Source organism: Coptis chinensis, chromosome 8 (genome assembly GCF_015680905.1).
Source record: "Coptis chinensis isolate HL-2020 chromosome 8, ASM1568090v1, whole genome shotgun sequence".
Taxonomy (NCBI): Eukaryota; Viridiplantae; Streptophyta; class Magnoliopsida; order Ranunculales; family Ranunculaceae; genus Coptis; species Coptis chinensis.
The window spans coordinates 82,952,343-83,024,431 of record NC_141463.1 but is presented as its reverse complement, the minus strand read 5'-3'; the positions used below and the strand labels follow the sequence as shown (position 1 = coordinate 83,024,431).

The 72,089-nt window shown below is 36.7% G+C and overlaps 5 protein-coding genes, 2 long non-coding RNA genes and 1 pseudogene across 20 annotated transcripts; 5 read left to right on the top strand and 3 right to left on the bottom strand.

Annotated features, from left to right (window-relative positions):
* Window positions 1-11,607: 11,607 nt before the first annotated feature.
* Window positions 11,608-13,933, top strand: LOC147483548 (uncharacterized). The gene is made up of 2 exons (XM_086576757.1): window positions 11,608-12,519; window positions 13,440-13,933. Exons 1-2 carry the CDS (start codon window positions 12,246-12,248, stop codon window positions 13,751-13,753), a joined length of 588 nt encoding a protein of 195 aa, XP_086432883.1. The 5' UTR covers window positions 11,608-12,245; the 3' UTR covers window positions 13,754-13,933.
* Window positions 13,934-14,445: 512 nt separating this feature from the next.
* LOC147483547 (uncharacterized) lies at window positions 14,446-22,380 on the top strand. Of its 12 annotated transcripts, none has more exons than XR_015204198.1 (11): window positions 14,446-15,159; window positions 15,237-15,555; window positions 16,673-16,756; window positions 16,942-17,041; window positions 17,130-17,217; window positions 18,530-18,688; window positions 19,237-19,491; window positions 20,310-20,454; window positions 21,334-21,407; window positions 21,732-21,828; window positions 22,019-22,380. It is a non-coding gene; the product is annotated as an uncharacterized LOC147483547 (long non-coding RNA). The 12 variants fall into 12 exon arrangements; XR_015204196.1 differs by having other exon boundaries at window positions 21,732-21,858; XR_015204188.1 differs by lacking the exon at window positions 21,732-21,828.
* A 3,242-nt stretch (window positions 22,381-25,622) lies between these two features.
* LOC147483546 (uncharacterized) lies at window positions 25,623-25,916 on the top strand. Its single transcript, XR_015206525.1, has 2 exons — window positions 25,623-25,672; window positions 25,785-25,916. It is a non-coding gene; the product is annotated as an uncharacterized LOC147483546 (long non-coding RNA).
* A 4,056-nt stretch (window positions 25,917-29,972) lies between these two features.
* On the bottom strand, window positions 29,973-32,477 carry LOC147483545 (uncharacterized; annotated as a pseudogene). Its single transcript, XR_015204186.1, has 5 exons — window positions 31,777-32,477; window positions 31,587-31,691; window positions 31,464-31,513; window positions 31,193-31,374; window positions 29,973-30,992 (listed from the first exon to the last, which is right to left on the bottom strand). The product of XR_015204186.1 is annotated as an uncharacterized LOC147483545 (transcript).
* Window positions 32,478-37,625: 5,148 nt separating this feature from the next.
* Window positions 37,626-38,420, bottom strand: LOC147483544 (uncharacterized). The gene has a single exon (XM_086579589.1). The coding sequence runs from the start codon at window positions 38,418-38,420 to the stop codon at window positions 37,626-37,628; it is 795 nt and encodes a 264-aa protein (XP_086435715.1).
* A 1,657-nt stretch (window positions 38,421-40,077) lies between these two features.
* LOC147483543 (uncharacterized) lies at window positions 40,078-45,125 on the top strand. Of its 2 annotated transcripts, none has more exons than XM_086577384.1 (4): window positions 40,078-40,613; window positions 40,701-40,770; window positions 40,856-40,935; window positions 44,829-45,125. In XM_086577384.1, the coding sequence occupies exons 1-3, from the start codon at window positions 40,269-40,271 to the stop codon at window positions 40,903-40,905; spliced, it is 465 nt and encodes a 154-aa protein (XP_086433510.1). In that variant the 5' UTR covers window positions 40,078-40,268; the 3' UTR covers window positions 40,906-40,935; window positions 44,829-45,125. The 2 variants fall into 2 exon arrangements, with proteins under 2 accessions (XP_086433510.1, XP_086433509.1); XM_086577383.1 differs by lacking the exon at window positions 44,829-45,125 and adding an exon at window positions 41,194-41,529 and having other exon boundaries at window positions 40,178-40,613.
* A 670-nt stretch (window positions 45,126-45,795) lies between these two features.
* On the top strand, window positions 45,796-50,196 carry LOC147483542 (cation/H(+) antiporter 15-like). Its single transcript, XM_086577382.1, has 3 exons — window positions 45,796-46,822; window positions 47,291-48,487; window positions 48,978-50,196. The coding sequence occupies exons 1-3, from the start codon at window positions 46,475-46,477 to the stop codon at window positions 50,094-50,096; spliced, it is 2,664 nt and encodes an 887-aa protein (XP_086433508.1). The 5' UTR covers window positions 45,796-46,474; the 3' UTR covers window positions 50,097-50,196.
* Window positions 50,197-51,528: 1,332 nt separating this feature from the next.
* Window positions 51,529-52,454, bottom strand: LOC147483541 (uncharacterized). Its single transcript, XM_086578200.1, has one exon. It carries the CDS (start codon window positions 52,412-52,414, stop codon window positions 51,941-51,943), a length of 474 nt encoding a protein of 157 aa, XP_086434326.1. The 5' UTR covers window positions 52,415-52,454; the 3' UTR covers window positions 51,529-51,940.
* Between the last annotated feature and the right edge of the window lie 19,635 nt (window positions 52,455-72,089).

Sequence of the window (72,089 nt, the reverse complement as noted above, 5' to 3'; positions counted from 1 at the left end):
CGCCATCGACATTTTACTAAGTGGGTCGGCTAGCGGTTCCATTGGCACACGCCAAAGAGTCGCGGTCGGGAATTTCATTTGGACTCATATCATCACCGATTTGGCTTACCACAATAATAATGGTGATGACAATGGTTCAAAGCGGCAAAGCAATGAGAGTTCCTAGCTAAATGGAAGATCATTCATGCATTCTCCACCCCCATGCGCTCAAAGCAATGGCGGGCGGAGGCCGACAATAAAGCAATTTTAGAGAATTTGAAAAAAAATATTGAAAAGAACAAGACCCAATGGCCAAACCATTTCGAGAACATTTATGGGCTCACCGCGACTACTTCGCTCCAAAGACAGCGAATCACCATTCTCCTTATGTTATGGTACAGAAGCTGTTATCCTCACCGAGCTGACAATCACGACAACTCATTCTGAACTTGTCGAGTCAGGACATAATGACTCAGTACTAGCTCGAGAAGTCGATCTGCTGGAAGAACGACGCGACCTAGCAGCTATCAGAGTAGCATCTTACCAACAAATTCTAAAGCGGTCCTACAACAAACGAGTACATCCTCGATCTTTTCAACCTGGGGATCTAGTCTTGAAAAAGACCCAAGATGACTTTAAACTAGCACTAACGTGGGAAGGCCCCTACATAGTGGACCGCGTCGTTGGCAATGGAGCATACTGGATCAGAACCCAAGAGGGGAAATTATTACCACGACCTTGGAACACGTACTTGTTAAAAAAGTTCTATCAGTAGTATCAGCATGTTGTGTAATTATGTTCCCATTTGCTGTAAATTCAAGTGTAGGTAAATTAAGATTGTTATTATAAATCTACGGCATTTACTCACATCTCCAAGCCAAGCCACTCACACCGCAAGCACCATCAGTACATATGCAATGCAAACATCTCTAATAGCCTCTCCGAGTCTCGCATGTTGAGGACCTATACTCCTAGGATCAACTCCGCGAGATCGCTTCAGAGAGAAAGGCATGCCCTCAGGGGCTACATACGCCTCGGCCGAAAGCGTAACGCTCTCGGGAGCTTATGTGCTCATAGCCTCTCCAAGTCTCGCAAGTTGAGGACCTATACTCCTAGGATCAACTCGGGCGAGAACGCTTTCAGAGCAAAGACGCGGGGGCTCCATACGCTCTTCCAGCGTAACGCCTCGGGAGCTTACAGCTCAGAGCTTCTCCGAAGTCTCGCAAGTTGAGGACCTATACTCCTAGGATCAACTCGCGAGAACGCCTTCGGGCAAAGATGCCCTCGGGGCTACATACGCTCTCGGTGCGTAACGCCTCGAGGAGCTTACGACTCTTAGCCTCTCCAAGCCTCGCAAGTGAGGACCTATACTCCTAGGATCAACTCCGCGAGAACGCCGGGGAGCAACGCCCTCGGGGTATACATACGCCTACCGAAGCAAACGCCCTCGGGCTATACACGATCTCTGCGAACAGAACGCCCTAAGGGACTTACAGGGTCATGAGCCCCCTAAGTCTAAACTAATCGGGCACTTACATCTCCTAGATCGCTTTCCCGAGCAATACGACATTAAACATAACGCTTCACGAGAATACATCTCGAAGCAAGCCCCATAAACAGAGTAATAGCTACAAGCGGATCAAGCAAAAGATAATATTAAGCATGCATTTACCAAGAGCTCCACGATCAGCTCCACATAACCAGTTCTAGCCCACCGATCTGCTGGGTTTACCCAGAAAATCCAGATCGGGTAGGGGAACAAAAGGAAACAATTAACGAACTGCCACTTTCGTGGACACCAGTTCTCAACATCAACAAAGGCGAACTGCTCAGGCAAGCCTGACAACACATCTCTAATGTTTAACCCTCATAAGGGAGAAGGACAGACACAACTAACTATCAAATAAACCTAGTTGTTATCAAGACAAAGAAGAGACATCACCATCAAGGAGCCGCAACCACGTGTTTATCCCGGGGGCAAAGATCGGTCGAAGAACGCGTGCCCACGGCCCGTAGAACAACGCCGCGATACAGATCCCTCGAGCCCGATCGCCTTCTTTAGCTGACAATATTTCTCATCCAGCTTGGCATACTCATTACAGGCCGTGGTATACGCACTTTGAGCTTTACGGGCAACCCCCTGACATCGCTTGGCGTACTCAATGACTTCTACTACCTCCATTTGCAGCTCAGCCATTGCCACAACCAATTTCGCGTTCTCATCAGCAGCAGCACGGTACTTCTTCGTCATCGCATCCAACTTCTTCTTGTCAGCCCCCCATACAGCTCGCAGACATCCCAGCTCGACTCGGGAGTTGGCGTCAGTATCGACATGTTGAACAGCGTTCTTCAGCTTGTCATACCCAGCCAAAAGCTAGAAGTATAAGATAAGAATAAGAATCACTTAAGAAGCACAGTGGCAAAGCTGATGGATAAGCACTCACCAAACAACTAGCCATGTCCATGGTCCCCAGCAGCGTCTCCATATCTTCATCCTCGACCTCAGCTTTGTCCCCGTCTAACACGATCCCCTTCAGAAGACTAGTCGCTATGGGTGCCGAGTGGAAGCTGCAATCAGAACGCTTTATAGCACGCTTCTCCCCCGTTTTCCCCAACGTAGTGGTGAATTCGCTTCCCCACGCCCCCGACAATGCGGGGTTTAACTCTCACCAACGATGTCACGACCTTGCCCCAGGTCGTCGCTTTCATCAACAGCCCGACGGGTGCCTTCTGCTCCCTGAGGCGACCTGAACACAACGCCGCCAGTCGAGCGACCTGATCTCCTAAATCGCTTGCTTTTCTTGGCCCCCGACGCCACAGCTTTTCTTTTGCCACGATCCCCATGCACATGAGGACGGAACTCCATCTCCTCCATTAACAGAGGGGAACTCTTTCTTAAACTCCCTTCTCCCCTAACGTACGGGAAGCACCTGGCCATAAGAGAAGCTAAACACAGAAAGCAAAAAGAAGATGGTTAGAGAGATCAGTGACCGTCTTCATAATTCAAAAGAAGAAAGGAGAAACATACCTGAGTGAACGAGAAAGAAAAGTGAAGCAAACACAAGAGGGAAGAGAAGCAACGACAGCGGGAAGAACAAACAGAGCAAATGTCGTTGCTCTCCCAGGACCATGCATATTTATGCCCACGAAACGTCTCTTTCCAAGGCAAACCATTATGGCATCGAGACGCCAAACGCCAGCCCACCTGGCAGCCATCATTTCATATCTCACAACCGCTCATATCCGCACAAGTGCCAAGCACGCACTATAGCTGAGGCGACCATAGCTTACGCGTAACGTTAGTCCGTCCGTAACCATCTCAATCGAGAACATTTAAATCAACTAACATGCAAGGCGGATCAACAAAGGCACAGTCGCACAACCTATGTCACTCTTAACAACCACCAACGAGCAAACACAAATTCATACAATGCAAGGAGGCATACATTACGCAAGGATAATAAATCAAAGTTAGCAACATGCTCTTCACACAAGAAAACTAGCGAACTAACGACCATAGTTCAACCTTAGTTCGCCGACTAACTAAGCTGCTGAGAGTACTCAGGAAATCCAACATAGCTAGCCGCTAGTTATCATATAAAAACAAAAAAAAACGAGCTGTCCAGGTCAACCCAGGAAACCAGCTCTATTGTTTACGGCCAGAGGCCAATTACAACCGCAAACACCAACACACTTTCACACAACATCATCAAGATTTTCTACAAGAGCGACATTCCACTCTGGGGCAGAGCTCGGATCACCAGTAGAAGCCACAACTGCCTCGACAGCGACTACATTTAGCTCGCCCGGACCCACGGCCGATCACTCACCACACCGGTAGTGGGGAAGACACGATGGATGAGACTAGCATCATCGGGTAGTCGCGCCGGCGTTCTCCCGGTTCCGCGATTCCCGGCCTCCCTCGCAGTCGCCCAATTTCCTTTCCAGGTTCCTCCACCTCAAAGACGGATGGCAAGATAGGCCTCTTTCGCCTGCAGTGTGGAAGTCTTGCATCGTTCAGCATAGGTGTTCGCTGCGACTAGCTGGCCCCTCAACGCCTCCACCTCATGCTTCAGTCCGAGCGACTCGTTCACTGCAGAGGTCTTCCAGAGTCAAGGCAGCTGGGGGCTTGGTAAGATCCAGCTCTTTCTTTCTCGACCGCTGTTGCCACGGCTCGCGAAAATCTAATGCTCGTCCTTCAGAGACTCGACCTCCGTCTTCTCCAGTTCAACGATCTAGGCAGCCGTCTTCAATTTCGGTACCCCAAAGAATCACGGCGAGCCACGTAATATTATAACGGTGTTAAACAACAACCTACAAGATACCAAACAAAGACAGATCGTAGCATAAGCGTTATTTACCGCATATATCGCCTTTATCCATCCCTACCGGGTTATTTTCGAAGCTCCTTCGAATCTAGGTCTTTCCTATCGCCGTCCAACGTCATCCCTTCAAGCAAGCAAAAGCGTTTATCGGGCGGACTTGTAGCTCTGATCCGACCTCCTCACAGGCGTTTTTACCATCACTTCATCCACACAGGGTTGCTCCGGTTCACCGTTCCTACAAACTGGATTGACCTTTGCCAAAGACCTTTCACCACGCCCTTCCCTTCATCTTGTTTGAGCCTCTTCAATGACCTCGAGGAGGAACAACCTCCGTGTTTCTCCTCCCCGTAACGCGCTAAAGTCAGGCATTGGCCTCGCCCTCGAGCTGCAAGCCGCTCTCCCCCCAGTACGTCCCTCACCACCAGCTCCAGAACCACCCCCAAGAATGGTCACCCCGACCCGAGCGACCTTAGCAGCATCGCCAAAGATCGCCGCCTCTCTTTGGCGACTCCTCGCGGGGATCTCAAAGATGCTATCATCCAGGTCGTAGGGAGCGTCCTCCTCACCTCTCCCCAACCCAACTCCAGACGACCCAGCACCACCAGTAGGTCGCTTCGGCCCAGCACGACCTCGGTCTCTATCTTCCCTGGTCACCAAGTCACTCTTATGCTTGTCCATGGCAGCCTCCTTGACACTTTGTTTGTTTTTTACTTCGAAGCTCTCGCGCTACCGCTTTTCTCTCGACGATGGCGGGCCCCCTTTCCTCAAAGAAATGCGCGATCCCGGCAATTTCGCTTGTTTTCACCGACTCAACTCAAGACGAACATCTCGATCTCGACGATCGGGTTTCTTCCAAAGCGAGATCTGGCGACAAAAAAAAGTAAAGACGTTAATACAAAGTTCACCCAACGGAGAATCAAAACACCCAAGTACAGGCGGACACCCACCGGTGAAGTCACATTTTCATTATTATCCACACTGAACCCCCTAGCACAGAAGTTCCCAACCAGCATCAACGGTCTTTTATCCCAAGACTCGTTACTCACACCGATCATAACACTCGAAAGTGTAGGTCGCATTTGCAAGCTAAAGTTATACGATCGGGACCGCTTTAACAAGTAGTGCTCGATCACATCATCGACCTCTATTTGGTATTCACCACTTGCATTTAACAGGTCGAACACCTTAAACAAGCGCCAAGTGTTACCCACAAACTGAACAGGCGCCTTGCCATAGCGGTTCCGATACTGGCAGACCAACTTCGAAAAAGGGATTGTCATGTGCGCTCTCAGCTGCCCCTCACAGATTATAACCCCATAGTTCGGAGGGGTATACAGATCGCTAAAGACCCGTCGCGCATCGATCGGCTCGTGGATCTCCGTGATCGCCATACTACGGTTATATTTGTACCTCTCCCCGGTGGGGAATGCCACCAACGCACGGCGATCTGCAGCTCTAGGGGGTAACCCGCTAGACGACGACCCCTCACCGCGACCTGAAGTGCTGGGGGCAGCAACCACAGACGCAGATCGAGCATCATCTTCCCCACTTTTAGCCCTATCAACACCACCATTACCATCATCACCCTCACTCACCCTACAAACCGAATCGTCTTCATCTTCCTCATCTTCCCAACCAAGAGAAACTTCGCGAACCTCATCAGATCGCGTGTCGTCTGAGTCAGACATCTCTCTTTTATCTCTTACAGACTTAACAAATACTGACTAGCTGAGCGTCCTAACAAGCTCTAAACCAAAGACTAAGCACGACGCGAGAAACAGGAGTTCAACAATGGCAGAAAACTAACCTGAAGGATGTTGCTCTCGTGAAGTGGTCTCTACAAGGCGAAGCAGCAAAATGACTCTTCAAAGACCGAGCGAAATCTTTAAACCACCGCCCCTCCAATTTCCAAGGTGTCATGATTACAACCTTGCCCTAGCCACACACGATTTCCAACCAACTGTCCTATCTTTTCAAATCCCAAAAAAATGGGACGACATGTTTCCTCTGCAACTGCTCAGATCTTCTCACGTGCCCCCCACGTGTCAACCATCTGCGCCCACCAGCTCACTCGTTGGCACAAGCCATTTTCCACAGATCGTTGGTTTTCTCCACATGGCATGCTCCACACGCGCTAGCGTCTTCTCTCGACAAAGTCGCTTCCGACCTCTTCCAGGAGAGTAGGGCGCGTGGTAGGGAGTGATATTCTCTATCCAGCACGTGCCCCGCATGGTGGATATAACGCATCAACCTTTGGACACAGGTCGCACCTGCGAGCTAGGAGAACGCTCCAGACATTTCGCAGTATCACGCGAACTACGCTAGGAAGCGACTCAGACACCCCTTCCAGAAGCAATCATGAATAAAGGTACACTTGCACAGATCCTGACCACTGCCGCAAGCTACTTGTACAGACTGTCACTCCACATCATCACAGTAAACCTATGAGGAAAGTTTCCACATGCTCTCCTGATCTCCACCCCTCGTTTGTAACACCCTTTACACGTGGTGGGCAAGGATACACTCTCAACATCTATAAATACATCTCCTATGAACTACGCCAGACCTGATTCTGCTCTCCCAAAAAAAACCCAGAGCAAGATACATAGGCAGTTCGCTCCCTAGACGAACTCGGTCCATCCAACAACCCTTTCCAGTCCCCTAATTGACTGTGTGTAAGGGAAAGCTAAACCACACCTTTACAAAGACTATTTAGATGCTTTTGAAGTTGGATTTATCAGGGAAGCAGGTCAACATTTTTTGCCGTTTTTTAGTCTTCATTGATCTTGACTAAGCGATCGGGTTACTTCTTGGTTAAATGAAATTATGATCTCATCTCCATATGCGGGATAGAGAAATAAATCATAACGAAAGTGCTCTACACTTCTTTGTTTATAGGAGAAAGTTTTCAACAAGTATTATAGTGTTTTGGCCTCCAAATTATGTAGTCATGACAAGAACCACAAATTCACGTTACAGTGTATCGATTTCTTTTTATTTCTTTATTTGATGACTATTGAATTAGTATGGAAGTGTTTGTGGAAGGACAAATAATGATAATATGGTTTCCATAATACTTTGTATTAACACCTGAATGTTTCACTGATTCATTCGAATGTTTGGGCATACCTGATTACTTGTAAACTGTGAGAAGATGGTTTAGTTTGTTCTATAGTTCTACTTCTACATTGCGGTGTCTCAGACTCCTGCTCAACTGTGAAAAGATGTTGTACAGTGTCTCAGATTCGTCAAATTCAATTTTGACTTGCAAAAGAATGTATCTGGTAAAAAAGCTTTTATAATGAGATGAATTCTAATATTTCCTCCCAATCCTCATTTTTATATGTATTTTTATATACAAAAGAATGTATAATGTAGTTGTTTCTTTCTTGTTGGTGAGTTAGTGGGTGTATGGTGAAGGGCTAGAGGAGGTTGCCATAGGTTATTTTATGTAGTTTTGGATTCTGAACAAACTCAAAACATGATTTTTAGGATATTGACAAATTTGTAAAAAAAAATCTTGGGGTCTACCCAACATAAAATAGGGGTCGAAAGTACTTTAATTCATGGCCCAAAATAGGATATGATATGCCCGGATATATCTTTAATTAATTCGGATATCGATATTTCGATATATATCCACCTAATATTAAACCCCTTTTTCCGAGATATATCGAAATTTCGATATGAAAGTTTATATCGCCGATATAATCGATATTTCCGAGATAATCGATATATATCAGTTGACTTTTTGACCAATTATTAATAACTTAATATTGAAATTTCCGAAATTTCCGATATATCCGAGATATATCGGCGAGATATCCGATATTTTAGAAACTTTGGCCTGGTCACCAAAAAAACCGAGATATCCGATATATCCGATATATCTCGGTTTTTGGGTACACCGATATATTAACCGATATCGAAATTTTGGGCCTTGCTTTAATTAATTACGCGCTTTCATCACAGCGTCACTACCCGCATAACTACAAAATACAAACTGGAAGATATTATTGTGGCTCACAAAATTAAAAACTGGAAGATTCTCCTAATACAATATATTCATCTGCCCACGATATGGTGATTTTATGGTTCTTGCTGCTGTCTGATCCCTACATCCATGATCCATCATCCAAATATCCAATCCTAAAGTACGGCACCTTGCCATTGGTGATTTTTGGAGAGTATTATGTTCACTTAGATGTAAAGTAACACATCATTATGTACTTAACACAACATAACGGTCATATAACTCGCTAGTGAAACTGTGTAACATGCTTAGATTCATTCTCATGCTGTTGAAAAATCTTAACTATTAAAAAAAGAGTATGTCTTCAGTGCAGGTCGTATGGTGCAGGTCGTATGGTGCGCAGGTCATATGGGCTTTTGGATCAGTACTTTTGTATTGCAATACACACGCACCCCTGTATATGAGTGGCCCAGATGTGATGGCACACCATACATTATGCACACCATAGATTTAGCCTTAAAAAAAAGGGTAAATGAAATAATCGGATGTTGAATTTAAGATTAAGACAGAATAGCCCCGTTGACATGGTCTCTACGAAAAGCAAACGGTTTGTTACGTTTATATTCTTTCATTCTTTTTCTTTTTTTCTCTGGCCAATACTCTCTCCCACTTCTCTCTCTTTGTCATCAGTGCTCTCTCACACCCCTCTAATCTTGCGAGTTACTGAAAGGATTATGGACGTATCATTGTTCGGTGGCGTTATCGATCATAATCGGGTATCCAATATAATGTCTTAATTCCTTGTTTATGTTGTTTCTATGTTCGTTTTCAGAATAAATTTCTACAATAATAATGAAGATTAAAAATGCTAAGGAAAAATAGCCCTCAACTAGGTAGAATGAGACGAATTTAAAAACACCACATAATGTCGTACAAGTGAGATCCAATGTCTTACTATGATCATATTTAGTTCAGTTAAACGTGTCATTTAACATTACTACATAATGTCGTACATGTGAGATACAATGTCTTATTGTGATCATATTTTTATTTTAGTTAAACGTGTATTTTCAGGTTATCCAAATACGAATTATTTGAGAATAAAAACCAACTTTTGGTGAAAAAGTCATGTAGAGATAGGAACATTTGATGAGTACTAGATTATTGAAAAAAGACATAAAGCAGTAGTGACAATAATAGAATCATTTTTTATTGGACTAAATATAAATATAGATATTTTGATATATGAAATGTAATAAAATAGAAGATAAATCAAACAAGGGAGACAAACAATAGAGATGAAAACCATATTAAGCGTGTATTTTCAGATTATCCAAATACGAATTTAACAACACCACATAATATCGTACAAGTGAGCTACAATGTCTTAATATGATAATAGTTAGTTTAATTAAACATGTTATTTAACAACACCACATAATGTCCTACAAGTGAGCTATAATGTCTTACTATGATCATATTTAGTTCAATTAAACGTGTCATTTAACAACACCATATAATATCGTACATGTGAAATATAATATTTTACTATGATCATATTTAGTTCAGTTAAATATGTATTTTTAGATTATCCAAATACGAATGTTACATCACTATATAATATCTAATATCGTACATATGAGATACAATGTATTTATATATCGTAGAAGAGTATTAGGATATTTCATACTATCATTACGTACAGGGGTGTTCATGGATCGGTTCTTATCGGTTTCGGTTCTGGGTCTATTTTTAGCAGTTTCTATCTGGTTCGGTTTTTTCGGGTTTTTTTTTTTATATTTTGAAAACCCAGACCCATACACATTAATTAAGTCGGTTCCGGTTCTGATTTTGGTTCCTTATCGGGTTATACATTTTTATTGCTAAAATTATTATTTTTAGTTATATAACCGATATAAAAGTTTATTTCTGGCGACTATAACGCTTTGTCATCGATATTTTTGTCCTCTCATAAGAAGTAATGGTAATAAATTCAATAATAATATTTGAAAGTTATCTAAAATTTTTAAATACATTCTCATACATTATAATGCATGTGTATATTTTAAATCGAACATATATATATTATACTATCGTGTCGTCATATATAGAATAAATATCAAATGTACCACAATTGTTAGTTAGTATTGCACGTATTAGTTATCTAATATATATACATGTAATATATCAAGTAATGCATTATCGCTCATGCATTAGTTAATATAGGCGGTGCATTAGTTAATTCATAGTATCGACTATATCGTGTAGACATAAACACGTAAACATTATTATTAATATTTATAATACACATATTTAATGTAATATTATAAAAATGCATTTAATAATATACATTTACTATTATGCTAAATGTTATATATATTTAGTATAATTTTACACCTAATAAATGTAGACTATATGTAATAATAATGTTTGGGTTTGTCTTTATTTAGTATAATATAATACTAAATTTTATATATCAAAATCAAACTAATTGGTTCCGATTTTAGTTTGGATATCCATTGATTTTTTACTATTTGGTTTTAACGGGTTTGGTTATTTAGCGGGTCGATTTTTGAAGATCTATTTTAAATGAGTTTAATATTTTAAAACCTATAACCACTATATATGGTTCCGGTTTGGATTTGGATAACTGGATACCCATCACACCCCTAATTACGTAGGGCCAGATCTAAAAATAGAATAAATTTTTTCTGCTATTATTCCTGTTATAATTTTAAAATCAACCTCCTGTTAATAAATTTACTAAAAAAAAAAAAAAAAAAAAAACTAACCCCTATTGTCCAGCACAAAAAATAACTTTCAAAATCAATTCTGATTGGTGTATTATATTAAAATAATAAATTAAATTTTCTTTCATCTCTCTCCTCTCTCCTCACCACCCAATCACAGCTGACTTCTGACGTGTGTTTTTGTGCTGAATCGTCTGTGACAGCCTAAAAAAAATTAAGGTCTGAAAGGTTCCTCGAATCTCGTAGATCTGTTCCAAAGGGGTTACCAATCACTACTTTTGAGGCGCCCGTCACGACTCACGAGTTGTCTTTTCCTAAAATTTGTTGCGATAATTACTCGCTTTCCATCGCGGCGTGCCAACCCGCATAACCACAAGATACAGACTGGAAGATATTATTGTGGCATTGTGGGTCACAAAATTTAAAACTGAAAGATTCCCTTCCTTCCCAGTTGCAAATTTTAAAATAGAAATATGAATTTTGTGGGCCACGATGACGTAAGCAGCAATTAACCAGCCCAGCTTACCTCTACGTGTCAATTTATGAGTGTGTGTATATATCCATATTAACTATAACTCCTCTCACAAACCAGGCCTCTCAGTTTCTTGATAAAAAAAACAGAAAAGAAAAACAAAGCCTCTCAATTTCATCTCTCTGTTGCTTCAACTAATTGCCCTCTTTTGGATCTGGATCCCTTTTCCAATTGCAATTGAGAGAGGCAACTGAGAAATGCAATTTGGGATATTTTTTCTAATTCCGTTGAGATCAGTAGGTTTGGAAGATAGGCAATTGTGTTATGCTCTTTGGAATTTATCAAGTTTTCATGGTATATGTGTGCGCAAGTTGTACGAGAACTCCAAGGATTGGGATTCAATTTCAATTTGACTTCATTTGGCTGTTTTTAGAGATCTAAAAGTGTTGCTGTTTTACATGGGCCTAAAAAGTGTGGTGCTTTATATGGGCGTGGAGTTGATTCAGACCCAAACCTAACTTAGACCCGTGGTCTAGTATGAAGTTGGGTGGTCCGATACTAGCACGGCGGGGGGTTATCGGGGGAACCGATATATCGCCTGGAAATATCGGGCCTCCGTTTTTTATGGGCCTGGAGTCACAAACCCGAAATTTAGCTCCGATTCACTGCTATAAAGTCTTTTTTTTTTTTTTTTGGTTTTTTATGAACCCTACTATTCAACCTTAACTCAACTAATCTCAGCCGCAATGGAGAAAGAGATGGTGATGTCTCTGCTCGGTCCAGCGAATGTTAGGGTTAGGATGACGACTGAAGTTTATGATACCAAGGAGTCTAACCCACTTAAAGATTATCCTATACTTTCAGAGCTGGATTTACTTGGAAAAGACGTAGAAAATGTATGCAAATGGGGTTCAGTGGCTGTTCAATGTATGCAAATGGGGTTAAGAAAGACCACGCCTGAGCCAATGACTCTCCATCGTGCTAACCTTCCCCCACCATCTACTGTTGCATCTGGATCTGGTAACTATGAACTTATTAAACGTTTTTTTTTTTTAAATTGTTTTGTTTATATTTATTGCAGCATATTTGTAACTTTTAACTAAAACGATTGTGTTTGTTGAGTTCATATTAGTTTGATCATCTTGACAATAGTGAACATTATCTTTTTTTTTTTTATCAGCAAAACAATATTTTATATTAATAATAATGAAAATGTAGTGTGAGAGATTCATACTACTAGAAGTACATATAAATGCTACCCCTCAATCACATACTCCCGTCTAAAAATGAGGTCTTCCAATTTCAAACCTCTAACACTATGTAAGAAAGACACCCATGCCCACATAAGTGTTTTACATTTTACACAATAAGCTGTTGGACATCCCTAGACTCGTTGTCGAAAGTTCGATGATTGCGTTCCAATCATATGGACCATGTAACTGCGTGAGCTATAACCTTTGCCAATATCCGACCGGTAGTGGAGATTTTACCATCTGGCTTGCAGTTGAACTGCCCCCATCAGACCTTGTGATGCGTCACCACGACACTTGAGAGAATGCATGAAATAATCCCATATTATTTGTGTAATTTCACAATCCATGAACAATAGTGAACATTATCTAGTTATGTATTGGTTTTGTTCATTGTAGATCTGCTTGGTTTTATTCGTGATTTTATATTGATTGCTGTTTTATATACTTGTTTTGCTGGGTGCAACATGTTTGTAACTAACTATTAAATAAAACAATTGTTTGTTGAACTGATGATAGTTTGATCATCTTGATAATAGTGGACATCATCTAGATATGTATTAGTTTTGTTCATGGTAGATTTGGTTGGTTTTATTCGTGGTTCTATATTGATTACAGTTATATGTACATGTTTCGCTTTGCTGGGTTTTTTGTGGTAGTTAATGAAATTTATTATGTTTTATTTCTTAGAGTATCACTTGAAGCAGAGGGTGTTGACTATGCTCACATCAATTACTGGAGTTGGAAGTCCAGCAATTGACTTGGTGTCTGCTGAGCTTTCGTCGGAGGTCATGGGGTCTGGAAATGTTTCGAAGCTATTTGAGTTGCTCCTTTACCGTTTTGGTGGTCAGTTCATAACTTTCGTGACAGAAGGCATTTTTCGGGAGCTAGCTCAGAAGTTGCCCAACTGCCATGCTACTAGCTCGGTTTTGCGTCTTATGTTTGAAGTTTTGAAAGAAAAAGAAAAGGTGGAGACGAAACGGTTTAATGGGTACAACTTCTGATAGACTTGTATTTGGTATGTTTAATCTCATTAGTTGTATTTCTGTTGAGAATTTTGTGAAGTTGCTGACTGTAGTACTAATGACTATTCATATTGGTTGGTTGACTGTAGTACTTATGAGGATCATTTAAGTGAAGTTGGTTGACTGTAGTACTAATGAGTAATGACCATTTATACTCGATGGGTAAATGATTTTTTTTTTTTTTTTTTTTTTTTTTTTTTTAGTCTTATTTTTTCTCTAAGACTGGCAAATACAAATTTTGTCACCATTCGCCACTATGTGACAATTGTAATTTGTGGCAAATTTAAATTTGCCACTTAAACAACCATTTGTTGTTATTTGATTGTCCAAATTAGCTGTGGTAAATATTTCATTTATTTTTTTATTTTTTGTGCTTTTAATATATTTAAGATTTAAAATTTATAGCCACTCTCCTGACTTCACCAAATTCAAATCTCATTCAAATCTCATGGGCGTTGTGGATGAAGTCAAACAATGGTGCTGTAATCCACTTCAGGGGGATATAATGCAAGCAGTGCAGCAAATATATTGAAACCAGCTGTCGCTAGAGATGAATTTAAGGTAAATTTTACCGCACCAAATAGCCGCAAACCATTGCTTATATTCATCCTAAAACTTTATCAATGCAAATGGATTCCTGTCAATACCTTTACCAGTATAATTGATTCTATTAATCTCTATTAGTAAAATACACCATAATTAATCTGGCATTTTAAATTAGACCAGCCTTTTTTCTACCACCTAATACCCCTAATTTAATACAAAAAAATATTATTCAATGTCTTTAAAAAGGACTATTTCGTCATTTAATTTTGTATTTCCATTTATACCCTTCAATTACAACATACAGACAAAGGAGTTTTATGTAAATTAAGGGCAAAACCCAAATCCACGCCTCTATATTGACATGTACGCGGTTTTTGCCACTTAACTACCATTAATACCCACTTCAATTACCATTAATACCCACTTAACTATCATTAATACTGAGTTCTTCCAACTTCCTCTCATTTCTTCATGGGCAGGTAGGCCTTTTTGTTTCCAAACACAAATCCGGATACCCTTGACACTCTGTTCCTCTGGCTGGGTTTCTTCTGGCAATCAGAGATAGATTTTTTAAGTTGTCGATTTCAGTCGCGTTTCTATTTTACATAATTTGAAAGATTAAGTGAAAAAACAAGAGATAAGATAGAGAAAAAGCACCTCTTTGATCGCAGCCGGCATTGCTTTGCTTGCTTCCACTTCAGAGCTAGGTATAAGAGAATAAGCTGGCGGTTAGCTTACCTTTTTCCTTGGAGAGCTGGAGACAGACATACTTTCTTTTAGCCGAAACAAATCACTTACCATAGCAGATCCTTGAGGCCCCAGTAGTATATTCTCTTTCTGTAAGTAATTTAATCAACCCCAACTCTAATTAATTCATTTTTAATTCACTAATTTAACGTTTTATTTGTGTTTATAGGATTTGAAATAGGCAATTCTTAAAGGATAGGGATTTGGAATTCATATCAGTATCATATGAATTTGATATTGAGGTTGATAATAAGGTTATGCCATTTATGTTTTTAGAAGATGTGAGTCGATGAAAATTTATGGATTTGCCCATATTTAGAAGTGAGAACGGATTGGTGGAGAGAGATATATTTGGGTGAAAAAGAGGTTGGCCCTGTTTTGGCTCCTCTTTAATCGGCTGGAGATATGGAATTCTCATGATATCCATGACTTCGTGTTAACGATCCATGCTGATGGAACAGCGCCCCAAACCAATAAGAGAAAGAAAGGTAACAAACGATATTCAACTTTTTTAAGATGCTACTAATTAAGTCCTCCATCTTTAGAATTCCCGGCCAGCGGTGATTATTTGCCATTGATTTTTAAGGTGTTTTTATTTGTGTTTTGATTGTTAATTGCCGTTTTGTATTAAATCCACCCATCAGAATTCTTTGTTCAACTTTTGGGTTTATTTTTTTTATTCTACAACTCCGATCCTTCCATGATATCTCTCTTTGTTGATGGCACATTGGTTCCAATTTTCATTTTGTTACAACTCTTTTATTTACAAAGGAGCAAGTGAGCAACCAAAGCATTATTTTAAGTTTAGTATTAAAAGCTTAAGATCATGTTTTTACACTTGTGTGCCTAATTACTAACATGGTGATGTAAGGAGTTGTAGATTCTAAAAAATACACTAAACAAGTACTAGCAATGTCTTGATTTCAATTTTTCCAGTTGTATGTGTTTGTTGACCAAATGAAATTGCAATCTAATATGAGGTACTTTTTCTTTCATTCATAGTAGGGTTATTTTGTTCTTACACAAGCCACACGCAACTTGATTAAGTACAATCAAAGTTGTTGTTTATATTACCAAATGATGGTGTTGACTAACTTATAGTGTGAAGTACTTATATGGCTTTATGGGGCGCAAACTATTGAGAGAGAATGGGTGTATTGGTTCAGAGCGTACATAATGCCCCTGGCAGGGGGCAGTAGCAGTATCATTGTTTATTTATTTTGTTTTTGATAAAGTAGTAGCAACGGGTTTGTCTGGCTTCGTACCCTACAAGAGAGGAGCGTAACCAGCCCAAACATGATCATTCTCCTCCCACGCCCATGTGATCCCTCCCCTCCTACCATAAAAGTAGCACCTGTTGTTGCGTGTATGAATAGGTATTGCATTCCATGGGAATGCTACGGACTTGAAAGTACTACATGTTGTGTTGCTCACAATAGCTGCTGTGCACATGCATATCCCGTCTGTAACCTTGAAGTTGGGACTTACCAAAGAGTATATGATTACACATTCTTACTCTCTTAAAACTATCTACGATATAGTACTATGAGTTTTCAATTTTGCCACTTGGAATGGATCAAAATAAGATTTAGTAATTGCTTGTAGGTTTGACAATATTTGCTGGAGGAAAATCCAAATGACTATTAATTCAGGATTTCGATTGAGTTAGGATGAAAGTAATATCTCAAGGTATGTGCAATTAGGTTTCGTTGTATAACAAAATTCACATGAAATTCTATGATTGATGGAGACATTCATATCTCGATTTTTTATTTTGGATGCAACTCCATATTTGACGTAAAGTATTTAGTGTGTAACTTTATTCTACTGTAAACAAATTTATTTGCAATTTTTTGAGTTAATTTCGGTTTCAGTAATACCATTGAAGGTTGTTGATTCTCATTTTATTGGGAGAGCCGAAGCTATGAGAACACATCGCGCAAGGACGAAGAGAGATGGTATGCATCTTTTAAGGTAACAAGATCATTCGTTAATCCTATAATAGATTGAAATTTGTTTGCATTTTTTTTAGTTAATTTTGGTTTCGGTAATACTATTGAAGGGGTTGATGTTTCTCATTTTATTTGGAAAGCCGAAGTTATGAGAACATAACACGCAAGGACGAAGAGAGATGGTATACAACTTTTAAGGTAACATGATCATTCATTAATCCAGTTAATCCAATAATAGATTGATTAGTGTTGGTTTCTCTTGAGAATATTAACACCAGCCTACAAACACAAGTAGATCAATTTTATGAGTGGGTGTGAGCAATCTCACACGGAGCAAAGTTTCTTTTTTATATATAGCAAATTACTCAAAATGAATTACATTTATAATTGGCATCATATTATCCAAACGTACAACTCAAAATATTACCATATATAAGATTTAATATTGGTTAACCAGCATGGCTTGACATTGTTCAATACTTTGGTTTGTTATTGGGTAATAAGTGCAAAAAATGCCAAATTTGTTATGGTTCTATTCATTGTCTTACCTAATGCTAGAATATATTAGTTTTGCTACCACTTAACCCGTTACGTCTCTCCATCATACAACTTTGCAAATACTTGACAAATATTAGTTTGGCTTACACTTATTGTAAAAATGAACAAATATTAGCTTTGTGACAGATATTAGCTTCTGATTCCTGGATGGTCATGCTACAACCTCATGTGACATCTAATAATGAGGCCCAAATAATGAAGCTAAAAACATGTGCATTCGAACTGTTTGTCTTGAAAATTGGTGTATACATTCATCACATTGTGTTCTATTCACCTACAGTGAGACCACTTGTTGACTCTTTATAACCGTCTTGATAAAGTAAGTTTGTATATATCCTTAGGTAATAATGATCATAAAGCTGACATTGATATAAAGAATATTTGCGTGACTTGAAAAAATAGATAAGACATCAGCTATTATTGTGCTTTTGGCCGTGGTCATGGAGGTTTTGGTGGCCATGATGGATGTGTTTTACTGTTATCTAAGATTTTTTTTTTTGAATGCAAGTATAGATAGGCATACTAGCTAAGGCAACCATCCTTTTCTTTTCTTTGTGCAGTTTTGTCATCCATAGTTTTAGTTTGATATTTTTTTTCAGCTCTTTTGATGATGGTAGTTTAAAGACATCTTAAATCTTATAAATGGGGTTCGGTCATACATTATAAGTTGTTATAACTATTATTTATTTCAATGAAGTCCACCAAGATATTTGGGAATGAATGGTTATGCATGTGGTTCACCAGTCCATGTTATTATTTTCTTTTGGCAACGCTGGTCGAAACTGCCTTAGTAATATATGCCACATGTCTACCATAGTGTTTTTGTGATCTGCCATGCTGCTAGCACTGATGTACACTATACATACAGTATAATAGTGCTAATTGTTTATTGTTCCACTTATTTAATTTGCTAATCCACTAATTATCTCTCTTCCTTTCTATACTTTTTAAGTGTTAGTGAACAATACTAGCTTCAAACATGTGGATGAAAATATGAGCATACTGCTAGAGTTTATTGTTGTAACCCTCTTCGCGATCTTCACAAGTCAAGAACATTGGACAACTATCTCCAAGGCCATTGACAAACTCATACCTAAGACCATCAATGAAGGTTCAATTCCTTTACCTTTTTAATACATGATAATTAGTTCCTTTCATTTTATTCTTCATATATTCTTTCCAGTGACTTCCAAAGTACAAGTACTTTCATTTTATTCACTTTATGTGACTTCAAAACAAGTATTCGCATATTTGGAATCGAGACACAATTAAGATACAATAAACATTTTTCCCCCTAAAGATAGTTTACCTTTGCGAAGAATCGACCCAATAAGCCCCGTGAGACGTGAGTACATCAATTCTTAAGAGTTTGATGCTAGCAGTCTCATTTTGGTTCATATTAGCAATTATTCATTTTCATCTATATATCTGATGTTTCTTCTGAATTTGCTTACCATGATTACATACATTTCATTTCATAACTTTGTATAATTTGTTTTACTTAGCTTGGTTGAGCAAATTTGAGTTTTGGGTTTCTTTTCTAATTTATAGTTTTCTTGGTTACCATCCACGCACAGATCTTTTTTGGTTGAACGGTTAACATTTTAGAATTGTTGATTAGTTTTCATTGTACTTTATTGTGGAATATACTGAACTTAGAGAACTATGGGCTTGAGCAATGGCTGCAACTCTGCAAGACCGGCAACAACTAGAACATGAGCAAGATGGCCATGTATAGTGGCAGCACTTCGGGGTCCACTTAAAATAGGAGCAAGGTAGACAAGTACAGTGGCAGCACACTCGAGTATGCTTAGAGTAAGAGCAGGATAGCCATGTATAGTAGGAGCATGCTCGACAAGAACTAGAACAATTATGGATCGCCGTGAACGCCTCTCCTTTAAGCAAAACACAAAGGTATTTTCCTCTTGGTTGAAGCTATGTTGGAGTTAGACCAACTTTAAAACTATGTTGGAGTTAGACCGACTTGGTTGAAGTTTTGATAGTTCACATAATGTAGCTAGCTGTAAAAAACCCTTTAGCATAGCTCACTTTATATCGAATCTAAACACAATACTATGCTTACTAAATTATTGTATTTCTAAGAAATAGTCAGACACCTATTCCTATTAATTATGTGAATTATAATTGGTTCTCATTCATGTATATAAAGCTTTGTTTAATAATTTATTGGCCAAGAAACTTTTTGAAGAGAGCTATCTTTTTACACATTTTGAACATACGGAGTTTAAACATTAGACATTATTTATGCGAAGTTTGTATTAATAAATGGAATGTGATTGTTGCAAGCCAACAACAATAATTCTTTTTCTGTAGTATGAGCTTAAAAGGACTACATTTACATGTGTAAGGCATACAAAAGGTTAGTTAATGGTTTGCATGATGCAAGTTAGGTTTCTGTATCCATCATGGTTGAATACCATCACTATCCAGTGTTAGTTGATGCATGCAGTTACTATGGCTACTATTAAACCAGCAACCAAGCAAATAGTTCAAATCCCTTTGATTGACGTAAGTAGTGTTCTAGCACATTTTCTCCTTTATCACTCTCTTGGCTCATATGCTTTTGTGAGTATAATCTATAGGTTATGGATATATCTTAATTCAATAATTCGTTTTAAAGTTACTGATTTGTGTAAATCTATTGATTTTTTATATTTAAATCTATTATGTATATGATGGGAATGCAAGTCTGACAAGAAATTTGTCACTAGGTCGTGGTGGTAGCAGTAGAGGACGAAGGCAGAGAAGGGGCGAGGATGTGATGCATCCACTGAAGGTTAGCTTGGAGGAGCTTTACAATGGGACATCCAAGAAGCTATCACTCTCACGAAATGTCATCTGCTCCAAGTGCAAAGGGTGAGTCCACGGCTCCACGCTTATGGTTTTGTGTTGTTATGGATATCGTAGTGAGTTGCACAAATGTGATTGTGGTGAATTGCATTACATATTTTTTGTAGGGCTTCGATAATGTATATTATTACAATAGTTAAGATTCTACGACTATCGCTCCATGTACTTTCAAGACGATAGCTTATTTATGTCTAGGGGTTTAGGCTAGCCCACGAAAATACAAATAATGACGCATATGGATATATAAGTTCATAGAATAGGATATGGACGCACGCTTAGAAGTGTTGTTGGTGATGTTATTTTTAGCTTGTAGTGGATATCACTGCTCAATCTTTGTTTTTGCATATGTGAATTGTGGATCTTTAATTCTTTGTAGTGGCTAGGAATTTGTTAGCGGGGAACGTTTTATGAATGGGGTATCTTTTTAATTTTCCCCTCTTTTAAATTGGGTATAAGTTTTAGATTAGATGATTTTTGCTTAAATTATGTAATGGGTGATGCAACTGCACAGTAGAGTAGCTAGGGAATGAGTAGTTTTCAAGAGTGAATTATTAATCTCCTGGATTAGTAATTGTTTAGCACCTGTTGATACAAATATGTTATTACATTTTCTTGCTCACCAAAAATCTATGAAGGTATGAATAGCATGAGTAAGGATGGTTGAAAAGTCTGTAAACATATGTGAATAATTGGCGAGATCGCAGTAACCAAAACAATATTAGTAACCATATATAGTTGAATAGTTGATAGTGATGCTCCAAAAGTGAAAGCTCATTGCCTACTGTTTCTTGCTAGCTAGATATTGCTTTAGGTCTTATCCTTGAAGGCTTTTTTCTGGAATTGAGATGATGGGGCAGTTGTGTCATTAGTTATTAGTTGTTGCAGATTTCGTCATACTCCCATCGAAGTGGAATGACACCGTTACTTGCTTCATGTTTAGCCATAGTACTCCATCGAAGGTATTTTTTATATACTATTTTTCCATTCTTCAATCTTGCCTGTCGAGAATTAACTTTGATGCCATCATCTCCTTGCTTCATTTTCTTCCTTAACTTTTGAGATATTTTTTCGAGCGATACTATTTTACGTAGATCCTAGATTATGAAGCAATGACAAAAAAATATCAACACTTCTAACTTTTTAGATTTTTTATCGTTGATTCGTTCTCCTTAGTAATTTTTCTTTATGATATTTGTCACTTCCTTTTCCATTGATGTTCATCAACATAGCGGAAAAGAATAAACTGTATATATGGATCAGATAAAACTTTTAGCATGCTGCAGGAAGCTTATACTATCAACTCACATTACAAAGCTTCAAATAGCTCAATGTGGAGTTGTGCATTATTTTATGTGGGAGCTCTAAGTTCATTATGCTAAGGTGATAAGGACATAACAACTGAAATCTGGAGTACGTGCTGTAAAAATGTGCTCCATATTACTGTTGTTTGATAAAAATGTTTATATACAATTATCAATGACACACTTTTCAACTTTTATAATTTTGTAACTTTTGCACTGTTACAAAGAGAAGTTATATTAATTTATTGTTCTGTTTCTGTCCTTTTCAGGCAGACCTCAACGCTTATCACAAGGAACTCCGAGGGGCTAATCTCCAATTTTGTCAGTATAATTCACCCCTTGCAAAGTGGTTCCTGTGCTTATATTTGAAACGATTTCTACATTAAAGTAGCAATTTAACTTGTGGCAACAACTACCTTGGCAAGAGCTGAATTTGGTGGTTGAGTGTATGGGAAAGGCTAAAGTAGACCTTATTTGAACATATTCATTATATGCAGAGTTTGGTTAGTTTTTTCCCAAGGCATTGGCTATATTGAAATAGTAGATTAAACTTACCGAATAAATTTTAATTGGAAATAACATATTGATATTTATATTAGTTACTAATACTAAGTTTGGCTTTGGCGTGATACATACTAGCATTGGTACTTCTATGACAATAAACATGCTTCTACCATCAACGACTACATTTTTTGCTTCTCACCCCCAAGACGTCATTATTGCATTAGATTTATACTGTTCGCATACAAGAGGTGTCATTCTATTAATCAAGATTGTCAACACTAATGCCATAAAACTTATCTTATAGACTGTGCTGACACTCTATCATGCAGAATAAAATTGAATTGAAACGCCAATTCCGTTCAGATAAGCATGGAATTCAGAGTTTCTATTAGTAAAGTACACTATAATTAACCTGACCTTTTAAATGAAACCAACCTTTTATCTACCACTAAATACCCTTGATTAGATATTAAAATAAAATATTCAATGCCTTTAAAAAGGACTATTCTGTCATTTTGATTTTTATTTCCATTTATACCCTTAAGTTATAACACACTCACAAAGGACTTTCGTGTAAATTCAGGTTGAAAACCAAATGCACGCACTATATGAATTGTACGCCTATATTTATTAGTCATAAATTAAGACTTAAATTACCATAAATATACTAATCCTATCCCTTTTCGTCTCCCTCTCAATCTCTACGTATCCCTCCCAAAAACCAACAAAAAAATCCAATTCTTCAAAACAGTCCCAATTCTTCATCAAGAACAAAAAAAAAACAATTTTATTATATATAAATCCCATTCATGGTCATCATCAATGTCTTCATCACCTTCTACTTCCATGAATTCTAAGACGCATAGAAGACTTCCAAGTTCTCTGTCGGCGTCATCTTTTGACTATAGGGAGATTATGAAGAACCAACCTTGGGATCACCAACTTCAACTCTTTGCTTCAAACAATGTTAGTATAAAATCAAGTGGTGGCTTCAAAGGTTGTTACTCTATGGTGATCATTAAAAATGCTTTCTCCTCAATGATTGGTGGTCATGGATCTAATGGGCATCGCCAAGGTCTTTGCATAGAGATTTTGTTTCTGTTTAATTATGATCTTCTCTCTAATATCTTTGTGAGGGTCCCCGATTTTTCATGAAATGTATAATTATGGTGCGGTAGTAGCTCAACTACCGAAAAAAGCTAGGCAAAAATATTGTGAGACCGTGCGTATGGTAGTGAATCTTGTGATTCTATAAAGCGAAATAATGTTTGTCCAATCTTCACATTATTTTGGTTGTCTTTCTTTGATCGATCTTCTTTGGATTTTGTCATTCAAACAAAATATTTGTATATGTAAAAGGTAACCACGGACTTTATGCAGAGAGAGTCAACAATTGTAGCTTACTTAATTTGGGAGAATGATATGATAAACTATTTAGATACACCGTGTATAATGACAACTCGGATTGAGCAATGGAAGGTTGCTCACAAGGTAACATCGGGGAACTTTCGACTCTTTAGGATGCTTTTGGTCGGGTTGCTCACATATTTTTCGACTAAAAGATCTGAACTTTCCGACTCTGCATGCATGGAGAGTCGGAAAGTTCGAGATCTTTAGTCGAGAAAATATTGAGCAACCTAAAGCATCCTAAATATTATTAACTCTGAGCGTATGTTTACAATCAGTTCTCTTTGCTTTCATTTGTTCGGGATCTTTTAGGAAATCCGTCGACCCATTGTACCACGGTGGCGGTTCGACCCTCTAGGATTGGTGATGATCCACGAGGCTTTTCTTGAATTGAAGGTAAAGGAGCTTAAGAATGGGAGATTAGCTATGTTCTCGTGTTTGAATTTTTTTGTTCAAGCAATTGTGGCTGGGAAGGGTTGAGAAGATAACTAATACTATATAATTGATTCTTGGGCCTCATGGTCATAGGGGTGTTGTCGGGGCTCTTGCTTCGAATCTTAAGGTAACCATTATTTCTCCGCCATATTGTTTTTATGTTCTTTGATGTGAGAGTTGAGATTTTTTGCGTGATTGTTATGTGGGATACTCCATTTTTTTTGTCGATTCTATATGTCGGTTGGGTGTTTTAGGGATTAATTAGATTATGTGTTTGAAGTATATTTGTTAATTTGAGTGGTTTGATTTTTACAAATTTTGGATTCAATATACGCATAAAGTAATTGTTACATGATTCACAATTACACACTACATTATATTTTTATTATTTCTTGCTTTTATGAATTTATGGCTGCCATTCATAAAGTCCGGCCATCCATATCTTCACAAAAATATGGAGCGGTACTTCCATTAACTTTACGATCTGCGTACTATAAAATTCAGCATAGTATTAGCTGATGAGACTTGGTGGGTTCACATATTCAAAGATGAAATCAAGCATTATGATAACGGTGTGTGGGAATTGAATAGCCATTTACCGTATTTGAGCCCCAATGCGCCAAGTGTTAGACAATGACTCTTAACACTTAGTCTTCATTGCATTGAGAATGTACCTAGACTCCTAGAGAGTAGATACGATCGTCGATCTTAGGCCCAAATTAAGTATTTTCTTTTCTTCCCCACTGAATGCGTGTCTCCCTTGCTATAATAAGAACTTACCATGGGACAAGGAAACTCCATTGATTTATAGATAAATAACCAAGTTCGATTGCGGTTGTGATAGCCTTTCCATCTTATGGTCTTAAACATATCAATTTAATTTGCATTTAATAAGTTCCACTTGCCCGGTACTCACCGTTCTATGTTCTTGCTCTTTCTACAGTCTATTTTTTGTTTCTACTTTAGTTTTCTGATCATCTCAACACGGAGTAAAACCATGCTCTGTTTAGTCCTCTAAACCGACATTGCATTACCTTTCGGCTTTCCCGGTGATTTTTTAGTTTTTTTTTTTTTTTTTTTTTTTTGGCTTTTGGATGCTACCTTTTTCGTATGAGGCCGAGCTAATCTTAGAATTGTAAGTTCTACATACTTGCTTTGGGGAATTAGCTCCTACAGTTTTAAGCTCCCATCGAACTGATCCATCTTGCTTGGGAGGTCTTCATTACGGCCATTGTCTTTGTCTTCTAAATTTATTTTTATTCAAGTAATGCGAGGAAGCTTCGATTGAAGAAGCCAAGCCAAATCTTTAAGCGTCAAATTCTGCGTCATTGGCCAAAGACTCTTATTAATTGTCTCAAATCATTCCACCGGGGAAAACAAAGTTAGGATGCTTAGCTACTTAAAATTGTTACGCTCTTCATGTATTCATATTGGTTTTCTGGATTATAATTTTGTTACTTTGCAATCTATCTTGCTTTCGGCAAATAAATAACCTTTGATTTCCTATACTTTTACTGTTTTTGCGGTTCTGAGTTGGTGTATACAACATAGAAATGATGCAATAGACACATTTATGAGTATGTTCTTCATAATAAGATAACCAGGAGTGTGTATTAAATTCATTTCGAATGTGTTCTTACTGGCAATATCATGCTTCTTCTTGCCTCTCATAAGTTTTACCATCTGTAGGTGCATCCAAGAAAATGTGGCCCTATGAAGATGGGTTTTTTTTTTATCCAATGAGAAATTTGTTTCTTGATCTATGAGGCTTTGCAGCTTGAAATTGAAGATGATAATACAAGATTACTCATTTTTGTTTGATATCTTTTTTGACAATTTACGTATCCCGTCTTCATTTCGTGGATGCCTACAAAGTTTTTCCATCGATGTGGCAGGGTAATGTTCAATGAGTGCATGCTCCTTTCGACAAGATATTATTAGTAAGCTTTGGGACATGAATTTTCCCTTTCCTCAAGTATACGTAAACCATGGCGTTGAATTCGAGGTTGCCACTCTAATTTATCAATGCAAATGCTTGCTCCACTCTTTGATTCTCCAAGCATTCATTTAGAGGAGTTCTTCGTGTTAAAAAGATATTGCAAAAGTCATTATATAAAATGTTGTCATAGCACTTTTAGATCTTGTTTGGTTCGCATGAATCAAGAAAGTGTACCTACAAAGCGTTGCAATTATGTGTTCTAGATATATGAATATTCAAGTTGCTCAATTTGGTAGGCTTAGTTTTGCACTTTTTGCGGTCATTATTGTGGTCAGTGCTGAATTGCGCAACCTTTTTGGCACACGAGCCAAAACAAAGGAGTGCTAAATAGCAGGCCTTTAAACCAAATATTAGATGGCAGCTAATCGGGGATTCCCTTTTGGATTAGTTTGGGTCAAGCTGCAGTCGCACCACTCTAAAATCGTTAAACAATTTTCCGTCAATCGATAAAAGTAAAGAGATGGATATGCTCAAGAAAAACGGAGTTAAGAAGCAAGAAAGATAGTTTGCTCATTGTCTTTCTATGGGTATCCACTTTCCCAGGCTTAGTAACTGTTCCAAATGCACAAAATTCAACTTTATTAAGGCAATCTAATCTGCTTGTGAGCTAATAGACGTGGCAAGTAATTTAATTTTGGCTTTTATAAAGTAATAAAACATGGGTTTATACTTTATATAGCCTTTTATATGGTGCTCCTAATTTGTAATGGAAGTGGATGGACTCGGTGTTCAGTTGGGAAACTGCCTCTATAAATACAGTTAATACACTAGCTTCTACACCTTCAGACTTTCATCACGCATGCATATATAGTTCCATATACTACACTTTTCATTTTAATGATTAGGAAAGCTCTAATTAAAACTACTTCCTATTAAGGAAAATAACTTGCTTTGTTGCCTGACCACCGTACAACATTATTCTTTATCTTCAAAGGGCCTTCATACATGGGTCATGGGGACCTTATACATTTGATAACAATACCATAAGTTATTGCAGTACACTTTGCTGGTGTGTCAATGTTAGACGGTAATGACATTGCGGAAATGCACAGAGTAGAAATGTCATTTCCAAAATTTTCTCCATGCTCCTTGCTAAGTGAATTTTTTGTAAGAAACACTCACAAACATGGATAATAAATTGGAGAAAATGCTTTCTGATTACACAATAAAATGACTGTAACCATGAATATACACTACATAGTCTTAGGAGCCAAATGAAACAAAAATGTAAGTTTAACTTTTGCAAATAAAATAAATAAGGTTAATCTACACTGTTGCAGATTTACATGGGAAAACCTAATGAAAAGTTTAATATTTGGAAGCCTAAAGCAGTACATAAACAAAACCTTAGAAAAAATATTTGAAGTTGTAGATACTACAGAGTCAATAAAGCTACCAAATATCCCATTTGGTTGTGGAATTAGTCGATCTAAAGAAATGGGTAGGAATATTGCGACTTTGCAAAAGAGCCATAGCATCTTTTCCTATAAACAACTCAAATGCTTTGGTCAAGCGTGTAGGAATTGAGTAATTATGAAATGCTTTTCGAATAAATAAGAGAATATCAAGTTGCAGTTCTCACTTAATAGAAAATAAATTTTATGAAAGATAATCGTGTTGAAATTTCTTCATGCCCCTTACGCTATGAACTCTTTGGCAGATGAAACTTACAAGCATGGAGTATAAGCGATTTCAATTGCAAGAAGAATATAAGCGGCAAGTAAGGATAGTGGCAATAAATTAAGCGTCATTTTTTCTCATTTTGAACTCCATCTAGGAGTCTATCGATCTGCCGTAGGAGAATTCAATTGGTTTTAGATTGTCCGATGAAGTAGATTCCTAGACTATTGTTCAAGTTGAGTCCGCATGGATTGGCTATTTGCATATTTGGCTCCGACATGGTCAAACACAATTCGGTCTTAGTTCCACAACCATTCAATTAGTGCTCTCCGCTACTACATACTATGCTTCTCACCATTGATAAAGGGAAAATGATAGAGTCCTACAACTTATTTTTGTTAGTAACAAGCTCAACATATTATGTGGCGTCGAGGTTGCAACTTCATTAATATAGCTGTCGGATTACCTCCGATTCTCTAAATGTCGAACTAAATGATGCAAAAGAAGCGAAAAAAAGAAGAGTATTAGCGATTGTAGATGCACCTTACATAACTTGAGCAACAGATTGACAACCCACGTAGCATCACCAAACCAATTTCTTTTTTTCCGATTTGTTTTAGCTTTTGATTTTAATTTTTTTTCCCTGTCTTTGTTTAATCAAATTATTCATAGGGTCATTGATTAGTTGTTTGGCCTGTTTTTTCCCCTTGATAGTTTGGAGGCTATGAATGGCGTTCATCTACTTATTTTCGGTTAGGGTGATGGATTAGGTGTCGGTTTTCATGGGTTTCTAGGACCAGGTGACATTGATGCTAAGCAATGTCAGGTAAGTTACATTTCTTTTTGATTTAGTTTGTTTCATCCCTTTTGTATCTAACTTTAACTTTTTATGCATTAATTTAAATGAACAACAATAAGAACCAATAAGAACATCTGCTATGGAACAAATGCATCTACCGTCTGAACTTTCAAACATACACATTTCTCTGGAACGGATATGGTCGCTTCTACCAATTTAATAGCATTACAACTGGATAACATAAACAAAGCAATTGACTTTACGTTAGAAATATAACCTCGAAGGCAGCCAAGAATTCTTAAAGGGATTCAAAAGTAGCTGTGGCCCCTCTTAATTTCATAGGACATTATGTTTCTAAAACCTCAGAAAGAATATCTTGCAATAACTGAAAAAGTAGCTTAGAGCCAACATTGTTAGCCTCTAACGCACCTTAAACATACTATACTCAGAAAACACATGGAAGCATACCGTAATATAGATTCAATTATTTGTTGATTAATGAATTTCTACCTGTTGTTTCAGGGGTGATTTTTCGCGACTTTGTTGACTTTTGTTCCAAACTATTCGGTGACAGGGTCAAGAAGTGGGATTCCGTAAGTGAGCCTTCAATCTTGGCTACTCATGGCTACTAAATGGAATTAATGCTCCTGGTAGACGTTCACCACCAAACGTCAACTGTACATCAAAGTAACCAAATAGTGGTTCATGTATGGAAGCCACCTTGAATTGATGCTACTGCAGCATGTTTTAAGAAGGACCGATGGTGCCCAAACATTTTGATATACAAAAACACCAGTTCTTCTTATATTTAATAACAATCAACGTGACCTATACCTCATGTGAGATCTTATATTTCTATTGTGCGTTGTGATCGTGTCATTACATCTCTTCACTTTTCTTGCTGTTTTTTCCAAGATATTATTATTGCTTATTTTGTTTTATTTTTAAACGTCATATTGATTCAGTAGACAATACGTGAGCAAGTTATCATTTCTTGCCAATATCTATATACGTATTTTCAGTTCAATTAGTATATTCGTCCAATTGTTAGATTCACATTGTAGTATACCAACTACGCTTAATGTGTACATTTGAACCACAATAGAAGAAAAGTTACTAATCTGCACCTCAAAACACAATTGCAGACATAGTAAATAATTGCACGCCAATTTCTTTTTAACATCGCGTGCATTGCACGTGCATCTTGCTAGTATCTGTAATTCATCCAAGCAACAGGCGCTTGTCCTGATAACATCACAATTCGCATTAAGCAACCCTTGAATAAGTTATATCAAGCAAAACAACCAAATATTTCTAAGTTGACATGAACCTGGTATAAATTAACAAAAGCAGACTCACCATTTAAACAGGTGCATCTGTGCACAAGTCCACAATTCACCCTTCTTTAATGAATCTTTTGGCATATAGAATGCCTTATGTACAATGCGAAACCTGAGTAAATGCTAAAAGTTAATTCTTGTATTAAATGTATCATGCTAACAGAAGCAGCAAAACCAAAGAAGATACAGTTGAAGGACACAGGAAGAAATCACAATTTCATGAATTAAACTGAATATGAATGGTTGGTGGGTTGTACAAAAAGGGGGAAAAAAAAAAGAAAAAAGAATCTAAGGCACATATTCATTCTCCAGTACCGGTTGCGTTCTCGTTCCCATTGCAACTGGGGCTCTTGTATTCCCAACTGAAGCCATGTGAAGAGCTTCCCCCACTTCAGCTGCCTTTTCCATCTTTAGCATCTTCTTTCTGTTCTTATATCTTTGCACCCAAAAGCTCAAGAAACCCAACAATACCAACAATACAAACCCACCAACCACTGAACCCATAATTATCCACACCTTAGATTTGTTTCCCTCATTTCTAGTACCACCAGTTGGCACGTTTGGCACTTCACCAATCGGTGGGGGAGGTGCCGGTGATGGACTACCAATCGCAAAATGCCACAATCACAAAATGCCCTTGATTTAAAGTTGAACAGACATTGCTTGATACTGGTTGAGTGAATTGTGGCAAACCATTCAAATCAAATCCAAACACATTGCACACTTAACCCATCCGGCACTGATTCCACTTGACTAAAATTGATCAAGATTGGTTTACCCCGTGCACTTAAACTCAATTCGGGTAAGTTCACAGCAGATAAATTAATAGCATCATAAGCAAGAACACCCACCACTGGAGTCAAGTAAGTATAACCCTGTAACGGATAATAACTCAAAGACAAATTCCCCAAATTTTGATAAACAAGAACAAGCCTTTGAACATAAGGTCTCACAGCCACTGCAACTGGAATCTCAAACTCCCAATACCTCACACCTCTGGAAAAAAAACTCCCACTCCTAAGCTGCATTGCGGAAATCCTAATACCAGTCAAATTCAAAGGAACTGTCCCATTGTACACATCACCCGACTTTACCCTCGGACGATCAAATGCCCTATAAGCATAATCCTGTAGAAGCACCTGCACACACACTCACATACACCACACTACCACCACCTGCCAGCACACACTCATACCACAAATAACACTGCATGGTCCCTTAAGTGGATTCTAAGAAGTAAAATTTCGGAAGATTGATTTAGCAAGTATAAATCACAGTATTTTGAATACATTACATTTTACAATTCAAATGCACAATATTAAGTGAAAAGACAACATACCCCTTGGCATCCAAGAACCTCTGAACACATTCCGTTTCAGCCGACTACCAAAACCAGTATAAACTCCAATAACAACAAGAAGCTTTTGTCTCGTACCACTATTAGGTTTGCTCCTAAGATACCCCTGACTCTTTGCCAATGTCTAGTCCATCTCAACTTCGGTAATCCTCTTCGCCAAATCTCTAAAAATGACACAAACAAACACCTTAACCTCAAAACCAAATCAACAAACCACTAACAAAACAATGCAAGAAATAAAAGTTTAACTTACTTTCACCCAAGAACCATCAATTTATCTTCAACTGTAAGAACTTTCGGCCTCTACAACAACATTATAAATCAATAAATTAAAACCATACAATCGAAATTTCAAAAAGAAATCGAAATCGTTTACCTGGTTAGTATTCTTCATAAGAAGGTCTTTCAATAGCAATCTGTTCTCAGCATCTTACCATAATCTAATTATTAATTCAAGCATTATTGATAGATCTTCGATGTTCTGCATGCCACAAACAACTCCACATGAGTAGTTTTGAGTTAAAAGAAAAGAAAAAAGAACAAGTAATAGAGAAAGAAGAGGAAACCTTAGACAGAATAAGACAACAAACTTCTCTGAAACCGAGAAACCACAGTACAATTGCTTGTTTAGCTTTCGTTCTCAAACTATCCATTGATTTGATGAGACAGAGAGAGAGAGAGAGAAATAGAGAATGGAAAGATGGAATTGCACGTGTTGTAAAGACTAATGGTACCGTTGGAGCTTGCGGGCGACTCCCATTGTTGTTCTTCACGAAGGGAGAGAGAGTGAGATTTTCCCGGGCTTTTGTTTTTTCTTTACATACCTCTCTCTCCCCTCCAGTCAAAATTTGACATCAAAATCATGGCAAATCTAAAAAATATTTGCTATGGGTAAAAAAACTAAAAAACATATCAAATCTGTGGCAAACAAATAAATAGTGTAATTTATTTGCATTTGCCATAACAAATACAGCAATTGCCATTAGAATCCTCCTTCCAAAGTTGCAAGTATACTCTACTTTGTAAGCAAATGGTGCTTGCCAACCAATTGTTTTGACTTGATGTTCAATCACTGACAGACAGTTTGTTGGATCAGCTGGTAGATGTTGGAAGGTTTTCGGAAAAAGTCCAGTAAGTCAAATTTCAATGTTAGAAAACTGTAACAATAAACTATCAAGTACTTATTTTAGCCCCAAGCCCTAATTAACATGGCAGAAAGTACGAATTATAGAATAAAATCAAGTTGACTTTTTTTATTTGAATGGCTCAAGTATTAGTTGTCTCCGATGTGAATTAAACTTGTTGGCAAATATGCGCTCTTGATGAGCGTGGTATGCATATAGTTACAATTTTTAAAAGAGTCTTTCTATAGCAACACACACTTTTGAATCGAATTTGTGAACACATTGACGTGGCAAGCAGAGAGACTTTGATTTGCAGTACTTCTTTGAGCAATACACACGCACCCCCTGCCTGATGAGTGTCACGTCAGTGTGTTCACAAATTCAGTTCAAAAGATTCGGTTGCTATAGAATTTTGGTTTTTAAAATTAGTGGAATTCTATAGTTACAATTTTTAAAATTAGTGGAATTTTGTAATGGTGAAAAATCTAAATTCCATTTGGAATTGCAACAACAATATCAAACATTGAAATTTACAAAGTAATAAAAACAATTGGAACACATTCTTAGATTTTATATCATATCATTGTCCATCCACTTAAGTTTAAGAGTTTATATTTAGGGATTCTTAACATAATTTTGGCAACTGTTAAGGTGGAGCAACAATAATGGGTCTTAAGGTGAAATTGATAGATGATGGTGATGAAGTTTATAATTAATGAATAATAATCTCTATTTTCTCTCAACTTTTTTCAATTTGATTATCTTTTTACAAAGGCATATCCAATAGAGTATGTGAATTTACACCTCTACATATAGACTCTACATAGGTGCTATTAGGCTTTTACACTCTCCATTCCACTTCAATGTAATACCATGCAAATTTACACACGGAACTCTCTCCAATGGGGAAATTATATGAATGTGTAACTTAAGAAGAGGGGCGCTGTTTCAAATAACGTATGAGCTATTTAATATAAAGACGTTACTTCATTTGTCGTCAAATGACAGAGAAAGATAAAGAGCAAGAAGGGTGAAATTATGGAAACATCTAGAATCGACAATCCGATGCTCCAAATCTAAAAACAGTAGCTTCAATGGCAATTGATTCAAACAATTATCTATGCCCAAATTTTAAAATCATCTCTCCTTCATTCAAGATAACCACGTACAAGTCTTCCTCTTCAGTCTTTTTCAATAAATCCAACAATTCATTTAATTAATTAATAATAAAAAAATAATGTACCCCATCAAACTTTGAAATTTTGACGTTATATATAGTTCTTGATTTTTGCAATAGAGATGAAGTGAGAAAAAGAAGTAGACAGATTCACAATAGTCAATAGAAGAACAACATCAAAGTATCAAACAACCCAATTCTTGATGTTGTGTATAGTTTATGTGTGCTTTTGGATTAGTTTCACTTTTTGACGTTGCTTCCGTCGATTCGATTGCGTTGTGTTGAGGATTGATGGATGAGACGGAGTGATGGAGAGAAGGAATCAATGTCGACTTTTTATTCCATTCATGTTTGCTGGAACGTCATTCCGAATGTTGCCCTTGCTATTTTAGCTCCACACGTCACTTAAAGTGACGTCCATACTTTTAACAATGTGAAAACGTGGAAGGGAATTTCCCCCTCCTATTATTAGTTGATAGTTATTAGATACGGTATACATTCTTCGTTAGAACAGTGTTTTTTGTTTTGGGGGGTGTAAATATTACAATTTATACTGTTTACATACTCCCTATTGGAGATGCTCTAAATTATTCTTCAATTTCATAATGTATCATCTATTTGTTCTTCAATTTCATCATATATATTCTAAAACCAATAAATTTGGAACTAAGGTTAGATAATTAGATTTGGGTTAATTCCCGAAAAAATTAGTAATTATTTGCCCTTAGATTAGAGAGAGAACAATAGAATACATAATAATTATAAAGTGGCAATATTGCAACAAAACATATTAAAAAAAAAATAGCACATAGGGGCAATTTATAATATTCAATATAGGACATTGAGAGTAGAAAAGCATAAAAATTTTATGTAGTTTAGATAAAATATAGGGACTAATATTTAATTTAGACAAAGTGTAGTGACTATTATGTGGTTATTGTAAAGTATAGAGACTATCCAATAATTACTATAAAAAATAGGAACTGTTCTATAGTTTACATAAAGTATAGGAACTTGAAATTATAAAAAACAAAAAAAAATGCAAAATGACAAATGACAAAAATACCCATAGACGCGTGACGTAGAATCACTATTCACTAGACCCCATATATATATATATATATATATATATATATATATATATATATATATATATATATATATATATATATATATATATATATTTTTTTTTTTTTTATATCTTACTATATTAGAAAAGGTATATGGGGGGGGGATAGAGGCACATTTTTATACGCACATTATAGCCACATTGTAAATGAATCCAAGCAAAATCATAGATTTAAAAGTTGAATTAAGGACTGATTTTTGTTACATATGATCTCTCCACCATGGAGAATATGTTTACAAAAATTCAACTCATTCAAAGAAATCTAACATTAGAACATGCTCACAAAACTTTTAGACCATTAGATGAAAAGTTAAAAAATGAACACAAATGAACATTAATTTTTACATGGTTAGACATATCCAAATATTATGATTTTTTGTGAGAATAATCTTTATGGTGGGGAGATCATCTCCACAAAAACTAGGATTTAATTAATTTGTATGTGAAAATGTGGCTAATGAATGTGCCTATATCCCTCCCATGTTTCATGTCCATCACGGGGGGGTATTTTTGTCATTTATCAGTTTTTAAAAAAAATTATTTTATTTTTATAATTTTAGGTATATACTTTGTATAAACTACAAAACAGTTCCTAATTTTTATGGTAATTACATGATCGTAGATATACTGGATAATAATTATATAACAATCCCTATATTTTGTCTAAATTAAATATTAGTCAATATATATTTTTTAAAAATTACAAAAAAATCTTATATTTTTGAAGTGAAGTTTTTGACTGTACTGAGGACCTTTTTTTTTTTTTTTTTATTTTTTTTTATTTTAACTGTAGTACTATATTTCTGATGGGGTAAATGATGCATGTTTTGTTATTTTAGTATATTGTCTTTTCTCTAAATACTAAAATAAAGTTGGTTGTTTTTTTTATTTGAATGTCTCAAGTAAAAGTGAAACAGGTTATGTTAATTAGTTTCTTTATTTTGTTGTGAAAGGCAGATCGGGTCACACTTTCTATTTTCATCTCCGATATGAATTAAACTTACTAGCAAATAAATGTGGTATGCATATAGTTATAATTTTTAAAATTAGTGAAATTTTGTATTGTTAAAAAATTTAAATACCATTCGAATTGCAACAACATCAAAAATTACAAGAGATTACAAACAATTGGAATACATCATGATCGTCATATTTTAGATCATTATCCTTTGTCTATCCACATAAGTTTAAGAGTTTATACTTAAGGTTTCTTAACATAACATTGGTGGTTGTTAAGGTGGAGCAACAATGGTGGGTGTTAAGGTGAAATTGATCAATAATGATGAAGAAGACGAAATTTATAATGAATGATAATCTCCATTCATTATCTTTTTATAAACTATTCTTCAATTTCATTATTTATTTGTTCTTCAATTTCATCATATATCTTCCAAGATCAGTGAATTTGAATTTGAAGCTAGAGTTAGATAATTAGATATGAGCTAGTCTCCCCCCCCCCCCCCCAAAGAGAAAAATGCGATACATAGTATAAAGCCTAGTGGAAATATTGCAACAAAACATATTGTAAAAAAAAAAGAGCACATAGGGGCAATTTGAGTATAGGACATCGAGAGTATAAGAGCATAAGGATTTTTATGTAAGTTGGATAAAATATAGGGACTAATCTTTAATTTAGACAAAGTGTAGTGACTATTATGTAGTTATTGTAAAGTATAGGGACTATCCATTAGTTACTATGAAAAATAGGGATTGTTCTATAGTTTACATAAAGTATAGGAACCTAAAATTAAAAAAAAAAAAAAAAAAAACAAAATGACGAAAATGCCTATAGATGCGACGTAGAATCAATATATATATTAGAAAAATATGGGGGTTGATGACGTTTCATTGTCCGTCATAGGGGCATTTTCATCATTTCTCAGTTTTTGTTTATATTATTATTATTATTATTATTATTATTATTATTATTTATAATTTTAGGTCTATGCTTTGTATAAACTACATAACAGTAACTAGTTTTTACAATAAGTACAGGGCCGTTCTTATACTACATGATAATTACATAACAGTCTTTGTATTTTATCTAAATTACAAAAAAGTCTTTATACTTTTCTATCCAATTTAAAAAAATTAAAAGTAGAGGTCAAATTAAATGAAAAATAAAATAAAAATCAATGTGAACAAGTTAAGTTGATAGTTATAGTTAGTTAAAAAAAACAAAAAATCACAAATCTGACACACCATTAAATTTTCCACAATACACACCATTCAACGAGTACTACAAGATGTAAAGACAAAGCTTCACTCTCTGAGCCTAAAGATGGAACAAGGAGCAGAACTACAAGACTTTGTGTCAAGATATAATGTAAATGTTAAGGTGATAACAAGAGAAACTAAGATATGTAAGTGGGAAACAGGGAAGATGGGTGTTGCTATAAGAGATAACATTGGGGTAGTAATAGCAGTAGCACATGGAAAGTCTCACTATCACAGTATTGCTGTGATCGAAACACTTCAAGGGGAGGAAGGAGGATGGGTTGTTGCTATAAGAGATAACATTGGGGTAGTAATAACAGTAGCACATGGAAAGTCTCACTATCACAGTATTGCTGTGATCGAACTGCAGGCAGTGGAACAAGGTATAAAACTGGCACATAAACATAATGTAACACGGCTAGCATCACAAACAGACTCTAGCAATGTGGTATCCTTCATGCAGAGTGGAGGAAAGCACCCATGGATAGCAAACAAGACTATGAGAAGCATTGAAGGAATGAAAGGACAAATGGAGTATTTTACTATATGCCATATTTTTAGAGAAGCTAATAGGTTAGCGGATTTGTTAGCTTTACATATTCCAAATATAAACTGGTTGGAAATAGAGCCTAGTTCTTTTTCTGAGGAACTTCGGGGAGGATTTATGTGATGATGCATTAGGGAAAGAGTATGTGAGAGTGTAACAAGCTTTTTTTTTTTTTTTTTTGAAATGTTTAGAGGTTAGGCAGACCTCAACCTGCATTAATTTCAGAATCTATTGTATATTGTACCATTCGCATCCTCTGCTAATATTACAGATAGTCTCTGATCGAAAGGCCCTATACTATAGTTGACACTATGACTACTCATGTTACACATCTTTGCTATGAAGTCAGCAGCTCTATTAGTTTCCCTGAAGATGTGGTTGAGTTCAATCCTCTCAAAGCATTGCATTTGAATTCTGATAGTCTCAACTACATTAAGACATAACCAGGGTGCTGGTTCTAGTCCCTTCAGTATGCTGATTGCTCGCTTGGAATCTGAGTTGATTTCCAGTTGCCTTCTACCTATCATGCTTGCTGCCTTGATGCCCTCCATGATACCCAGTAGTTCCTGAAACAAGATTGACCTGTATTTGGAGCTGCCGTTGTATGTTAGAAGTACATTTCCATCTTTATCTCTAATCACTCCTCCGTATCCAGCACAGTGTGGTTGCAGAGTTCCATCGGAATTGAGCATGAAAGAGCTAGGTTTCTGCCAAACACATTGATTAACCATTCTGGGGATCCATACAGTTCGTAACCCCAACAAGCTCACCATTCTTCTAGTCTCGTAAGAATCTGGTGCCTTCCTGAGAACTTGTTGCAAGTAGTTTTTCATCTTTTTCAAAGTGTCCTGGGCAACATGATGAGCAGCGTGTTGCTTTCCTTTGAATCTTCTGCTGTTCCTTTCATTCCAAATACCATACACCACAGCACACACCATAGCTCTGATAATCTCAGATGTAGTAGTGTTGTTTCTTGTGATCCTCATGATATCATACCACTCTTGATTAGATTCCATAACTGTAGGGTTTAAGCCTAAGTGTCTCTTAACTTCAGACCATATATCCTTTGTGTACAGACAGTCGAAGAAAAGATGGTGAGAATTCTCTCTACCCTGCATACACAAACAACACTGAGAGTGGTGTAGGATCCTCTTCTTCATGAGCCTATCTTGCGTGGAGAGGCTACCACTGAACAGTTGCCATGCAATGAAAGAGTGCTTGGGAACTGTTAGTTTCCCCCAAACAAGTTTATACCATTTGACTTTCTCTCTAATCTTTTTGAGACTCATATATGCTGATTTAGTGGAGAATTTGCCTGTAGCTGTTTCTGTCCATACTGTGAAGTCTTGTTGCATCATATCTTGAATCTCTGTGTTCAGAATAGCTTTCTTGAGCTCACTTTCTGGTAGGTTCAGCACTCTCGAGTTCCATTTTTTTGTCAGAAATGAGTTCGACACCTTTGCACTATCGGTGGTGAAAATGCTAACTTAGCTTCTACATTCTCATACAAGAGTTGGTGTGAGCACCAAGGGTGGTGCCAAAGGCTAGTCGCTCACCATTTACTATGATGTACTTGGTAAATTTGAGCCTCTTTTCTATGTTTAAGAATCGATCTCCATACCCATGAGCAATCTGAAGGTACCTTCATTGTCCAGAAATTCTTGCCTCGCAACTGATATTCCCAAATCCACTTGGTCCATAGAGTTTCTTCTTTGCTTGCAATCTTGTAAATCAAACCACATTATGCAGCAACATTCCAAACTTTAGTATCCACAATACTCAAGCCTCCTTCACTCTTACTATATCTTATAGTACTGTGGCTGGCTTTGTGAACCTTACTCTGCATGGTCGGGTCTGCCCATAGGGACCTATTTGTAATCTTAGAGATTTTGTTGATCACACCTTTTGGTAGTATGAATGTTTTGTCCCAGTAATTGTGAAAAGATGATAACACAGAATGTATCAATTGAAGCCTTCCTGCTAAGGTCAAGAAAACATTCTTCCAATTTGAGATCCTTGTTGTAACCAACTCCACTAAAGGTAGGCAATCCTTGATGCCTAGTCTCGAGGCAGTGAGAGGTAAGCCCAAATACTTGGTGGTGGTGAGATCAACTCCACACCCGGGATATCTGCTAGGGTGGAACTTACGGATGGATTTGAGACTACCGGAGAGAAGAGTAGTCTTTCTTACATTGGTTTAAGACATGTGAGAGTAGAGAAGTGGGAGAGAACCTCCTTCACACCATAAATGGAAGCACCTTCCCCTTTGCAGAATATCATCACATCATCTGCAAAACTCAAATGCATAATTTGTACTCTTTTGCATCTAGAGTGGTACTCGATGTCTTTTCTTTTCACTGCTTGTTTTAGTAACCCCCCTAGGATTTCCATGATGAGTACAAAGAGATAGGGAGATAGATGATCTCCTGTCTTAATCCTTTTGTGCTCTTAAAGTAGCCATGTGGGAATCCATTTACCAAGATAGAGCATCTAGAGTGTAACAAGCTTAGTTCTTTTAAATTCAATAAAAAGGGGTAGGGATATTTATAAAAACCTTGCTTACCCACAACAACAAAAAAAAAAAAAAAAATCCACAATAGAGGTCCGCCAAAATCTTAACCAGCCTCAAAAATAAGCTAACCCAGAGACCATCACCGGCTCGTAGTTTGTTTCAACTTTCAACAGTGCACCAAGACACGTGACACACACGTGACATCTCTCTCTCTCTCTCTTCTTTCTTTCTTCACAAGCCGACAAAATACATCCTCAATTCTCAATTCTTCCATGACAAAAACCAGCTAAACCCATTTTTTCTCACTTCCAAAAAAAAAAAAAAAAAAAAAAACTCATTTTTTATTTTTTTTATGGGAAAAACACTTCCATCCACTACAAAATTCCACCAACTAACAAAAATGGCAACACCCAATTTCAAAAACCAGAAACAGCCCATCATGTCTCAAAACGGCGGGTTTTTATCAAAGGCAGAAACATCTATTTGTTCTGATAAGTTGAAGTTAAAGATGGAAAGCAGTAGCCCACTTGTTTTAAACCAGAAAGAAAGAGTCCCATTAGCTGAAATTGTTTCTGATTGTGCTAAGAGATGGTTTCGTGATACTTTAAAAGAAGCTAAAGCTGGTGATACTGCTATGCAGGTTTTACTTGCTCAGATGTATTTCAGTGGTTATGGTATCCCCAAAGATCCCAAAATGGTAAATATATTTACTTTTTTTTTATTTGTTTCATTATTTGTTTTGTTTGGAAGATTTGAGTATTGTTTATGTTTGGAATATAAACAGGGGAAAATTTGGATAAATAAAGCTTCTAAAGTTCGATCAGCGGCTTTGAAAGTGGGCGATAAGCGTCCTGGTGAGTTAGATTCCTTTTACTTGGGCTACTTGGTGTTTTGTTGAAAAAAATGTTTTCACTAATTTAAGTTTTATTTTGGTTATAGGGTATGTTGCAAGTGATTCTGATTCAGAGGAGTTGGCTGATGAAGTATAATGAATTGTCGAGTGAGGACTGATAAAAATTGTGAGTTCTTCTTCATGTTATTTCTTATATCTTTGTCAAATGACTTGTGTTGGTAATTCTGGATGACATATCATAAATGCTAGTTAGTCTGTAAGGGCAATAAAGTTATCTGCATTGGATGTTTAGTTTGTCATGCCTTTTAGTTTCTGATATGGCTGTGAAACACAGAGATTTGATTTGATGAAGAAATTTAAGACTAATTCATTTACACGTTATCAAACTAAATCATCTACGTTGTTTTTTTTTTAATGTTGCCAGTCAAGTAATTTTCGGATGACTTAAAGTTTACATTCGTACTGAATGAAGAGAGTGATGAATTGACCAAGCAATAAATGAAACAGAGGCAGAAATGTTGTTTTGATGAAATACGATGTTAATAATCTGATACATATGAAGTACGTAAAGCAACTGATGATTTTCAGTATTGTAATATGTTAATGTATTCATGTTATGTTTTCCTTGATAGGTTTACACTTTCCCGGCTCCAAAACTTTCTTTATTAAACTTTTCTAAACCGACTACTTGCTTGATTATTGTAACATCCAAACCATATTAACATGTATGGATGCGTAGGCAATGAAGTACACTTTAGGGCTATGTGTTGTCTATATTGTGTAACAACTAACAACATGAATAGTTTCGTACCATGTTCTTTGAGACTACATAGGCCTAATTGCCTCTATGCCTAATGATAAGACCTTATGGTAGGATTTCAGTGACACATATGGAATGAGGAAACCCTGGTGTGCTTGGGTGATGATTTCAATACATTTAGACTTGACCATGGAAGTAGAATAGGGAACTTACTACGAGCATAAATATTATGAGTTTTTCGAGTTAACTCGTGTTGAAAAGAGCTGCTAACTAGGTTCAACAGTTAACAAAATTAGGTTATGTGTGAGGTGGACTGTTCTTTAGTAGCGCATGCTTGGAATTTGTTCCAATTATTGTCTTGTTGAACTAATTGTTTAACAAGCCTTACTAAGCTTGCACCATATAAAGCTCATAGTATCTCTGAATTTTTTGTGGTATATTGGTATATTTATGTGTATAATCAGTTAACTTTTCAAGATGTATTTTGAATACCAAAGGATAGTGGAAAAAATTGGCGGTTGGGAAGTTATTTTGTAATTATTTTTACAAAAGGGACATTAAGACTTCACCCTTTACACGATAACATTGAATAATACGACCAACTGTGCCACCAAAACATCAAACACAAAGTTCTTTCTGCTCATAAGATGGTATTTCTGTGAAATAGCCGAAATTGCTTACAACGCTAACCAATCCGCGACACCATTTGTCTCATGGTAGAGTTTCTAGTCAGTTAGATACCCAAGCTTCATTTTCAATTGCAACATCCAATAAACTGTCTCCTTATGCATGAGTTCTGTAGTATATCTTGTCAATCAATGTGAACAACAGGGCAAGGCATATTAGGAGAGTGTGCAAATTGCAGTCCATGAACGGGTACAGCGAAGGCCTCGGCATTTTTGCCTTTACATCCTTATGTAAAGGAACTCCTGGCATACATTGCCGTATTGATTTGTAAGATGTTACAATTTTCATTAGTCCCAAGGTTACCTCTGCGCCCCATCATTGTTCAGGACTCAACGGTTTCATGTAACCAGGCAATGTGATTTTAATGTTGGTGCTGTGGTTGAAGTTTGAGTGGAAGATGGTGACAAGGATTTTGGCTTCAATGGTGATAGTGGTGGTGGTGTGTGCTGTTTATATGGAGGTTGTTATTACGATCTTTCCATATGAACCAGGATGTTGCAGATATAATGGACATGGTGGATTGTAGGAGTGTAGGTGACTGCATGCTCACATCCATTCTTGAATAGTGGAGTTATTTCTTAAAGTCTGTATTTTAGTCTCGATTTTCCTTGGTTAGTGCCAGATCTCCTGTCAGTATGGTTGGCCCTCTGATCTCAGTCTTTGGGCTAAGGTTCTCTAGGGCATTTGTTTGGAGCAGGAGCACTAGCATTTTAAGTGGTGGGCGCATAGCCTTTTCAGATGACTCTTGACATCAAAGGGGATCACTTTCCCTTTCGTGCAAGTAGTGGAAGGGCATCAAGGGCATACCTCTTGAAAAATGTTTGGTTTTTGATAGGGTTAGTTGTTATGAGGGCATTAATCTTTTGTTTCTGATTGTGAGCGCTTGCTGCATGCACTTTCAGTTTTCTCCTTCTGTCGTTTTTTGGCACTTGATTTAGGAATCATTGCTCTCTCCTTATTTAGACATCGATAAACTAGCTCTTTCACAAAGATTAGGATGTTTAATTTGTTTATCTAGCACAAAGTGCTCAAATATAGATTTAGAATATAGGTGAAAGGTTTTAGGTAGGGTGGTGATAAATAGACCCATCATATTTCTAACTAAACCCACTTTTAAGATTTTAGAGTAATGTGCCCATATGAATTGAAATCTACACCCACTTTTTTTCCCCCCTCCATCACAAGTCATCAACAGGCTAAATTGGATCACATGATTTCATGGGACCGTAGTGTTGGCAGTGTCAATTTGAGTTTTGGTTGTGAAAATATTTTCTTTGCTTTGCCAATTTGTAGATTTTACTTTGTGAAAGAGCTACTTGTGTGTGCTGATTGACTGATATTGATATGACTAATATGAATTAATGGGGTTAAACATATGAACATAAATCAAGTAGTTTGTTATTGGAATTAGTGATACTTCTTGGATCCTTAAGCTATAACATTCCATTAAAATTGAAACTTTTTTTTTCCTTAGGAAAGCTAGATTGAATTAAAGGTACGGTATTAGTTACATTGGTGGTAGTGCGTTTGGATGATGGTGAAAGCCTTGGTTGTGGTAATATGTAGGTGACCTGTGACGTGGGGCATATTGGCCAAAATATTTTAAAAAGGGTTTAGTTAGAAATATGGTGGGTTTGTATATCACCAACCTTTTTTGGTAAGGTAGAAAGATACATGAAATGTGATAGGTCAGTGTGGGCGTATAGTTGACCTATAAGGAGGATAGCTAAATATTTTAAGAAAAGACAATGAAGATGGTTAAAGCTCAAGTTGAATGATGAAAGTAAAATATAAGGTAACTTATTCTACCACCTATTACGCATCAATTTCACAAACTTAGTGTTCCCTTGTACCATATGGTCTCCACGAGAACGACTTTAGCACATACATGATGCACGTAGTATTGGACATTATGCAGTATACTCACCATCCCAATACTCTCTACTCAGCCCCTGACCCAAATATTCTCATCAGCTTATTTGATAATAACAACTGTAGTATATTTTCAAGAAAATTTGATCCTAACTTGGCACATAGTATGCGTACAATATCTTGTTAATCATGAGCAATTGTACAGGGTATGTTTGTGTCAGATTGTCAGTAAAGTTATTTTACCTTTTTTCCTTAGTTCTTTGCTGGTTGAATTCATTATTTAAGCAATAAGCTTCTTTTATGAGTTTCATGTGTAAGTTTAAAACTGCATATTACTCAACTAGAATGATTTTTAGGGCAGATTTTGAACATATATAATATCCATTGAAGCGGATTTCTATTTCACATTGCACCCTAGATTGTACATTTTTCATAACCATTTCGTTTCCCACATACTTTTCTTCTCATTTGCTCTCTCTGGGTTATTAGTTTTCCGTACAAGTATAACTTACCTAAAGAAACTTGTCGATGCCCTTTAAAAGTTGTCTTCTTGTTCCGGTTGGATGCTCCAATACTACATAATCAATTGTTGTACTGACTTTTCTGATTGATGGTGTTAGGGACCTAGTAGTTCACTATAATTACCTGTTTTATGTTTCTTTCTCCTATGAGTTATGACTTGTATTATGTGTTATGAATTATGTTATGCAACTGATCATATCCCTTGTTTTCGTCTTCAGTGCCTGCTTGTAGCTATGCCTACGTTCTCAACATCTTTAAGGTGCCTGCACCATTTTCTAGAAAACCATTCTATTCCAGACTTTCCATATCCAATGTGTATTTCTCTTCCTTGTGCTGGAAGTATTGGATTGGTACATCATTTCATGGTTGTCAATTCTCTTGGTTAACATCTTTGTGGATTTTTAGGAGTTAGATTTTTTGTTTAGAAAGTAAACAGATGGATGACTTGCGACCTTCTTTTTTTCTTCAATTTGAAGGAATATAATACTCTTGAGAAGAAAATTTTCAGTTCATCATTTGCACATAGTTTCTTGATATTGATTATCCTGTTACAACCAGTATTCTCATATTATGCAATTGTTATAATGTGATTACCTCATTAAGCTTAAATGAATAGCATAAATGAAGTATTGTTTGATTCTAGCTGAGTTTTCTGTCTGTTGCTGCTATAACTGTTACCTGTATAACTGTAAGTCTGTAACTGGTTTGCAAAAGGAAAGAGAAAATGGAAAAAAAAAAGGCCTAGATGTTTAGAGCACCAGTGTGTAGCTTTTAGAGGGATGTTATGTGTCTTCCTTCAAGCCTGTAAAGTGTAAAGTGATGGTTGTCTTTATGTCTGGACAGTTTATTGTACTTGGGGAGTCCAAATTTAGTGTTAATCCTGCTTTAGTGCCATTATATCCATGGTGCAGCTCATCTGTTTTGGTGTACATCGATACTCACAGTGGAGTTCGAAGCTCTTGAGACTCCTCTGATTTGAATGCTGGTTTTTAAACCAAACGGGATGTCTGCCCATTCTCGGGACTATAATCTGGTTTAATGGTGTTGCTAGCTTGGTCCGGTTGAAACCATGGCAGGGCATGATCTCCCACAATTTAGTTTGCTCCTGTACTACAATTACCAAAATGTGATTGATTATTTGTGTGGCAAAGAAAACATGAGCTCTAATGATTATTGGATTATCATTGAAGAACGAACGTTTGTTGTCTAAAACGCAAAATGGCAGAAACATGTTTTTATTTGATATATACTAGAACAAGATGGCTACATAATTTGCCCTCATTAGAGTAGTCAACGAAAGCCTGATCCGGAGAAATTGTTTGAAACACGTCCATTGTGTCCTATAAATGCGTGCATTTGTGATCAAAATTGTTAATTTGGTAGTATCTTTCTACTTCGCTTGCGCTACATTGTGAGTTTGCGTGGGAAAAATAAGAATTATGACATTTTCTTTTTCATATTGGTTGATGTCCACAAGTCCAAATGCTAAAGAACACACCGTTTTTTTTTGCACAATGCACCAAATCAGGTAAAAATTTGTTACGCAAGAAAAACTGTCTAAAACTTGGGTACACCTGAGGTCAACTGATTCAGGTTCATTTCCAGAGTGCATGTCTGATTCTAGCGGATACTAATGAAAGGCAAGCCAAGTGGCATAAAATGAGTCTAACTGATTCCTCAGCTTACATCCTCACTGTCAGCACTAAAATAGCACTCATCCAATAACAATCCTAACAAATTACACAGTTTGTTTCTTCTTCATTTCTCCTTCCCTTCCTTTTGGTTGGGGAAGGATAAACAAATTTTAACTTGAAGATATTCTTCTTTTTCTCTGAAGAGGAGAACAATAAGAGGTGGTGAAACAATGGCTCAGAGAGGTTCTTTTGGTGCAGTAGACATTATTGCAGATATGAAAAACTTCACTGGTGGAAGATTTAAGGGAATTGACCTTAATGCATTAGCAGAGAGAGCAAAGCCCAAAAGATCATTTCACTCAGTCAGTGTGGATAGTCATTCAATAAAAAATAAGACCTCAATGTGTACTCACCCTTATAGGGTGTATACAAAAAGTGTTGTATTTTCAGGCGATAACCCTCTTGATTATTCTGTCCCACTTTTGGCTAGTCAGATGATGTCAATCTTTGTTATCAACCAATTTCTCCAATTCATGTTGGGCTTTCTTGGAATGTCTCCAATCGTTTCGTATATTCTGGTATGGTTTGCTATACTACTGTGTTTAAACTTTTCCGAATTTTCCTAACTTATTGGGGAAAGCTTCACCTACACAAAGACTTTGTTTGGGTGCGGGTGTTGGAGTGCACTTGAACTTAAACACGTCTCTGTCATTAAATCAACTCTCATAGGATTAGCTAAACTCATTGCCTAAATTAATATCTATAGTAGCAAGATTCGTAATGGCACATGTTTTTATGTTTTCAAATGCATTAAGTAAAGAAAATTAGATATAATTGAGTTTAAGGGCTGTGGGGAGTGGTAATCAAATCTGACTAAAGAATATGTTTTAATTCCTACAATGATGTTCATGTAGGAAAAGTACATATATGAACATAGCTTTGGTTTCTTTGAAAAGTACTAGTCACAAATATGGAACAGGCAATCTTATGGATATTCCCTCTGATATTACTTGAATCTTATGGATACTTGAATCTTTGTGAACTAGGGTGGCATAATTCTGGGTGACACGGACCTAGGTTTGAAATTGGACAAATATTACAAAAAGCTACTTACATCAAATCTTGGCAAGTTTCTGAAGAAGGGTATAAAGTTTCTGAACAACGAGGACGTTGATCAACCAGCAAATCTTCTTCATAGGCTCTTTCCACTAAGAGGTTCAGGTTCCATTGGTATGCTAGCAAGTATAGGTTTCATGCTTTTCGAGTTTCTACTTGGAGTAAAAATGGATCCCAGAATGATGCACAAGCCTGGAAAGAAAGCAGCTATTATTGGCATTGTATCCTTTATAGTTCCATTACTGTTGGGATTCTCCGCTACTTTCACTCTGAAATCAGTATCTGCCGGCTTACGATCTGACCTTGAATATGATGGAAAACACATACAGCGCGCTTTTCTTTACATTGCTACAGTACAGTCTATGACCACATTTCCTGTTGTTGCTTCTCTTCTTACTGAACTCAAAATCCTTAATTCAGAACTTGGTCGGCTAGCATTGTCTTCATCCATGGTTAGTGAGGCATGTAATGTACTTGTCACAATGATACTGATACAGTTTAAGATATTTGATTCGAAAAATATTGATAGCCTAAAATCTATTAGCAAAATGAAGGAGCGAGCTGACAGAACAAAAGGAGGAATGTGCAGCAGCCGTTCATGGTTATGTGCTTCAATCTCCTCAACATTGTTTCTGGTTGCTGTTTTCACTATTGTTAGACAATCTGTTACATGGTTGATCAAAATAACACCAAAAAAGCGGCCAGTGAAGCGCATTTTCATACTTGTAATCCTTCTTGGGGTAATTGTTACTGGGACCATTGGCTCTATGCTTGGGCAACATCTTCTGTTTGGTCCTTTTATTTTTGGTTTGGCAATACCAGATGGGCCACCTTTAGGGACAGCATTAGTTTCTCAATTTGAGTCACTGACTATGGGGTTGCTTCTTCCTCTGTTTTTGACTGTCAGTGGCTTGAGAACAGATATTCCCTCTTTAAGAAAGAATGTCGAAGAAGCCTATGCGTTGCCAATCTTGGTCATTACTTGCTCGGCTGGGAAGATCCTTGCAACCATGATTGTTTGTCTGTATTTCAGAATGCCAAAACGTGAGGCTCTAGCTCTTGGTGTCATCATGAGTGCCAAAGGGATAGTTGAGCTATCTACTTATAATGTCTGGAGAGATTCTGAGGTACATGACACATTGCTTAGCATCATTTACATAATCAATACTTACAAGAGGAAGTTTTTTTTTTCCGCATCTGTGTGTTAGATTTACATTTTTCTGTGTTCATATTGGTCCAACATAACCTTTCATTGCCAATAAAAGTATATTGGTCGATGGTCGTTATATGATTGATTTAAAATAAGAATTGTAGGATGACTAGTATGTTATCTTATGTATGTTAGACTTGAAACCTGTCGGTATAGTGTCTTTGTGTTCCTCCTTTTAATGATATAACTCTTAGGGAGGTTTGTAAGGTTTAACCTTTTGCAATAATAACAAGTGGGGGTCTGCCTTAACCCCAGCTTAATTTTTCAAAAAATAAAAAAAAATAAGAATTAACATATCAACCTGGAGTATATAATCAAAGTTAGTCCATGAATATCCTGAGTTAGAGAGGAACTTCAAAATGCAGTATTTAATTGCTTAGTAATTGCTTATTTGTTTCCAATTGCAGGTCCTAAATGATTCAAGTTTTACCCTTATGATTCTTGCAGTGTTAGTGATTGCGTCAATTGTGCCATGCATTGTTAGATACCTCTATGATCCTGCCAAAAAGTATGCAGGTTATGATAGAAGAACCATCCTCCACTCAAAAGCATATTCCGAGTTCAAAGTACTCGCCTGCATCAGTGAAGACGAAAATGTTCCTACTATGATTAAGCTCCTATCAGCCTCAACTCTAACTACAGAGAGCCCAATTCGGGTTTTTACGCTTCACCTTGTTGAGCTTGTTGGTCGCACCGCACCAATATTTGTTTCACACAATAGTGTGTTGGATAGGAGTGCGTTTAATAATACTGCACAGTCTGAACACATTGTCAATGCTTTTAGGAATTACGAGCAATTCAATGCGGGATTAGTCATAGTTGAAGCCTTCACAGCAGTGTCTCCATATGCAACAATCCACAATGATATATGTACACTTGCCTTTAAACAATGTACATCACTTGTAATTGTCCCTTTCCACAAGAAATGGGCTGTAGATGGCACAATGGCGTCAGAAAATATATATCTGAGAGCGATGAATAAAAAAGTCTTGGAGACTGCCCCTTGTTCTGTCGGGATACTTGTTGACCGCGGACAATCAAGTGCTGTTACTTCCTCGTCCGCAAGGCATTCAACTGCATCGCACATATGTGTGTTGTTCTTAGGGGGTGCTGATGATCGAGAAGCATTGGCATATGCCAAAAGAATGTCATATAACATAGATGTATATATTACAGTGGTTCGATTACTAGTCTCAGAAGAAAAGGATTTGAGCAGTTGGGAGGGTATGCTTGACGCAGAGGTGGTAAAGGATTTTGAGCTCCATACAATGTCTAACAGACGCATTACATATAAGGAAGAGGTGGTGAGAGATGGAGAACAAACTGCATGGGTGATTCATTCAATAATACAGAAGAATGATCTTATAGTGGTTGGGAGGCGTAATGGTATTGATTCGCCTCTCACATCAGGACTTACAGAATGGAGCGAATGTCCGGAACTAGGAGTAATTGGCGACATGCTTGCTTCATCTGATGTCAAAGTTGGGGTTTCCGTTCTGGTGATTCAACAAATGGGAGGCCAATAGTCATAGTGTACCACTGTACCTTAGCTTGTAGAGCTCCAAACTACTTTCTTTCTTCTTGTTTTGTAAGTTGTCTTCTTGTTTTTCTTTATAAATACTTAGTTGATGTACACTCTAATACCCATATATTTTCATTTTTATGGCAGGATGGACATAATTTTAATATCCCACTACGCTTGAAAATCATGGCCAATTGGCCACTGACTAATTTCAAAGTTTTGTTGACAATCGTCCAAGACACATACAAGTCGTTCAAAGTATATTTCAGATCAGATTCACTTTAGTATTCAAAATCTTAATTCACCTACAAAGTTTGGCATTATCAAGTTTACTCCACAAATTAGTTGCTAACTCAAATACTTTGTGCGTACGTAATTGTACTCAGCAAATGTATAGTAATCATTTTCTTCGTAAATTCACATTTATTTGTTTGTATTAAAACAATTATTCAGAAATAGAAAATGTGCCACGTCAGCTCACATTTTTCCCGACACATTTACTTTCTCATCAAGTTAGGGTTAGGGTTTTACTAAAACTTCTCTCTATCATAAACCCTGATTGCTACAGCAAGAAGGCTGAAATCAAGCTCAATTAGTAGTTTAGTACATTCTTATTCAAACTCTTTCAATTGGAGTTCTTTTTGTGCTTCTTTAGTTCATTTCTATTGTTACAGTTACCTATAAATCTCAATACGAGAACTTATAATTATCCAATAATGCTGTGCAAAGGGTTGACAACTTGACATATATGGCCGAGAGGGAGTAGGAAAGAAGATTGGGATAAGTGGTTATTGATACTATGAAGATTTATTCAATGTTGTGGAGCTGGAGTTTATAATATGATTACTTAGATACAACTGAGTACCAGCAACTGAAAGCTTGAATAGAGAATTACTTCTCTTATTGTAAGCATGGTTTTATGCTTTCCTAGTCATTTGTGGCTCTCAATGATGTTATAGAGTTGACCCACTATACTTATTTGTCTGACTTGTTAACTTTTCCTCGCTCTTGATCTCAAATTAATAACTGATTCGAGATGTTTTGAAGCTATAACATAAGGTTGCAGAATTAAAGAGAATAGGGGCAGCAGAGCAAAACAGAGGAACCCAAATGAAGTTATCCTGATTTGTGAATGTCCCGATTTCATCATTAAATCGTCATCGGTCCCAAACAAAATCCAATAACAATTTACATGTAACTGGCTCTCTTCGGGATCACCTAAGATCAACACAGTTTTCAAGTATATATTTTAGGGGTTGGGGATCTGCCACTTACATTTGACTCAAACCACATCTAGACATTCATCTGGCTGACCGGCGATTATATGTGTTTATTCCTGTTGCTTTACAAGTGTATGCATATTTGTATAAGTGTATGTATATTCAACATTACATGAATACAAATGATTAGTATGTCTCTCCTCAGAAGTTCTTGGACCAACTTTTTTTCCTTTTGGAACTATTTCACACACAACCAATTTCCTTACTTATTGATCTCTCAATGTATTTAGCAGAAACCATCTTACAAGATTGCAGTGCTCTAGTTCTACGTTTGATCTGATCCTTAACATGCCTGCATATATAACATAAGGTTGTTACAACCATTTCTTTGTCTTTTTTACACTGTTGAATCACTAGATCATCTCAATTCTCAATAAAAAAAATCCTTATAGGAACAAATTTTCCAAAACTGTCTCTAATATATGCAGTTGGAACAACTCAAAAGAGAATAAGGTACAATATATCCACAAACCAAAAAAAGAACGTTACCCTGCTCAATGAATGAACACCCTGGACACATTTTTTTTGTCTCCCAGGACATTAGACAGTCATAAGGCGCCGGAAAATGTTACAAGTCTTCGCAGATGCTATCCAGATGAGGCCTCCAGACTCCACTGCGACCGCAGCGTCTATTGCGACGAGAGATAGATTTCTTTTCCGAGAGGACTTCAGCTAAGTAATGTTCAGACCTAGAGGCCTTTGAAATTGTAGTTTTTTTCCTTGTCGTGGTAGTTGTGGTGATAGTGGTAGACTTCTTGTAGTTGTTCCTGTTCTTCTTCTTTTCTCGAATCGAAGAGGCTGGAATTAAGAAGTAGATACTACCTCTTTTGAGATCAGAATCTGGTGACAGAATTAGAATTCGACGAACACCTTGAGAACAAGGTTTACTTAGGACATGGTTAGGATTGGCTTTTAAGACCTGGCCTGCAGAAATAGGACCTGTTAGCTCTTCTACATGACCATTCAAATGAACTATTCGGATCACATCTAGAGCACCGCAAGGAAGAACACAAGCTAAACAACACCTTAGACTGTTACCCATATTTCTCTTTTCTCTTGTCTCGTCTTCTCTCTTTTTTCAGTTTGTTCTTTGTTCTTGTAAGAGTAGAGGGGAACAATGTCTTATAAAGAGAACGACCGTACTCCTAAGTCATAACAAGTTGATTAGACTATGAGGTAGGTTACCTAAAGTACCCTCTTCATTTCAAATTTCATACTTCTCTTAAATATATGCCAGAATTGGCTTGAGTTGGATCAGTTGTATTACCTTTTAAGAAATACCATCTTTAAAATTAAAAGACTATTTATATTTTAATATTTATTGTTCTTTTTGTTTTTGTTGTTGTTGTGAGAGTATGCATGTGTGTTTGTAGGGCGTACGCCATCATCAGACCTTCAACAAATTAGTGTAAGGAGTCAGTTTGTGGGAGTCAGGAAGCAGGATATGATCATTGATAACATTTAAACATGATTCCCTGATCCAAGATGTGAGTTATTATTTATTTATTTTTCCGGTAATTAGGTGTGAGTTTTTGAGAGCGGGTGATATTGGAGATCTGATTATTTCACCAAATCTTAAGGGTACAAATGTAAACCATTTGGTTTATTGGCATCATTTCGTCAGAGACACCTTGCCATATCACCACTTTCATAATACTGTATTGGGCTAATAGTACATTATTAGTAGGGGTGTTTATGGGTCGGTTCCGGTTAGGCTCTTATTGGTTTCGAGTTATATTTTTAATGGTTACTATTAGATTAGGTTCTTTCGGGTTTTTTCTTATATTTAGAAAACCCGAAATCATACACATTAATTAAGTCGGTTCCGATTCGAGTTTCAATTCCTTCTCGGATTATGCATTATTATTACTAAAATTATGTTTTTAATTACGTAACCGATATAAAAGTTAGTTTTTAGTGGGACAATAACACTTGCAATGGTTCTAAATTCAATAATTTTTGAAAGTTTAATTTTTTAAAAACTTTAAAGATATCTCATAAATTATACGTACACGTGTATTAACTTGCATTTCAAATTGAACGCGTGGACATTATACTATACTACATACATACGTCATATATAAATATATATCACACATTAAATTTTAACATGTAAAATAAGTACATGTACTACAATTGTTCCCAATGGTCACTAGTTCAATCCCCTCAAGGCCACTGGCGAGGCAATACCGGTCGAATTTCCAACTAGGGCCCCAGGATTAGTCGAGGTACGCGTAAACTGGCCGAACACCCGGTTAGAAAAAAAATAAAAAAAAATAAAAAATAAAAATATATATATTCATAATATGTAGTATATATATATATACTACAATTGTTAGCATTGCACATATTCATTATCATATATATACATGTATATTAAGCACGTGCAATTATATAAATATTATCATATATTAGTTAATATATACGTACAGTGTATTAATTAATTCACAGTATACATGCGTGTAGTCGTTGATATTATTATTAATATTTATAATATATATATTCAATGTAATGTTACAAAATATGTATTTAATAACATACATTCACTATTATGATACCCCCATATATTTAGTAAATTTTTATACCTAAAAAAAATTATATATTATAATGTTTGGGTTTGCATTTATTTAGTGTAATATAATACTAAACTTTATATATCAAAATAATAATAATTGGTTTCGGTTTCGATTTGGACTTTGGGTACCCATTGGTTTTTTACTATTCGGTTATTTATCAGTTCGGTTATTGAAAACCCATTTTAATAGATCTAACATTTTATGACCCATAACCGTTATAAACGGTTTCGGTTCCGTTCAATTCAGCAAGTACATAAAAAAAAAAAAAATTACTAAATTCCAATGATCTAGCTGTTTTCTTGTTTAAAAAACACAATCTATAATTTAGAAATATACCTTCACCAACACATTATATAACACCAACATGTAGAGCTCAAACTCCTTAAGATAACCAAAACTTCATGTGCTCAGTCTTGTTTTTAAGGTTACAATTAATTGAATATGCAATACACTCTTACTTGATATGATAGCGCAGGTACAGCCTGTGTACTCTAGATTTTAGCTTAATTGAATTATTGAGAAATTTGGGTGTGATGCGAGGTAACAATTTAGTAAATAGTTAAATACTAGGTTATAGTAGATGGCGAATTGGTGATCGCAATATCTATTAAGGGTGAATATTGTCTTCACACTCTCCACACATGGCAAATTGTCAATTATTTGTCTGCTTCTTAAAGACCTATATATAGCATATGCAGTCTTCCTACATGATGATCCATAGGTTGTCGAATGTAATTAGTTTTCTTGGTAGATTATAGGAGTCCCCACTCCCCAGCCCCTACTACTAGGGGTGTCATTGTGTCAAAATTGTGTCAATGGGCGAAGATCATTGTCCATGCTTATTGCTTCAGTTCTATCTTAAATGCTATTTACAATACGAGTCCAGTCCAGTTGTTCTATAACCGGGTACAGAAATTGGTACATATATGAATTGTTGTAACCGTGTTATTACACCGTTAGATCTGTGCCGAGATGCACAATATACAGATATCAAGGTCAAAGTTTGTATTTCGAGATAAATGTGTGTATTTTGAGACGAGCTAACCGTGCAATAACACGGTTACAAAAATTTATTTTTATACCCGGTTATAAAGCAACCGGACTCAATACTTTACAATATTCACATTCAACATAAAATATGGTAGTCTTGGATGCTAATACCAACTACTAACTTAACTATTTATTCTGTTTGATTTCTTAATGGCTTTTTATATGATTGCAACATGTACAACGAATCAAGAATTGGTAAGAGTAGAATAAGAAAAACTGGAAGGGGTTTTGGAGAGCAGTAACAGGGTGTATTCCCGCGTGATAGATGGGATATGGTAGAGAGTACATGTTAGGATGAAGCTTCGTTGCACGGAGATTTCGGCCACGGACCATTTCCAAAATGCACGAAGTCCTTTTAACTACTACTATTACTACTACATTTTGATTCCTCTAATCTTATAATAGTTCTTGATAACAGTGTGTTCTACTTTGTCTTCTATCAGTCACAAATGCGCTAAGGTTATTCTAACTTGCCTGTCACTAGGTTCTATCAATTATCTTACTCTGTTTAGCACAAGTCTTACTCTAATATTGCAGACCTCTATTGGATCTGAGTCATTGATAAAACTGTGAGCCAACCAATTGAAAAAAGAGCAGTGGATATTTTTTTAAGTTTAGCACACATGTTCCTTTTCATTTAACCAAGATGAAGATCTCTCTTCAAGTACAAGTGACCAAAGTTCAAGAAACTTAAAAGAGAAAGAACATTTTTAATCATCTTTTTTGTTGGAAATTGGAATTTCTCCCCTTCATTGAATTGAGTTCATGAACACCTTTTCATCAAAATTTATACTTTAAAACAGTATATATTATATATTTATATCATGCGTAACTTATTTTTTCTTGGTTCCCTACCTCCCTCCTCCAACCCATGATATAATAAACTGTTGAAGACTTGTTTGTGACAAAGTCACAAGCTGCTTTACACAATGTCACATTACACAAGTCATTGCAGATTTGCAGATACAACTAGACTTAATTGGAAACATTGTCACCAAGTACGGTACGGGTTTGTGTAGAGAAAAAGGGATGTTTTTTTTTTTTTTTTTTTCACTATCAGAGGCGTTCAGAGGCTACGCGCTTTAGAGTGAGCGCACTGCGCTACCAAGAACCCGAGTCAAGAGCGTCACTGCTTTCAGAGAGTGCACTCGCTGCCCAAGATTTTTCGTGGGCCTCGCTACAGTAACCGCGAATTTTGTTTTTTGGTATAAAAACAAAATCAAGGTTTTGGAAAACTGAACTTTTTCCAAAACCAAAAAAAGAGATTACAAGAGAGCAATTCTTTGTGAGTTGAGTGTTCATTCTTTGTGAGTGAATTGAGAGACTTGCAATCTGTTACTCCGGACATCTAGTAAAACTTGGAACTCGCAGTGTAGACATAGGCAAATTGCCGAACTACGATATATCTCGTCTTGTGGTTTGTTCTTCTATTATATTAATTGTTTTACTTTATATGCTTGTTATTTGATATTGAGAAGTGTTGGGAGATTGTTTGGAGGGTGTTGAAGTCTTGTCTATTGAGAAGGATCGATCCTTGTGTTGGATTGATCCGTTTGTTGTGGATAACGTTGTTTCCGCAGTGTTATATTCACAACAATTAGTATCAGAGCGTAGGTATACGACCTAGGATTTTGAGTTTAGTGCTCGAAATTTGTGTAGACAAGGTGTTCGATTAAATTCCGAGGTGAAACTGTTTTTTTTTTGGGTTATTGTGTGTAACTTGAAAGATGGCTCCCAAGATGTTAAACGCAAGGTTTGAAGTAGAGAAGTTTAATGGGAAGAATAACTTTGGGATTTGGCAAGTCCAAGTAAAGGACATCCTCATCCAACAAGGTTTGTACAAGGCTTTAAAGGGGATTAAATCTAAGGCGGCGAGTATGAATAATGATGATTGGGAAGAGTTCGATCTTCAGGCTTGTTCATCAATCCGGTTATGTCTTGCCAATGAGGTCATGTATAGTGTGATGGGAGAAAATACCGCTGCAGGTATTTGGCTCAAACTAGAGTCTATGTATATGACAAAGAGCATGACGAACAAGATGTACTTTAAGAAGCGTCTTTATCGGTACATGATGGTCGATGGTTCAACGATGCAAGAGCACGTTAGTGAGTTCCGTAGACGTCTAGCGGATTATTTGAATGTTGGTATGAAGATGGATGATGAGGATCAAGCGGCATGTTTAATATTCTCCTTGCCAGAAAGCTATGAGCATCTAATGACTACATTTATGAACAAAGAAGATGTCGATCTTGACGAAGTTTAGAGTGTACTTCTTTCTTATGAGTTGATGAAAAAGACACTGCACGTGTGGAGAATAGCATTGATGCAGGTCAGGGGCTAGTGGCAAGAGGAAGGTCGTATGAAAAGGCTTCTACAATCAATGAGAAGTCTAGGTCCAAGTCAAAGAAGCCTTTAACACATGTGAAGTGCTACAATTGCGATGAAAGGGGACATTACGCAAGTAATTGTCCTCACCCGAAGAAAGAGAACAAGAGAGATGGTAAGAAGAAAGGTAAGGCAAAAATTGAGGCAAGTTATGCTTCAGGCTTTGAAGGGGACGAGTTGAGTCTCTGTGTGTCCACACAAGACTATATGGCCAAAAGGTGGATTCTTGATTCCGGATGTTCCTACCATATGTGCCCGAATAGAAAGTGGTTTACTTCTTATGAGAGCATTAATGGTGGTTTCGTTTTGATGGGTAATGACATTGCTTGTAAGACGGTAGGAATTGGAACTATACGGGTTAAGATGCATGATGGTATAGTGAGGACTTTAACTGATGTGAGGCATGTCCCTGAGCTAAAGAAAAACCTTATTTCTCTTGGTACCTTGGATTCCAAAGGCCACAAGTTTGTGGGCGAAGGTGGAGTCCTAAAGATTGTCAGTGGCTCTTTAACAGTTATGAAGGGTCAAAGACACGAAACCTTGTATACTTTGATGGGTAGTACAGTGATAGACGATGTAGCAGTAGGTGCATGTAGTGATGATTCTGAATGCACTAAGATGTGGCATATGCGACTAGGGCATATGAGTGAAAAGGGTTTGTCTGAGTTGTGCAAGCGAGGGTTCTTGAAAGACTTGAAGAAGCCAAGTATGGGTTTCTATGAGCATTGCGTCTATGTGAAGCAGTGTAGAGTCAAGTTCAAGTCAAGCAAGCACACGACCACAGGCATCCTTGACTATGTGCATACGGATGTTTGGGGACCCTCTAGAGTGGCTTCAAAAGGAGGTAACCGCTATTATGTCTCATTCATTGATGATCATACCCGTTATGTGTGGGTGTATATGATGAAAATGAAAGATGAAGTGTTTGAGACATTTAAGAAGTGGAAGACAAGGGTTGAGAATCGCACAGATAGGAAAGTAAAGACACTACGATCTGACAATGGTACAGAATATACCTATGAGCCCTTCCAAAAATTTTGTGCGCAACATGAAATTGCCGCATTAATCGCGGACGGGGGCACGCCCTCGCCAAAATGGAATGGCGGAGGGATGAATAGAACCTTGCTTGAAAGAGCGAGATGTTTGTTGTCTAATGCCGATCCCTAGGCAAATAGTATTGGGCGATCACGGTGTCCATGGCGTGTTTACGTATAATAGGTCACCGGCCCAAATTTATAGATTGCAAGACACCTTATGAGGTGTGGTCGATAACCCGGTGATTATAGTATTTTATGAGTGTTTGGATCGACCGCTTACTACCCATGTGAGGAGAGCAAGCTAGATCCTAGAGCTAAGAAAGCCATATATTCTTAGCCGCCAAATGGGGTAAAAGGGATACATATTGTGGTGTCTAGAAGACCACAAGTTCCCCGGGTCACAGAGATGTTACGTTTGATGAGACTTCCGCGGTTATCTTTCAAGAAGCCGAAAAGAGGCGAATGGTGAGTCCATAGAAGTTCAATCGAGCTTGAGTTGTCCGTTATGCGATCAGCCAGATGACCTGGTTGGTTCATGATGAGGTACCAAATCATGGAACCCACACAAAGAACAGGAAGAAGAGCAAGAGCATCCGCGAACTTGTATTGGTGACCACAGGCCAAAAGAGACAAGTTAAAGAAGTGCACAAGTATGGGCACGAGAAGCCGGTTAAGCACTATGGTCAGGTGGATTTAGTGGCATATGTACTGAATATCGAAGATGATGAGCCAGATAGTTTCAAGGAAGCTATTAGAGATGCTCATTACAGAGATTGGTTGGTTGCTATGCAACAAGAGATGGAGTCTCTTGATAAAAATCACACATGGGACCTAGTTTTATTGCCAAAGGGCAAAAGGACTATCGATATCGGCAGTAAATGAGTGTTCAGAAAGAAAGAGGTCTTTCCCGAACCGACAAGATCTTGGGTACAAAGGTAAGAATAGTAGCAAAGGGTTTCTCACAGAAGGAAGGAGTCGACTACAATGAGGTATTTTCCCCGGTGGTCAAACATCCATTCGTGTGTTATTGAGTTTAGTTGCTCACTTCGACTTGGAGTTTAGAGCAACTTGATGTGAAAACCCGCTTTGCATGGGGGACTGGAGGAAGAGATCTATATGAGACAACCTAAAGGGTTTGTTGTTCTTTGAAAGAAGATCATGTATGCAAATTGAATTGGTCTTTGTATGGGTTAAAGCAATCGCCCGTGCAATGGTACAAGCGCTTTGACATATTCATGATGCAATGATAGTACCGAAGTAAGTATGACTGCGTGTCTACTTTAGAAGGCTTCGTGGTAATGACTTCATCTATCTCTGTTTTATGTGGATGACATGCTTATTGCTTCCAAAACATGGTGGAGATAGACAAGTTGAAATCTCAACTTAGCTCGAAGTTTGAGATGAAAGACTTAGGTGGAGCCAAGAAGATCTTGGGCATGGAGATTGAGAGATAGGAAGAAGCGACGGATAGTTGTATCTCGGAAGAAATACCTTCGTAAAGTAATTTCACGATTTGGTATGGAGAATGCAAAGTCGGTTTCTACACTTTTACCTTTTGGGCATTTTAGGCTTTCAGCCTAAGTTCTCTCCTAGTTGATTGGAGGAACAAAACATATGGCTAATGTTCCTTATGCAAGTCGCGGTGGGTAGTTTGATGTATGCTATGGTGTGTGATGCCCATACATTTCCACAGCGATTAGTGTTGTAAGCGGTATATGGCAAATCACGGAAAGCGATTGGGAGGCAATGAAATGGGTACTAAGGTATCTTGGATGTGTGATTAGCTTATGGTGGAGGCACTTGTTATGTCAGTGGGTTTGTGGATTCTGATTATGCAGGTGATCTAGATAGACGACGATCGACTACTGGTTATGTGTTTATAATGCATGGTGCACGGTTAGTTGGAGGTCTATGCTATTTCTGATTGCTCTATCTACTACTGAGGCAGAGTATATGGCAGTGGCAGAGGCAGTGAAAGAGGCACTATGGCTTCGTGGTATTCTAGATGATATGGGTATTGAGCAGAACAGTGTTGCTTTGTATTGTGATAGTCAGAGTGCTATTCATTTGGCGAAAAACCAAGTTCATCATGCTCGGACCAAACATATTGATGTCCGTTATCACTTTATACGGGATGTCGTTGAGGATGGTGATGGTGATGTAGCACTTGAGAAAGTGGACACCCATGACAATCCTGCTGATATGCTGACGAAAGTTGTCATCGGAGTTAAGTTCCAACACTGTTTGGACTTGCTCCAAATCCTACATGTTTGAAAGATCCTTGTGTGGGCATAGCCGCCCGGAGGCGATGACCGCAAGTCTTCCTTCTTTGGATGTGTTCCTATTGGATGTGTTCTTGCTGGATGTGTTCGGCTTGGTTTTATGTGTTAAAACCTCACTGAGGTGGAGAATGTAGAGAAAAAGGGATGTTTTTTTTTTTTTTTTTTTTTCTATTTCCGTTTGCAGGCGCTCAGAGCGCCGCCTCGAGGCGGCTCCTAGCGCAAGAACCTAGAGTCAAGAGCGCCACCTGTGCTTAGAGAGCGCGACACGCGCTTCAAGAGCTGGAACAAAGCGCCACTGGGCTCATAGAGAGCGACTCGCCCCAAGACTGTTTTTCGTGGGCCTCTCTACAGTAACCGCGAATTTTGTTTTTTGGTATAAAAACAAAATCAAGGTTTTGGAAAACTGAACTTTTTCCAAAACCAAGAAAGAGAGAGATTACAAGAGAGCAATTCTTTGTGAGTTGAGTGTTCATTCTTTGTGAGTGAATTGAGAGACTTGTAATCTGTTACTCCGGACATCTAGTAAAGTTTGGAACTCGCAGTGTGGACATAGGCAAATTGCCGAACCACGATATATCTTGTCTTGTGGTTTGTTATTCTTTTACATTAATTGTTTTACTTTATATGCTTGTTATTTGATATTGAGAAGTGTTGGGAGATTGCTTGGAGGGTGTTGAAGTCTTGTCTATTGAGAAGGATCGATCCTTGTGTTGGATTGATCCGTTTGTTGTGGGTAACGTTGTTTCCGCAGTATTATATTCACAACAGTTTAAAACAACGAAAAAAACTTAGTTCGCGTTTTAAACGGAACGTCTTGGAAAAAAAACAAAAAAAAAAAAACTGTAAAAAAATGTGGAGCATAAAAAACGGATTTAGAACGGTATAATGTATAATACGTAAAAGAAACGGTAAAGACCAATAATAAAGAATACGATAGATAAAGAAACGGTAAAGACCAATAATAAAGAATACGATAGATAAATAGTTTGACTTTTTATAAGAATGGAAAAAAAATAGGCACAGAAAATAAAAATAAAAATAATACAAATGAAAGAAAATTCAAATACATGAAAATATCAAATTATTAATTACTCATCTAAATATTAGAAGTTTAAGATTCAGTACCAAAACACGACCCTAAATAAGATACTACTAATTATCAACCATAATTGCATATTCAAGTACTACAAATAAGTGAATAATTTTAAAAATTTCAAGTATTAATAGTCCAAAGCAAAATAGAACTGTCTCAATAAGTCAATCTAACGCCCACTCTTCAAAAATGTAAACTCCAAAACCCATTTGACTTCTCATGTTTTTTTTATTATTAAAAAAATAAAAAGTTTTAATAAAATTTTAAACGGGAGATTTTCAAAATCTCGGATTTTAAACGTTTTTTAAGTTTAAAATGCGTTTAAAACGCAATATTTTGAAAAACTCGGGTTTTAAACTGGAATAAGACATCTTGCCAATTTAACGGGTTTTAAACGCGTTTTTTTGAAAAAAAATGCCGAATTTGGTGACAATATTTGAAAGTGCTTCAACAGAAGCCGTTCGAAGATTTTCGTACAAAATTTAGACGTTGAAACTCCTAAATGGTCTGGGATGGCTCAAACACAAAAACTAATTATCCGGGCTTATTTATACAAAGGCTTTGCAAATTATGACAGCATTCTTTCACACAACCAGGCAATTTTAAATCAAGACTTAAGACAAAGGACGTGTTGGAACTTATACTTGGAAAATATAAGAGTCATAATTACTTATTTGTCTTACAATGACTTATTATAGTCTGATAACTATAGAACAAAGGCTTTGCACTCCAGTCACTAGTACACTATTATACACACTAATGGAAAACCATCAAAGAGAAGCACTTTAGGCATGGAAATTAGTCCATTGCCATGAACAAGGCCCAAAATATCAAATTCGGTTAATATTTCGATGTACTCAAAAACTGATATATATCGGAAATATCAGAGATATCTATTTTTTTGTTGACCAGTCAAAATTTTGTTTTGTATGTCGATATATCGGAAATATAGTTGATTATATCGAAAATATCATCGATTATATCGGAAATATCGTCAATATATCGGTCAAAGTCAACAATATTTAGTCAAAGTCAACAATATCAGTCAAAGTCAACAATTTATATCGAATATATCGCATATGTCGGTCGATATATATCGTTATATCAGAAATTGTGATATATATCGGAAAAAAAAAGATTCAATATTCGGTTGAGATATATCAAATATATCCATGTCGGTGTACCAAAAAAACGATATATATTGATGATATATTGGATATATCGGCGATATTTTGGGACTTGGCCATGACTACTTCACATATCTTACCTTAGTATTCATTGTCCCACAACTCTGTGGAACTCCTGTAGGGACCGTCGCTCTTATTCACAAAGAGATTATAACACTCCGTTTTTTTATTATATTTTCTTAGTACAATAAATAATAATAATAAAAAATAAGAATAGATAAAATAAAAAATAGGAAACAGATTAGTGGAGATAGGAAAGGTAAATAGATAAACCTTCATTTCTGTGTTTTCGGGGGTTTTAAAAAAAAAACAGAACACATAGAGGAGTTTACATAGGGGTTTACATGGAGGGGGTTTTTTTTTTAACACAAAGAGAGTTTTACAGAAAAAGTAAAAGAAAAAAAGAGAGTTCTACGCATAGAGGAAAAAGGAGGTTTCTTGCTAGAGATCTACTGATAACAGGAGCATATCACGAGTGAGTAGATTTTTTTTTTTATCTTTCACTGAACCTAGATTTTTAGGTCTGTTTAAAAACTTTACTGTCAAATATAAAAGGTTTATGTTCATTATTTTTTTGCTCATTCTCTTCAATGCTTATTCTACGTGCTGTCGAATTGGAATACATACTGTTGAGCATCCTGTCGAATGTTAATTGATTTTGACTATGGTTGGGTTTATCTACTGTCGATTATCCTGTCGAATATCATCCTGCTGAATTAATAAAAATTGTTAATTGTTGAGAAATTGATTTGTTTGGATATCATATGGGTTGTTGATTTGTGTCGGTTGGTTGTTAATTGAGTTGGGTATGTTGAATTTTGTTTTGGTTGAACTGTTGAAGCGCTGTAAAGGTTATTAATGGAGTCAAACTCGATTTTGGGTAAGTGAGGGGAATCGAGTTTTGATTATATCATAGTATTGGATTTTGGTTGGTGATCAAAATCGAACTGTTTCGGTGGTGTTTGGGTGTTGTTGAAGCTCTGTAAAGGTTATTAATGGTGTCAAAATCAATTTGTGAGGAGTGAGGGAATTGTTTTTTTTGTTATGTCAAAAGTTTGGTTTTTTAGTGAGGATTAAAACCAATGGGTTTAAAGTGGACAAAGGTTGGTGGTTGATGGTGGCTGATCGGTGGAAGTTGTTAGCTGTTTGAGGAAGAAGAAGGAGACAACGATGGCTTTAATTTTTAGTTGGGTTTGGGCCGAAATAGAATTTTGTGGGCTTGAGTTGTTTTTTTAGATATAAACATGTGGGCTTAAGTTTGTTTAAGTTGGGCTAGCTTGGGGAAGGCTAAAGACTTTTGGGCCTTAGTCTTTGGGTTTTGGTTAGATGGGTTTACGACTGTTGATTGTTGGGTTTGACCTGTTGACCAAGTTTGACTTTTTAATATTGGCTAGGATTAGGTCTATTAGGATAGGTCTAGGGCTATTAGTGTGCTTGGCTTTAGGCTAAGACTATATTTTTAGATAAGTGTGTATGTGTATTAACTACTATGTGAAATTACATTCTTACCATAATTCTTTTATGAAATATGACACTTAGGCATCGTGAAAATTAATAACGCGTGAACAATGGAGTACGAACAAGGTACTTCTCTTTACGCTGAAAGAATATACGCAATACTATTCAATAATGTTTTCGACGCGTCGATCACACCCTTTAGAACTCTCCACGCCTCAAGATTTGGAAATGAGGTATGTGATAGGTGGGCATTTATTGAATGTGCCATAAATGGCCCGTTAGTGTTATAAAGGGGTAATCATTGACTGTGCCATGAATGACCATGAATGACCCGTTAGTGATATGATGGGTATTCCTTGGATATGGCGGGAATGACCTAAGGTATTCATTGAATGTGCCATGAATGACTTGAGATTTTATGACCAAAGAGAATGTGAATTATGTGTATGGAAAGCCCAGAGATGGCTGTAATATAGTGGTACTCGGTGGGATAGAGGCACACAGGAATGTGTGATTTGGCAAATGTGTAGAGTGCAAATCTGTAAAGTCTCAAATTCTCGTTAAGAGTATTTTTGTAAATTACATATCAAACCTAGAGACATTTATGTACTTGGTCAGTCGGGTTTACATTTCAAACTTACATAACTTAATGAAACTTAACTCCGACTCATAAGCCACGTTAGGTAAGCAACTTATATGCAAAAGATTAGACAAAAATGTCATTTAGTGGCTTTTCCGCGTTCGAAGCTGGCACGATTTAACAGCTTACATGCATGAGTGGATTATCATTATAGCATGCGGTGGGATAGGATGTAGAAAATTAAATTAAGCTTGATGGGCCGAAAAATAATTACAACGTTAAGTCAAATTAGTTAGTGGGTAGAAGTTTAATTATGACCTTAGGCCTAGTTTAGATATTGTGGGCTTGGGCTTTAATTAACTTAACATGTAAAGGCTAAATAATTCTTAGTCACCGTACTTAATAGAAATTAAAAAGAATAACAAGATAGCTATCTTCTTTATACTTACAGAATAACACCAAGAGAGAAATTTCTTTTATCCCATTCTAGTTCACTCACCCATATATCCACCTTAAGATTTCTACAACCCATCTCTGGTAAACACTAAAGTTAAGTGTGAAATTTCAAAACATGATGTAGGTATGGCTATCGGGGTTTCTTTTATTCACGCGACAAGGCGAGATTGAGTTCCGTCAACTCCCATTTAATTAGTTTAGAGGTGAGTCTAGTCTTCTTCCCAAATAGCTAGTTTAAAGTCATTTAAATGGATTTGATGTATTACTAAAGATATTTGAATGGGGTGGTTTTAGATTTCGGCAGTAGCTAATTGGAGAGGTAATGGCTTAATGAAATCAGTTGAGAAGAAAGCTAAATGAAGAAATTCTTACTGATTTGGTAAGAAACTTTTATATCCTCTAGTTCTATACTTTGTTTCATATGCATTGGAATTATAAAAGCAATGATTCTAAGTTTATATGTATTAGAGTAAATTCACACCCATTCAATGATGAAGTTATTATGGTTTGGAGAGTATTGAAATTTGGACTTGGATGGGGAGTTTATTACAAATGGAATTGGTATTGGGATGGGAGGAAAGTGTATATGAAGCATCTGAATTGTTTAAGCTACTGATAAAATATATGTAAGAACTGAAAATAGCCTGTCGTCAGACGGCCTGGGGAGGCCTTGCAGTAGCCTGTCAGTGTTCTGTAGCGGCTTGTGGTGGCCTATAGCAGTCTAGAACAAAACTTTTGGTAACTAGAAGGGTAGTACGTTAGTAATTACATTAGTAGTTAATATAATCAACGATTAATTAGTTCTTTCGACTTAAGTTGAAAGGAAATATTAGATAGTTTTCTTCGGGTTCTAATAGATTTACGGTTATGCTTATATGATTTTATAGGAGTTGGATAAGGCTATTTGCTTGTTGGGATTAAGGAAACGAAGCGTGCTAAGGTAGGAACTTACATACCAATATATAGCCTGCTTATTTTCATGCATGATTTATTTGTTAAATTGTTAAAAGATAGTTTGATTATCGAACCATGCATGTATATGTGATACTCATGTTTCACATGTTATTTTTAAATTGATATAAACTAAATATATGGATAGCTTTTGCGTGAAAAAGGAGTTTTGTGAAATTTGGGCTATTAGGATTAATTTTCTTTTCTTAAAAAAAAAAAAAAACTTGTCTTGAAAAGGGGTTCTCGTCTCTCGTTTTCAGTAAGAAAAAAGAGAGATGGATTTTTGAAATGCAGGTATGGGATACTCGGTTGTGTGTAAGCTATGTGTGAGGTTCTTGGATTGTTCAATTGATTGGATTTGTTTTATGTTATTTACTATGGCTGGGACCCGATTGGGAGTCATAGGTTGTTGTGGTTTTGATTAGTTGGAAATCCGGAACTTACACATACATGATTCAACATTTTCAAAAGAAAACTATATATATATTTATATTATTTTGAAAAGACCGACAATAATTATTTATTAGATTATACATAACACGAGGAAATTTAGAAAAGAACTATTGAATTCCTACAAAGAAGGAATTGTTGTCAAATTCCGGAGATGACAGTTTTTTCTAGGAATTACAATTACCTTGTTCACCTTTAGAGGTGGTGGGCCATTTCTAGAGAGATACATTGATAGTTGTATTATGAGAATTCCACACTACAAGAAAAAAATGCTTTATATCACTGTTAAAAACAGTCACAAAAAGTCTTTTATCACTATTTTTTTTTCCAAAACCGTCACAAATATTTGTTCCAGACTAAGCTATTTCCACTGTATAAAACAGTAACAAATAAATAAAAACCGTCACAAAAAATCAACTCTTTTGTGACGTTTTGGAAAAAACAGTGCTGTATTCATCTAATAACCGTCATAAACAAGTCACCTATTCATGACAGTTTTGTTAAAACAGTGATTGTTTTTATCCTTTTTTAAAAAAAAAAATAGTGCTAATAAATGAAAACATTATCCATAGACCATAGAATTTGACCTGTAATAGACTACACTCCTGAATATAATCAATTAAACTTCAAGTAGCATTCATAAAGTACTAATTCCATTCATTCCCTTGGATAACCAATATATATTTGTACTTAATCATAAAACATAATGAAGTAAATAACGCATTTCCAATCTAATACATATAAATTTAATCAGCCTAATCCTAATCCAAATCCAAATAAAAACCCTAATCTCGCATGAAGCGCATTGCATGAATACCCCCCACTGGGTTGCATAGGGCCTTGAAAAAAATGAAATTGAATTAGGGATTTTATACTCAACTACATACTTCAACATCAAAGACCATACAACCAATTTAAGTGTACAATAATTAGAACATGAAACCATTCATTAGACTTACTTATCTGCTTTTCGAAGATTATCAAAAGCGGCAATTATATCTTTGCAAGTTTGGAGAACAGAGCTGCCTCTAACATTTTCAGATGAATCAACTACACACTCAATATGATGGTGTAGCTTTAAATAGGCCTAACAGAGAGCAGTACCTGAATCTTGGCATGTTTGCTAAGAGTGCTCACTGTTGTGCACGTATTGAGCTACACATACCAGTTGATTGTTATGTTGACCACTAAAAGCTCTAGGGCTAAACGCCTCAGAATATGGCCTCTAGGTACGTGAAGAACACAAATCAAGTGAAAGACACTTTTTCCTTTTTTTTTTATCCATGAAAGTTAATTCATTAGAATAAACAAAAAGGATTACATTAATACTTAAGTAGTTAGCCAGTAGCTAATTAAACAAGACCAAGACGCCCACCTAAACCCCTAATACAGTCATCCCACCAGGGAAGACCACATCACCCTAATCCCATCACAGGTAAGCAAAAAGAATAGTAAATATAGTACAATACAAGAAATACAAAGACCCCCAAAGGCCATCCAAGTTAACAACACCAGTACCCTATCATACCACCCGCCAACAGTTTTATCACCATGCAATCCAAGTCAACAACTGAGTATTATTTTAATACCAAGAATGTAACAGTGATGATTATTACCACTTTGGGTAGTACGGGACTTTTTAGATAGCACTTAGCTAATACAAGTGTATATATGATGAAATAAGTCAAATAACAGTCTAACCTTCATCGTTGGGACTTGGAAGTTAACTTTATTAACCTCTTGAGCAATGTTCTCAGTTAAATGGCAGAAACCCTAGAAAATTTTGACTTCCATTAGTAAAACTGCAGATAAAGGATTGTAACTGGATCCATTATGAAAATTCCAGTGTTATTTTTTATACTAATAATTCTAAGTTAATACTTTTACTGAATGCAAAACCACTTAAACTAGATATACTGTCTAAGTTTAGAGGACCAACTAACCAAGAAGTCAAGTGGATGATTTGAGTTTCTATAATTTGTGTCAGTCTCCCTGTAGGTTGCAATAGTTGGGCCAAAAGCAAAAGGTGACCAAGCCTGCAAATGCAACATCCCACAGCATTGATTCAATGGTCACATGTCAAAGGTGAATACAACATAATGTTGATCATCGTCATACACCTCCTCCGATGTGTATACAACATAATGCACTACAAGTTCTCTACTACCACTCGACTCAGATGTGTTTGAGTGGGATATGTAAACTCGAGGGAAATGCTGCATTACGTAAAGGAGTATTAAACATCTGCTTGAACATCATGAACTTTAAGACCTCATAATAATTACCTTGTCTAACTCGATAAGAAGCTGGTAGCTCGTTATAGTCGAGTTCGAGGAGATGTCTTTGTCCTTTAAAATATGGAAAATGGCCTCGAACATTTTGCTTCACGATAAAAAATTTAAATATATCACAAGTCAAGTGCAAAAGAAAAAACAATCCAAATCATATTTTATTCACAACAATTACAACATCAAGAAAAATACAAATAAAAATCAGTTTGACTTAACCGAGGGTAACAAGTAGTGAAAACACACCATAAACACATATTCAGACTCCCTTTGTACAAGCCTCCCTAGAGATTTTAAAAAAAAAAGTGAAGTACAAGTTGAGGGTTATTTAGCTAACCATAGATGGGGTTGAGAATAACTCAACGTTGGAATTTTCTGCTCCAAATGAGTGTAACCCCAACACATTCAAGTATTTTTATGCTAGCCCCAATACGAGAATCAATTTCTCAGCACCGCTAAACCATATTTTTGAACCCTAACCCACTAAAGAAATCAAATTTCTCTAAACCTTAAACACTCAAGAAATCAGGCAACACTTTTGATGAATTAGGGATTAGATAGGGAAACCAAAGCTTTGAAAATAAGTGCAGTTAAACTTGAAAAATGAAACCCCATTGAACGAAAATTATAAAAAAGATGGAATTTATAGAATTACCTTAAGGAAGAACAAATATCAACGACTTTGAATATCAAACTACAAAGAGATGCGTCCACCGTCCACCTTCAAATACCAATGACTTAATTATAACGTACTCTGATTCGGTCACAAAGTTGGGATGGAAGTTCATTTTGTTGGGTTGAAGAAGAATAGTTACGAGCTAGGGCTTTTCTCAAGTTTTAATTTCTTTTTAGTTTTAGATTATATGTTACGAGGTGGACCTTTGCCTACGGCTCTTTGACAGCACAACAAGATCTAAAGTCGTGGGAGATCGAGCGTTTTTTTTGGTAGTGTTTTCGGAGGTGTTGGAAGAATGGGGAAACCGAGCCCTACATTTCTAACTACTTTTACTTAGTGGGTCGCTTTTGCAGTTTTTTTTTTGGTAACTTGGGCTCTTGTAGTTGGGGGAGCAAAAAATACCTGGGTCTTTAGGATTGTCACATAAAGTCCGGGAATATGTAACTGTTTTTGAAGACCAATCACAAATTATACTCCACAACCTTGAAAAAACCATTTGTTACACTTATGGATATGAAAGTCACAAATAGTTCTCCACACATATACACTTTCTTTAGAAAAAAAACCATTTGTGACCGTTTCGAAAATGCATGTCACAAAAAACTTCTTAAAACAGTCACAAAAACCCTTTTCTGCCATTTGTGACCGTTTCGAACAGAACAATCACAAATAACATTTTAAAACAGTCACAAAAAGCCTTTTTTCTACTAGTGCCAGTTTACTTTTCTAGTTAGCCATCTTTGTACGTGCCATGTTGTATGGTGATTAGCTTGTGTGAGGTTACACGTTACCTCGAGGAGGTTTTAGACGCAAGGAGTGAGAGTTTAGTCCACTCGACGGGCGTGTCGATCTGGCGATCTGCGATCATCAAATGGTTGACCACTGTAATTAGGTGACAGCCCGTATGGGGATTATGGTCATAGGGCCCACCTGAGCCCTAAAAGCTTTGGGTTTTGTGTGTAAGATCACAACTAACGACACTTCAACTCTCTGCCAGTAAAATCAAGAAAATAACGGTGCATCGTTCACACTGGAAAGTACTGAACCGAGATATTGCCTAGGACTGGGGCTGAGTACCAGTCGTATCCTCACCATTCTAATAGGATGCAGCAACCACAATAGTTGTATGATGATTGTGAAAAATCTATTTTGAGTATTAAAGAAGCATGCTGATATGATTTATGCTAGTTAGTTATTTATTATATAGTCACGATATTTTGATTATTATGATGGAAACCCTGCATATTTTAAATGGTTTTGCTATAAGTAGATTATTTATTGGCTATGTACATTTCTACTGGGCATCGTTGTTTGCTCATTCCTATATTAATACCTTTTAGATGAAACCGTTATGGAGGAGACAATTACTACTACTAGTGATGATGGTTATGGTGACTTGGGTGGTTTTCACTATGCTTGATGAGAGAGGATCCAGCTTATTTTGCTGTAAATACTTAATGTATATGTATAACAGTTCATACTCAAACAGTCTTGTATATATAAGTTATCTCTGTCATGTATAAAGTTAAGTTAGATATGTAGCTTGGAAGGGTTGATCTATGAGGATTATATTATTTTGATTCTCAGGTTATGACAGGGTCTAGGTATTTGAAATGTCGATATTTCAAAGGAAACTATGTCAAAATTTTATAAAATTAGGATGACGTAACGCCTCGAGATACATTTTCATGTCTTCGGGATGTGTGTTGGATCTTGGGGCGTTACAAAATCATGGAGTAAGTACTAAAGGGTGGGTGAATAAAAAATTAATTGGCTTAGTTAATAAGAGAAATTGATTTGGTTGTGTGTGTGTGCTTGGACTTGTATTTGAATAAATATAGATTAGTTAAATATGTATATTAAGAATTTCTAACTTTCATTTACAGGAGGGTAGGACTTACTAATATTTTGTGCAGGGATGCTGTCCTACCTTTATACAGAAGCGGTTATCGGTAAGAGTTAATTCAATTACTAAGTTATTAGAACAAATTATTATAATGAGTTAATAGAATGGAAACCTTGCTTGGGAAGAAACTATGCCGGTTGAAAAGACGGAACTACATGTCTTCCAAGCTGAGAATGGTTAAGTATGAGTACATTTAAAGGGATTGTTTTGATGATTAAAGTTAAGAAATGTCTTTATGTTGTTAGTCTACTTATACCAGCAAATTCCATTTTGCTGACCCATGTTTGCTTTATTTTGGCAACGTGGGTGTGTTTGGATCCTTCTTGGAGTAGTCCGTTTGT

What these genes read in the sequence shown, in the direction of transcription:
- LOC147483548 (XM_086576757.1), top strand. Translation starts at nt 12,246, where the DNA reads ATGGAGAAAGAGATGGTGATGTCTCTGCTCGGTCCAGCGAATGTTAGG. An exon ending in TACTGTTGCATCTGGATCTG is followed by an intron (nt 12,520 to 13,439) that starts GTAACTATGAAC and finishes TTTATTTCTTAG; the next exon opens with AGTATCACTTGAAGCAGAGG.
- LOC147483544 (XM_086579589.1), bottom strand. Translation starts at nt 38,420, where the DNA reads ATGGAATCTAATCAAGAGTGGTATGATATCATGAGGATCACAAGAAAC.
- LOC147483543 (XM_086577384.1), top strand. Translation starts at nt 40,269, where the DNA reads ATGGGAAAAACACTTCCATCCACTACAAAATTCCACCAACTAACAAAA. An exon ending in TCCCCAAAGATCCCAAAATG is followed by an intron (nt 40,614 to 40,700) that starts GTAAATATATTT and finishes GAATATAAACAG; the next exon opens with GGGAAAATTTGGATAAATAA. An exon ending in AGTGGGCGATAAGCGTCCTG is followed by an intron (nt 40,771 to 40,855) that starts GTGAGTTAGATT and finishes TTTTGGTTATAG; the next exon opens with GGTATGTTGCAAGTGATTCT.
- LOC147483542 (XM_086577382.1), top strand. Translation starts at nt 46,475, where the DNA reads ATGGCTCAGAGAGGTTCTTTTGGTGCAGTAGACATTATTGCAGATATG. An exon ending in CAATCGTTTCGTATATTCTG is followed by an intron (nt 46,823 to 47,290) that starts GTATGGTTTGCT and finishes TTTGTGAACTAG; the next exon opens with GGTGGCATAATTCTGGGTGA. An exon ending in ATGTCTGGAGAGATTCTGAG is followed by an intron (nt 48,488 to 48,977) that starts GTACATGACACA and finishes TTCCAATTGCAG; the next exon opens with GTCCTAAATGATTCAAGTTT.
- LOC147483541 (XM_086578200.1), bottom strand. Translation starts at nt 52,414, where the DNA reads ATGGGTAACAGTCTAAGGTGTTGTTTAGCTTGTGTTCTTCCTTGCGGT.